The sequence below is a fragment of the Cavia porcellus genome, unplaced genomic scaffold (genome assembly GCF_034190915.1).
Source record: "Cavia porcellus strain 051 isolate PalLab524CR breed Dunkin Hartley unplaced genomic scaffold, mCavPor4.1 scaffold_10, whole genome shotgun sequence".
NCBI classification, from domain to species: Eukaryota; Metazoa; Chordata; class Mammalia; order Rodentia; family Caviidae; genus Cavia; species Cavia porcellus.
In genome coordinates this window covers 70,607,555-70,672,240 of record NW_026947493.1, presented here as the reverse complement: position 1 = coordinate 70,672,240, position 64,686 = coordinate 70,607,555, and the positions used below count along the sequence as shown (strand labels likewise).

The window sequence follows — 64,686 nt, the reverse complement described above, 5'->3', positions numbered from 1 at the left end:
CCCCCCAGGTTCTTTCCCATGATGTGGGTTGGTCTGGATTCTGACACCTACTTAATGAGTGGCCGGAGGGTCTCATTTTCTAGTAGGCAATTGAAATCCCATCACTTAAAGTGGAGAAGGGTCAGGGTTATGGCTCAGCAGCACAGAGCCAGCCCTGCTCTGCGTGGACACTGCAAACGCTGAGCCGAACCGAGCCTCAGCGGTGCTCTGGGAAGCACTCCAAGCCCAGCCCGGTTACCTCGCTGCAGGCGGCTCCCGGTGCTGGTGCACAGCACCCCTGACCACAGGCTTCTGTCCTGGATCCAGCCCCCCAGCAGATGGAGCCCTCTCTTGAAGGTGCCTGGTGGCCAGCCTGGCACACAGGCCTGCGTGTGCTGCTGTGTTTCCGCACTGTCTCAGTGTGGCCCGGGGACTCCTCCCGGGGCACGTGGACCCTTTGCCTGTCCACACTGTGTGTGGCCCCGGGGCCTGCTCTGGACTCGTGCCTCAGAGTCTCAGGAGATCCCCGAGACCGGCCAGCTTGGCTGCTCCTGGCACAGAGGGCGTCTGAGGTCAGTGACCAGCACCCTGCCCATGTGCTGAGGCACAGAGAGAAGCGTGGGCTCTAACCTCAGCTGTCAGCATGTCCTCCCCACGTGTGAACCGTCCCCAGTGTGACCACTACGTGTAGAGTCTCCCACTGTTTAATCGATTATCATAATCCTGCCCCTCTGGTCTGCACAGATTGGAGGGGGGACAGCGGACGGATTGGAAACTGGGGCACAGTGATTCAGGCTGTAGCACAAATAGTTCGTATTTGTTTAACTCTATTTTCCTCTCTCTCTCTCAGTCTCCCTCCCTCACTCTCTCTCTCTCTCTCTCTGTCTCTCTCTCTGTATGTGTCTCTCTCTCTCTGTCTCTCTCTCTGTATCTGTCTCTCTCTCTGAGACAGGGTCTTGCTATGTTGCTCATGCTGGTCTTGAACTCCTGCCTCAGCCTCCGGAGCAGCTGAGATTATAGGCATGCACCAGTACAATTAGCTTATTTAACATTTAAAGCAATTTTACATTTTGAAACGTGATTCATTGTGGATTCTTTGACACGGCCATTGATTTTTAAATATTTGCTTTGAAGTATTTATTTTGGAGCTGGCCATAGTGGCACCTACTTATAATCCCAGAATTATGGGAGGCTGAGGCAGGAAAACCACAAATTTGAGCCCAGTTAAGGCAACTTAGTAGCTTAGTGAGATGCTGTATTAAAAAAAAAAATGGGCAGAGGGTGTACTGCTGGGCGAAGGCTCTGGGTTCAAGTCCCACTACCATGAAAACATTTTTAATGATGAGTTTTTCTGAACTCCTTACAATGTGCTCCCGTAGAGCCTCTCTTGCTTCAGCTAACCCCTGGCAGGCACTTGCGCCAGCTTCCCCTCTCTGTGACCTTACACAAGCCATGGCAGAAGGTGCCTGCGCTTCCTCTGCATTGTGAGCTGAACTGAGACTTAATTTGGGGCCCTCCTACATCTGGAATCAAATGGAAGCTCTTTTGTGTGGCTTAGGAAACTGAATGAGCTACTCCTGTCATATTCGCATTCTCTTTTGGAATAACATTGGGTTTTTTCCTTCCCTAAATGCCATGTGTGTTTTTATAGAGATATCAAAAAGTCTTCTCTGAATTCTCTGTGAGTGAAATGCCATCCGTGATGACAGTAACAAGGGACTGCCTATCAGTGTTGTCCCATGTTGTAGCCTTAGCCACACGTGGCTGTTAAAAGGTGGCCAGCGTGGCTAAGTACCTGAATAATACAAGTTTAACTAATTTAGGATTAAATAGCCGTGTGTGAGGTCAGGGCACCTTTTCATGCTGGTAAATAAACATTTCCTGCTGCTCTCTGCGGTTTTTTCCAATTATGTGATTTGTTGCTTTCTTTTCCTGCTTCTCCCACCAGATGGCGATCTCATGGAGGGAAAGGAATGGATCTGTTCACACCAGCCGGGGGAATGAACATGCTGAGTCTTCCCGGTACAGTGTCCGCCTCGGGTCCCACTGGGAAGGAACTCAGGTGCTAGATGGGTCTTTGCGCACAGACTGAGTATGGTTCTCTGCTGGGACACTTCATTGCTAGAGAAGTTGCTAGAGAGGGACAGGAAAGAAGCAAGGAAGAGTTGAGTAAAGTATAAATATCTGGAGGCCTCAGAAAGTTACTAAGACAGCCAGGAGTTGAGGACATTTGTGCATATCTGGGAATAATGACACATTTTTCACTCCTTATACCTCTGCCTACGTTGGTGTCCATGTGGTCATAGTTTAAGGTAGTCACCGATCAGTTTCTGGACTGACATTGATCTCCATGTGCTGCTCTCCAAGCATACTGTAACTGGGCTAGGAGTCTTCTCTAGGTTCTTGACGCACTAAACACAGAATTGAGCAAGACACCCAAGAGTAGCCTCAGGATCAGTGATTTATTTGAAAGAGAAAGGACAAGATACACTCTACAGGGTGGGGGTGGGCCAGTGGGAAGAGCTCACAGCCCTAGGGCTTGGTATTGAGGGTTTTTAAGCCTTAGGGATTGGGTTGGGATTGGAGGATTTGAGATATAGCTTTTTTTTTTTTTTTTTTTTTTTTTGAGACAGGGTCTCATAGCTCAGGAGGGCCTCAGACTCTGTGTGACCGTGCTGCTTCAGACTCCTGAGTGCTGGTGTTACAGGTGAGGGCCACCATGTCTCCTCCTGCCCTCCACTTTTTGATGAAGTATGATTTGCCAATAAATGGTTTGATTCCATCAGGTAGTGGACTTTTTGGCCTTTTAGGACCCTTAGAGGAATTGTCATGGTGTCCCAAGCCTGCCTCTCCCCCTCCCTCTCCCCCTCCTCCTCCTCCCCCTCCCTCTCCCTCCCCCTCCCCCTCCTTCTTCTCCCTTCCCCCCCCCCCCCCCCCCCCGGGTGTCCTGGTTCTGGACTAGTGTTTAACTCATAAAGCAATCGAGTCCCACAAAGCAAGCACAGCCTTAGGCCCTCTCCTCTTTCCCAGCTTTGGTTTCCGTGGTTACCTGCTGTCTCCATCCAGAAAGCAGGCTCTGAGGTGGGTGGACGGCTCTCCCCCTCCCTCCCCTCTTTCTCCAGCCTTCTCCTTGGCTCTCTTCCGCCTCAGTACCTCCTTGACTGTACACACATACAGCTCCATTTTAACTTCTGTCGTAAATGACTTGAATATTTGGCCTGGGTCTTGCCCTCTGTCAGTGTTTTCCAACATAGCACCTCTGAGGAATTAGTCTTGCCTCACTGGTTCATAAGACACACATTTTCTTTTTTATGATCATTGTCATAATTCTCAATATAGAATGCCCATTGCAGAGATTCCCGCAAACCCTTTAAAACTTGACTCCATAATTAGTGTAAGCTACACTTCTGGCCTGGAAATTTTACCTGTTAGATTCAAAATAAGACATGAAACTAGCTGAGTGGAAATTAGCATTTATGTTCACTCTTTGCTCTTTCAAAAAATAAAAATATACAAATATCTAATAAATATTTAAACTGATTTTTTTTTTTTTTTGTAGCGGGGATTGAACTCGTGATCTTGCACTTGTCAGGCAGGCACTTACACTGCTGAGCTAAATCCCCAGCCCCCTTCAAACTGAATATTTAATAACATCTTATATAACAATATATTTTCTCTACCATTTTACTCATGTGGCAAATTATGTCAATTGATTTTCAAATATAAATCTATCTTTTATTTGAACAAGCCCAATCAGGAAGTGATATATCGCTTATAGCTAGATTTGCTTGGCTAAACACCCAGCTACTTGAGGAGGCAGAGATAGGAGGATTCCTTTTGTCCACATTTTGAGTCCAGCCTGCCCAACACAGTGATGTTCTATCTTGGAAGGAAGAAGGCTAGATTTGATTTGTGTCTTTGTCCTTTTTTTTCCACTGTGACAAAATACCCAAGAGCCACACGTTGAAGGAAAAGAGGTTTATTTTGGCTCAGTTTCAGTCCACGGAAGGCTGGCTCCAAGGCAGAAACGATAGCAGAGTATCTTTGACAAGACAGGCCCTGAAAACAAGATGCGGAGGGTGGAAAGAAGACAAGAGAGAGACAAAGTTACGGGATTGGGGGCCACAGTCTCTAGGGCTCAATCCTCGATCGTAGTTTTCTCTTATTATTTATTAGAATCATCTCTTTATAAAAAGTAGAAGTGGGAAATGGGAGGGGTAAGGTACAGATAAGTGAGAACTTAATTATTTTACTACCCTATCTCTGGCTATACCTGGATATATTCTTTTGGAATTATCTTGGCAAAGCATCCTGTCTTGTCCCAGCAGCTTTTCACTGAGACTAAGGTCCCGCATTCATTCCCTTAGACACAGTGCATTTGTAAGACCTCCCCCAGAACAAACAGTCAAATGGCCTGGTAGAGCCCAAAGTCCCTGGGTTACTAAGGTTAAACTAGATTAAGTTAATCTATGACCCTCAGCAGACAAGCATGGCGGAGAAAGAGGTGCTCATCCCAAGGCAGCCAGGAAGCAGAGAGACAAGGGAGGAGCAAGGGAGGGAGAGACAGAATCACCTTCTGGTCCCACCCCAGTGGCTGTCTCTTTCCACCAAGCCCCAGTTTCTAACAGTGACATTGGCTGTGGATTCTCCATTGCATGAATCCATTGACAAACCCATTGATGAGCCCAGCACCCCCATGACCCAGTCATCTTCACAAGAGAGTTTGTGTAGACAATGTGGATCTCAACCATACAAATCGGCTAATATTTTGTTTTGAAATTTTGCAACTAGGTTTGTACAAGAGAATGGCCTACAATTTTTCTTGTAGCATAAGTATCTTGGTTTGGTACTAAGGTCATGAAGGTCTGGGGATAGGAAGTCGGAATATAAATAGCTCAGTAGTCTTAATCCTTGGGTTGGGTGACTGAGGTCAAGAACGTCTTAAGTCCCTAGTGACTGAAGCTTCACTAACTCCTGGGGGCCCACGACTGTATCACTCAACTCATCTCTGGCTGTCTTCCTTGTTCTGTTCTCCTGCTTCCCTGCCAATCTTTCCCAGAACTATCTTACATTCAAATCTCTCTCTTGGGATCGGCTTTTGGGGAAGAGCTCAATGATAAGAGCTTGGGCTTTCAATTCTGGCTGTTTTAGTAGCTTTCTGAGGCCTTTAATGAGGTGATTTTCAAATGAAATCTAATTTTTCCAGTTCTTGGTGGAAGACTTTGTTGGGCCTTGTCAATGATGGCTGAAAGCAGAAATTGGAGCAGCACGCATCCACCATGAAGATGAAATACAGATATTCCCCGTTTAACGGCCTACTGTTTTATGGCTTTATTCTACAGTCTGGACACCAAACTTGGAGAGATTTTTTTCTCTGCTTCTTACCACTCTGCCATTTTCCTGGAAGTTTGCCCTATAGTTTTATGCCGGTTTGAGTTTACAATCTTGCTTTTTGGACTTTCTATATTATTATTTTTTGTACAATTTGGTATACTTTGTTTATAAAGCCTGAATGTACAGTATACCTTGTACAGTGTACCTTATTTATACAGTACTGTAATTTTTGCTGATTGTACTGTACAGTACTATGCTGTAGTTTTGTGTTCTGATATATATTACAGCATTGTCATTAAAAGTTATGCAGTTAAAAGCAAAGTTATCAAGCTGGAGCTTCCTTTGACCAGTTCTTGGCTCCGAATATTGTAATGTACATACTATATGCAATTCTTATTTAGCAACCCATTCAGTTAAGGACCTGGCCATGAAACAGAACTCAGTTGTTAAATGAGGAATGTCGGTACACAAGAGCTGTGACTTTAGGTCAGCATAAAAGCCTGGGCCTCTGTCCTTGGTAAGAAAAAGTTAATGTATGAATGGATGGACTGAGATCTCCCAGGTCTAGGCCATGGTCTTGGTGGTTGCTGGGAGACCGTTGACACCTGCCTGCAGTGAGCTGTGATTGGCTGACTACAGGCTGGGCGGGGTTCCAGGTTCTGTGCTTGGGGTTGGGGGAAGACAGCAGCCTACAACAATGAAGACCGTTGGCAAGATGGTCTGTGGGGAGACAGCAACAGCCCATCAAGGGCAGCGGTACGGACCAAGAGCATTGGACGGACAAGGGCTTCAGGAGCACTTGAGGAAAGCAGGACAATGGGCGGAGCCACTGCTTGAAGATGCCTGGACCCAGGAGGCATCTGGCTCCTGGGCCAGGTGGACCCAGGGAAGGAACGCCCTAGGCCTGGCCCAGGCACTGGCAGAGATGCTGGTGTTGGCCCACAGTGCCTGGCCACTTGTACTTGCTCCATCTTGCACAGGGAAGAGGGATACATCCTTGCAAAAATTACCAGCACCGAAGCACTCCTAAGCACTGGGCAGCAACCCCAAGAATAAGGTGGGCGTTAGGCTCAGCAGTGTTTTTAAGCTGAACGTGCTGTGAGAAGGCCGCGCCCTGGAAAGTTATGTTTCTCTGCAGGGCTCCAGAGTGGCGCCATGCTTAGGAGAGCATCTGGGGGAGTTTAAGCAGAACAGAAGGCAGAGAGGCAGCCTAAGATGGGGTGTGTTAGGGTTTGCATCTAGATGTCTCCCCAAGCCTCATGAGTTCATAGGAAAGACTTTGGGAGGTGATGGGATCATGAGGGGGTGATATTGATCAATGGATGAGACCACTGGGGAATTTATAGCTAAAAGTGATTTGGGAGATGATTCCTGGTCAGAGGAGGTGGATCACTGGGGTGTGGCTTGGAAGGGTCTCCCTCCCTCCTCCTCTTTGATCCCTCTGTTTCCCACTGTCATGCCATGAGCTCTTTCTCTGCCTTGCTGCCCTGCCTTGGACTCTGCTGCTGATGGACTGAATCCTCCACAAACTTAGAGCCAACATAAACCTTTCTTCCATGCAGTTGTGGATATTCGGTATTGTATCTTACTCTTGAGAAAATAATTAAGAGAGGGTGTTTGGGTGGGGAGGACATGTTCACCACCAGGGAGTGCAGGGACCTACCATGAGTGTGAGGTCCTGGGTAAGGTGTGGTCACAATTCTACAGGAACCCAGCACATGCTTCAGAGCTCACGTGGAGGGAAAGGGTGGCAGCTGGTGCTGCATTTCATGTAGGACCAGGAGGACATGCAGATGGGAGGGTGAGCTGCAGGGCAGTGTCAGGGCCTGAGCAGGTGAGGACCTGCTGGGGTAGGCCGGGGTGGAGGTGGGATGGGCTGTTGCAATAGGAAAGGATGCTGGGGGTGGTGGGAGCCACGTTTCTCACTGTTAGAGAGAAGGAAGTTATGCAAATGGATGGGGAAGAAACAGAAGCACTTTCTATTGTTAGTTTGGGATAGAGCTATTCCTGTGACTGTAGTTTTTTTTTTGGTACCGGGGATTGAACTCACGACCTCATACTTGCTAGGCAGGCGCTTAAGCCACTGAGCTAAATCCCTGGCCCTGTGACTATAGTTTTCATTATGCACCGAGCTCTTGACTTCTAAAGACCAATCTTCACTGAAAGAACCCAGGCTCTAGGACCCTTTGGAGAAGCGGCTGATACCAGAGCTGAGGTAAGGAAAGTGCGCGGTAAGCCGGATGTAGCTTCTTACACCAACGGAGGAGGTGTCAGTTTGCTAGCAATGGATGAAAATCCACCGGATAAAATAGAACCTTGAATCAATATGTTATAAATCAATAAATGAACAAATTGAAATGCTGATTAGGGACAAGATATCAACGTAATCTCAATATGCTTCCTTATAAAACATACATTATGTATCATATATTTTAAATATATATATATTATGGCTGGAGAAGTGTAGCTTTACAGTGAAGTTGGCAGACATCACCTTAGTTAAGTGATGAAAATTAGTATCATTAATAATAGATCCTCATATAATGAGAAGCAATCAGGGTTACTGCTGTGATATTCCCACAAAGATGATCATAACCTGGGAAGCATCATACATCAAACTCTCTCCGTCTGTCCCTCTGTCCCTTGCTCTTGCACACTTTAAGAGGTGTTTTTCTCACAATTTTGTTTTGACAGGATGCAACTTTTCAACTTTAGAATCTAATCTATAGGTGTAAAAAGATAAAGCTTCAAACATCTGATATACCTGTCTCTGTAGGTCACTTACAGAATGCAATTTTAAAAAAACCTAGACAGCTAAACCAGTGCAACATCGGATCCCAAGTCTTTCTCTGCATAGCAGCCAGAAAAATCTGAAGCACAGGGTAAAAATCATCAGTTGCCTACTCAAACCATTTTCATGGCCTCCCAGAAAAACTCTGGTTCTATTATAACCTGCAAGGGCCAGCATAATCCAGCCCTAGACAAACCAGTGGACCTCATCTATCACACTCCCCTCCTGTTCACTTGGTTGGTATTAGTTTATCACTGCTGTAACAAATTACCATAAGCTTTCCTGTCCTGGCCAGTACAAATCTTTAACTTGCACAGTTCTGGAGAAGTCCTAAAATCAGTTTGGAAGGGCTGCAAACTTCCTGGAAACTCTAGGTGAGGGTCTATGCCTTTTCTAGCTTTCAAAGGCCACTTGGAGTCCTCGGCCAGTGTGATTCCCTCTCTGGCTTCTCCCTCTGACTCCTTTACTTTCCTCTTTCAAGGATCCTGTGATTATATTAGGGTCCAGATAGAAAATTCAGGTTAAGGGGCCTGCCTTGCAAGTGCAAGGTCGTGAGTTCAATCCCTGGTACCAAAAAAAAAAAAAAAAAAAAAAAAAAAAAAAAAAAAAAAGAAAGAAAGAAAATTCAGGTTAATCTCTCCTTTTGAGATCCTCAACTTGGCCGCATCTGAAAGGTAACATATTCACAGGTCTCGGGAACCAGGATGGGGACACTTTGTGGGAGGGCATTACTCAGCCTCTTCCACCGTGCTGGCCCTCTGACTTCCGCCTGCTCCTTGACATCCACTTTATTCCCATCTCAGAGCCTTTCCCTTCTCACTCTTGCAGCTTAGAATGTCCTTCCCAGTCGCTGCGTGATTGACGCACAAACACCACTTCTCAGGAAAACCCTTTTCTGAACATTTCAAAAAAAGGCTCTCCTGCCATCGCACGTTCTTATCCCATCATCTTTTTGCTTTTCCTGAAAATAAACAATTCACTATTAGAGGGGAACGTTTCCTGCTCACTCCTCTGATTTCCAGTGGGACAGCGTTTTCCTCAAGGCTCTTGCTTCACAGCTTTTTCCCCTTTACAAATGGAAAGCGAATCGACTGGGAATGAGCTTGAGGAGGGAGGAGGCCCCTCTGCAGCCTTCCCTTTCAGGATCTGTTTGCCTGGAGACAGCGCAGGTTCTCAATCATTTTTGTCATTCTAGACGCTAGGCTGTGAGAGACACAGATGTTAAGGGGTTTAGGGACTCAGGGAGAGACTGTTTTGAACTGGGGGGAGGTGTTACTGGGATTGAAACCAGGGCCTTCTCACCGGCTACATCCCCAGTAATTTGTTTTTTAATTCTGAGATAGGATCTTGCTAAGTCACGGTTATGGTTGATATACTGTGTCAACTTGAGAAGTTTAGAAGTTTAACTAAGAGACTTGGCAGGGAATCCTCCTCCTGTGCAAGAGGAGGGCAAGGAGATTTTGTGAGTGCTACCTCTGCTCTGGGGTGGCTGAGGGTGGTCTGCATACAATATAAGGGAGGAGGAGAGGATTGTTCTCCCTCTTGTTGTTCTGGCTGCTTTTGCTGGCTGCTGCCTTGAAGTGTTGCCCCTGTGCCTTGCCACCCTGCCTTGGAGCCAGCTGATGATGGGCTGAAACCTCCACAAACTGTGAGCTAAATAAACCTTTCCTTCTTCATTTTGGGTGTTGAGTGTTTTGTCTCAGCAATGAGAAAAAAGTAACCAAGATAATCACTAAGTTTCCTAGGTTGGGCTTGAACTTTTGATTTTCCTGCCTCAGCCTCCAAAAGTGCTGTGACTACAGGCATGGTAATGATTTGCTTTATCTTAAATCCTGAATTTAGGAAAAATCTGAATATGTCAAAATAATGTTGGAAAAGAACCATTAGCAAGAACTGCTCATCATTACTGAGGGATGGAACCTGGCCTCAATACCCAGAGAGGACAGGGTGGTCTGTCCTAGGGCACAGTCAAAGCAGTAAGCAGCTGACACAGGGAAGGAATGGTATTGCTTGTGTGTGCTCTGGTGACCACTGCAGATGCCAGGGGGTTCAAACATGGTCACACCTTGATTCTAGTCATTTTTTAGACAACACTGGTATTTTCAAATCATGATGTAATCTGAGAAAAACTTCAGCAATATGACCTCATTCCAAATGGGGTCAGTTTTAATTTTTGCTGTTTTATGGAATTGAGGTTTAAGCTTCCAAGGGAATGAGATAAAGGGATAGAGGTCAATAAATAGGATGAGAAAAATAGCTCAAAATGAGCTATGGGGCATTCCATTTTAAAAGAAATGTGTTTGTGGCCAGCCAGAAAATGATCACAATGGTTATAAATGGAAAAGAGTCATAAGAGAAAGATTTAAGTAACTTTCCATTACTTAGAAATGCTGTTGATTTAGCTTCACTGGACACCAATGGGGGAGGGCGAAAGTCAGCTCATAAGTCTAAGTCCAAATTAAAATTCTAAGTCCAAATTAAATTCTAAGTCCAAATTGAAGCATCTGGAAGTTTTGATCTTGGAGGGTAATTGGCTTTTGTTTTAGCTCACACAAGTTAGTGGGCATAGTGAAAAACTATCACTGCCTGCCTCAAAGCATTACTCCTCCAAGCAGTGGGTCTTGGTTTCCACCAATGCAGTTTAGGGAAAAAACCTCATCTAGCATCTGCATCTAAAGTGAGTGTGCTATGCAATTTAAAGGACACTATCTCCACCCCAAAGGATACGGTGGTTGTCCCAGGTCACCAGCAGCTCACATATAGTGAAGGACACAGCATGATAGGACAGCATCCCAGGAAAGCTAAGTTTAGAACAATAGTGTTTGTCATTTACCTTAACTGTCACCTAATTGATCTTGAGGTTTTTGGACTCTGCCATTTTTTTTTTTTTTACATTATAGGCTTTTCAAACCAGACCATTGTGCTGGCAACCGAATGGTTTCCTGTTCTTCATCTACCACAGCTTTGGAAAGTTGTTGGAGGAAATGTAATGAGATCACTGGGGCAACCCCTTTTCAAGGCTAATTATCCTAGCACGCTTTGTATTGCATGGTTATTTTTAACTTACTAATATTAGCTTTTTTCTTCCTATGGCAACTTGGGTCCACTAGATTTCCCTCCTGTCAGAAATGCAAATTGCAATTTAATTTTTTTCTTATTTATTGGGAAATTTTCATGTCCAGCTCTATTTTGTCTTTTCTAGTTTTTGATATTTTTGGAGAGTAGGGCTTAAATCTGTGATCACTGCCAGATGATATTGCAAGAGCAGGCTGGACACAGTTTTGAGGGACTCCTCTCCAGTCTATCCTCAGTCCAGCAGGCAGTGTGATCTTGCTAAAGCATTAGTGGGCCATGCCAGGGGTTATGGTTTGAATGTGTTCTCTAAAAGTCTCTGTGTTAGAAACTTAATTCCCAAATCCACTTGTTAATGGTTTTTGAAAATGGGAGTTTAGTTTGTGGGACCAACCAAGAAATCAGCCAGCCGCCTTCCTGGTAAGCAGCGCGAGCCATTTGCATTCAGGGGAAAGAAAAGTCAGCTCCTCTCGTGAGCCTGCCAGCACACAGGCTGAGTATCAAACTCTGTCCACTCCCTATGTTAGCATCTGGATGATTCCGAGGGCAGCCTGAGCTGATAGCAACCAAGGTACATAAAGCGACCAAATGCTTGTGTTGTTGAGTTGATTATGCAGGCCTGGGGCCAGCCGTCTGAGCATCATTCTGGAGGATAACAGCATGCAATATAGCAAATATGGAGGATTTCCTTTTATCTTGTCTTTGAAGACCAATATTGTTTTTACTGTTTTGCTTTGTTCTGATTGTTTTGCTTTATTCAATACTGTTTTGATTTGTTTTATAGTGTTTTGGTTTTGGTTTGATTTTTCCATACCTGATGGAATGGACAGCTATTGCAAAGATAACAAGATATACTATGGTAGCTATTATTGTTTTCCTGGTATCCTGCTCTGAATTCCTGTACCAATTTTTCTGCATTGTCTTAATCTGCTTTGTTCTGTCTTGTTTTGTTGGGTTTTACTATCTTAAAAAAATAAGAAAGAAAATGGGAGTTTAGGAAGGTAATTATGATTAGATGAAGTCGTGAGGGTGGGGCCCCTACAATGGCATCTTAAGTGGCTCTGTCAGATGAGGAAGAGAGCCCAGAGTTATTCATCTCACCATATGACATGTCTGCTATGTCATCATGCAGCAAGAAGGCTCTCACCAGATGTCCAACAGATGCTGCTTCCATGTACTTGGACTTCCCAGCCTCCGGGGCTAGAAGAAAGAAATAGTTTAAATAAATTACCCAGTCTCGGGTATTTTGTTATTACTGCAGAAAGTGGGCTACGATCTCTACTCAACACCATCCACAGCATTCATCACAGTACAGTACAGTAGCTTACAAGGGCCTCCCTGATTCCCCTTCCTTGTCTCCTGTTAATTTCACCCTCTCATTCCACGGTCCTCATGGAATTCCTTGCTCCTGCTCTTTGAATGCCAGGCATGGTCATTCTCCACTCACTACCCTTGCTGGCCTCTTCCTAGGATACTCTTTGCCCGAAGGCCATGTATTTGTGCTGTCAGATCCTTAAAGCGTTTACTCAGCCAGGCCTGTCTTGCTTACCCTGTCTAAATTGTAAGCAACTCTCCCAGCCCTGACCTATAACTCCCTCTCTCACTTTTTCCAAATTGTGTTACCACCTATATAAGAATTACTTTTATTTTTTATTAATATATATCTGTAGTACATAAAAATCACATTCCTTGTAGGAAATTGCCACTTGTATATAACACATCTTAATTCTTTTTCTATTCCCTTCCCTGCCTGCTCCATCTCTTGGTCCCTTTCCTATTTGCAAAAGATCTAGCTTCCTACTTCTTGTTGCTAGTTTTTATTTTGGTCTTTCTTTATCTTTCAACTTCTGACAGAAGAGCAGCCGTGTGATATTTCAGCTTATGTGGTTGATTTATTTCATAACATTATGGTCTCAAGGTGTATCAGTTTTCCTACAAATGACTGAAATTTATCCTTCTTTATGGCAAGATGATGTTCCACTGTGTGTAAATACATTTTCTTTATCTATTTATGTGTTGATGGATACATAGGCCATATCCAAAATTCAGCAATTATGAGTTATGCTGCTGGTATGCGTGTATCACTGTAATACGGTGTTTTTAGCTCTTGGGAGGATGCCTAGAAGGGGAATAGCTAGGTCGAATGGAATTTCTAACTGGTTTTTTGAGGAATCCCCACACTGATCTCCATAGTGATTTTTTAGTCTACATTCCCATCAACAGTGTATAAATGTTCTTTTTTTCCTTTGTAGCCTTGTCAGCATTTCTTACTATATTATTTCTTGAAGATAGTCATTTTTTCCTGGTTTTAGTGTTGTTTTAATTTGTATGTTTTTAACAGATATTGAGCATTTTTTCCCTGTATCTATTGGGCATTCCTTTTGAGCTCTTAAATGTCCGTTTCTCTAATAGAAACTGTTGGGGTTTTTTTGGAGGGGGTACCAGGGATCGAACTCATGACCCTGCGCTTGCCAGGCAGGTGCTTAAGCCACTGAGCTAAATCCCCAGCCCTCTCTTCAGTAGAATCTAAACTGTAAGGAGGCAGGATGTATTATGCATCTTGTCTATTTCCGTATCCCTTCTGCTGAGGAGAGTGCCTTTAACACGCCAGCAAATATGTTTTCTGACTCGTGGCTCAGTGCAGGAAAGCCGTGAGTATCTAAAGCATCGTTTCCCAGTCCCCGCCGCAGTCTCCCTCTTCCCGTGGTGTGCTGGTAAGTGTAGAGTAGCAGGCTCCCCAGAAAAGAAGAAGCCTTCATTTCGTAGCACTGGCCAGTGTATGTGGCAGGAAGCCAGCTGTACTGTGCGATTTTGGGCTTTCAGTGTGAGCGGGGAGTTGGAAAAAGACGCCCCGGTAGCACACAGTTTGGTGTTTCCACATAGAGGTGAAACGTATCAATCACCAAAGAAGATTTAACAACGTAGTTTTAACACAACACTGTTTTATATCCGAGTAACATCATTGTGTGCTTTCTGACTATTCTAGTCCTTTTGTCTTTGAACAGGAGCATATATTTCTGGAGAGCACTCTCCAAACAGGAAGTTCTTTAAAAAATTTTTTTTATTTTAAAGAGATTAAGACAAAAGAGGGCATAACACAGCAGATCAGATCAGAACAATGTAAGCAACACAGCATTTTACCATGAGACAACCCATAATTAATAGTAACTACCATAATGTCTCTTTCTTTGAAATAGTTGAGCATAACTTCATATATGATAGTATTAAACATAACAAAATAGTATAAAACCATTCAAGAGAATGAAAGTATTACAGGGCATTCAGAACTAAATAACAGAGAATGAACAATGGCTACTATATTATCTCATTTTCCATAGAAAATGTGTTTATACTATCACACAAATAAAATCCAATAATATATAACATGATAGAATCAATGGAAACAGAAGAACAAAAGCGTGATAGAACTTCAGAGTAAGATGATATTAAATCAGCACTGGCTATTATAATGTCTTGTTTTCTTCAAAATAGCTGTTCATACCATCACAAATAATAAAATCAAACAAACCAGGATAAAATCATTCCAACTAATGAATGCAAACATAAGACTTCAAAGCAATGTAATGGGGAATCATGATTACCATAAACTCCTATGTACTCTTACCATTTCTTACACTAGGGAGACTATACAGTATTTTTACATGTGAGTTTGACTTATCTCACTTATGAGTATGGTCTCAAGTTGTGCTGATTTATTAATAAATATCTCAATATGATCATTCTTTATAGCTGAGTAGTACTCCATTATATAAAAATACCACAACTTTTTTTATCCATTCCTCAGTTGATGGGCATTTAGGTTATTTCCAAGATCTGACTATTACAAATTGTGCTACTATAAACATGGGTGCACATGTATCACTGTGGTATGATGTTTTCAGTTCTTCTGGGAATATGCCTAGAAGTGAAATAGCTGGGTCAAATGGGACTTCCAATCCCAGCTTTTTGAGGAGTCTCCAGACTGATCTCCACAGTGGTTGCTACAGTCTATGCTCCCACCAACAGTGCAGGAGAGTTCCTTTTCCCCCACAGCCTCTCCAGCATTTGTTGTTGGTAGTTTTCTTGATCCTGGCCATTCTTTCTGTAGTGAAATGGAATGTCAGTGTTGTTTTAATTTGCATTTTTCTAATGACCAATGATGATGAACATTTTTTCATATATTTTTATTTGTCATTTGTATTTCTTCATCTGAGAAGTGTGTATTCATCTCAGATGACCATTTTTGGATTGGGTCTTTGAATTTCGGGGGTCTGATTTTTAAATTTTTTTTATTATTTAAAGAGAAAGAAACAGAAAAAAGATACATAGAGATAAAAAGGGTAGAAATAATATAGAATCACAGAAAAATAAATGGTAAGAAGTGACCAGTTGATAAGTTACATATTGTCATCTTAGAAATTGTTGTTCAGGTTACAAAATTAAAGTATGTAAAGTGACATTCCAATAGCGACACTGCCAACAGTTCTGCTCAATGATCTAAAAAAAACTTAGTAATATGATTATCAGTCCTACAACACTTGTTTTTTATCTTAAAGAGGGTAAGATTAAACATATCAAAACAGAACAAAAAAGTACAAAAGGAAACAATTTAAAGAAATACAGATTCAAAGCAAGTCCACTGGAGATTTTCACTATTTATCTAATTGCTTCTAGTTTCTTCCAAATAGTTGTCCCCATCTTCACACACATTAAATACACACTGCATATTATAGAACTAATCAACTCATTACAGGATGATGAAGGCTTTTTAGGTCTTCAAGATCTGAAATTGGGGAAGACAAAATAACTACCATACTGTCTCTCATTCTCTTCATAGTAGCTGTGCTTATCTTTATATATGCTGAAATTAAACTTAAGAGACTAGACTAATATCACTCTGATCAGTGAATAATAATATTGCTAGATTTTATATCATAATGCTTTAGAATTAGCATTGGGTTTCTTAGTGTCTCTTCTTCAGAGTATCTGTTCATTACATATTGCATTATATAATCTGTTCCAGTAAATAGTTTAAAAAAATCTTCTCATGTGCAAATTTCTACATGTATATCTATCCTCTGTGTATTATAGGGAAAAACAAATCATAACAAGACAGCAAAACAAATTCCTAGAAAAACATGCAATGAAAAAGACATATAAGACCACAATATTAGGTGATCTACCCTAGTTACTATGCTTTCTCTTTTTATTTTCAATAGACTTGCCCACATCACCAGGCTTGATATAGTTAAGAATAGTACTACATAGCTATTTTTATAAAAACACAACTTTGAAAACATTGTAGGACTTGAGAGCTGTTAATAATCTAAACCGGTATGGATATCTTTTACATCTTGTCATCTTCAGAGCAGTTGCCTCTACTTTTAGGGTTGATACTATCAAGCATACCAAATTCAAATAAAATCAGCCAAGGCAAAACCATGGTCTAACGAATTGGATTCAAATAAGATCAGTCATAGTAAGGTCATGTAAGTAATACAGGGTTTCAGTTTAAATTAATAGGAAATTAAGGATAGTTACCATGGTATAACCTGCTATTTTTGGGTCAGATGTCTGTGCCCCCAAGTCTGATATGAGTGGACATACCAGAACAAATTAAATTCAAACTAAACAGGGTGATAAGACTACAGTGTCTTCTAAATCCTGATACACTTTTAGCAATGACCTCTGCCTTTTTAAAATAGTGTATCAAAGCTATCTATACTAAAGAATATAGCTTATCGTCTCTGCCTCATGTCTGCTACTCCACTTTGCTGCTATAATTTGTCCACCTTACTCCCTCATTCCACTGTCTGCCCCGTTCATTGAGGCCTCTCTGCCACTGTTGCTGGAATCCTGGTATCCCTATCCCTTCCTCTCTCTCTCTGGAATGTCCTTCAGCACTCTCTGTAGGGTTGGGTTGGTGGCCACGAACTCCCACAGTTCCTCCTTGTCTTGGAGGCATCTTATTTCTCCATTAACACTGAAAGAGGGTTTTTCTGGGTATATGAGTCTTGGTTGCAATTTAATTTCTTTCAGGACTTGGAATATTTCCCCCCCATTCTCTTCTCGATTTGAGAGTTTGTGTTGTCTATTGTTATTTTTTTTTAATTTTATTTAAGGAGAAAAGAAAAAAAAAGCAGGGAAAGGGTACAAGTTATACAGATTTACAGAAAAAAAATGAACAGTAGGAAATCACTAGTTAATGGATTACATATTGTCATCTTAGAAATAATTGTTCAAGTCACAAAATTAAAGCTTGTAAAGTGGACATTCCATCAATGATACTGCAAACAGTTCTGTTCATTGATCCAATAAAACTCTGTGATATCATTTTCTATCTTATACACTTAAATATACATGCAGTTATATAGTTTAGAGCACTTTCTTTTCCTCTCTTTTGTACAATGACTATTACACATTTTGGGTTTCATTGCTCCCACGGTTCTTATTACTTTTTTGGAAGAGAGTAAAACCAAATGTGACATAACAGAACAGAATCGGTCAAGTCAAAAGGGTGGACATAATAGATAATGTAAAAACATAATACAGGTGATCAACAATGGTTACCATAATGTCTCCCGCTATCTCTAATAGAATTGCCTATATCATTAGTTATAATACAATTGAACAAAACAATAAAGAATAAAACCGACAAAACCAAAACATTGGAGACATTGTAGGTCTTCAAAAGTAGCTAAAAGTCAACAAGAATGGGCGTCATAATGAATCTCATTATCTTCACAGCTGATGCCTAAACTTTCGAACCTGATACTATCCAGCAAAACAGAATAGGGGAACATCAGTTAAAAACCAGATGGTGAGAGTAATACAGGGCTTTAAATCAAGGTAATGAAAAGTCAAAATGGGTTACTATAATATATCCTGCTATTTTTTTCCTTTAATTAAAAGGATAAAGATAAAAAAGTAAATAATGGAGTGGAGATTGAGATAAAAGAGGGCATAACAACGAAACAGTGCAGATCAAAACATAACCATTTAAGCAGAATAGTGTTTCACCACCAGATAATCCTAACCTAAAAGTAGTTACCATATTGTTTCTTTCTTTGAAATCCTTGAGTACAACTTCGTATACTGTAGCATTAAGTATATCAAAACAATGTAAAACCATTCAAGAGAATGACAGCATTACAGAGTATTTAGAATCGACTAACAGAAAATGAACAATGGTTTCTGTATAATCTCCTTGTCTTTAAAAGGTTTTTGCTTATACTATCGTACATAATAAAATCCAATAAGATACAGCCTATTTAGACCATTGGAGACAGAAGGACAAAAGCTAGATGAGACTTCAAAACAAGATGATACTAAATCAGTATTACCTATTAAGATGTCATTTTCTCCAAAATAGCTGTTCCTATCATCCAATCTTCTCTGCCTCATTTCTGTTAAGCTCTTTTTCTGTCAGTAGCTGTCAGTTTGTCTTCTTCATTTTGTTCTCTGCTCCATTTGTTGTGGCCTCCCCGCCACTATTTCTGGGTTCTTTGTATTTTTCTTTTTTTAGAATATCCTGCAATACTCTCTGTAGAGTTGAATTGGTGGTTGCAAATTCCCCCAGTTCCTCTTTATCCTGGAAGCACCTTGTTTTTCCATCAATTTCCAGGGACAGTTGTGCAGGATATCTCAATCTTGGCTGGAGATTATTATCTTTCAATGCTTGAATTATTTCCCCCCACGCTCTTCGTGATTTGATGGTTTGTGCAGAGAAATCTGCTGTAATTCTGATGGGTGTTCCCTTGTAAGTGGTCTGTTTCTTGTCTCTTACAGCTTTTAATATTCTGTTCTTGTATTGAATTTCTGGAATTTTTATTATTATATGCCTGGGTGTTGCTCTGTTTGGGTTGTAGGTAGCTGGGGTCCTGTATGCCTCATACATCTGAGTATCTTTACCTTTTGCTAAATTAGGAAAATTCTCCTGGATTATTTCTGTGAGTAGCTTTTGTAGTTCACTTGTTTGCATCCCTACTTCTTCTTTTATGTTCTTAATCCTTAAGTTATGGATCCTCTTATCATCTTCTTGTCTTTGTATTATTGCTGTTTGTTTCTTTGTTATTTTTAAGAAGTTTTTCATTTCATTCTCCCATATTACAAGTCTGCCCTCCAGTTCAGATAGTCTGTCCTTAGTTTCTTTCAAGCTGTTATGCCAGTCTTCGATAGACTTCTTAGTATCTTGGTAGTCCCTTTGAACCTGCTTCACGTATTCTATGCTTTCTCTGTTTTCTCCATCAAATAATTCTCCCCTTTTTTTCTGTTCTTCCATTCCACCACCTGTTTTTTCTTGGGTGGTGCTTAGCATTTCTCTAACTATTCTGCATACTTCTAGCTTCAGGTCGTTGATAACTTCATTCCTGAATTGGTCTATGAGGCTCTCTATATGGTGCCTTATGTGTATTGGTGCGGTGTCTGCTATTGCCTGTTTCTCAGAATTGGGGGCCGAGGAGCCTTTCTTGTTGCTGCCTCTTCCCATGCTGCCTCTTCTTCTCTGTTCCTTATATATGCAAGCTTATATAAGAGGCCCAGCTTCTCTCCCAGTCAGCCACAGCCTGATCGAATTGCGCCAGTTAGGTGTTCCCGCTCACCGCTGCGCACCAGGGAGTTACGGACCAGGCAGCCTACGCGTCTCCCCTCCCGGCCACCGTCAGGCTCTGGGATCTGGGTTGGGACAGTCTACCAGGTCCGCCGGCAGCGTCACGCAGGCCAGGCACTTTTCACCAATCCCGCCCGAGAGGGGGATGTGTGGCTGGAGTCGCCACCGCGCCCTGCTCCCGCAGGACTGCTCGGGCCCAGAAAGTCCTCTGCTGGAGTCAAACTGTGGTAGAGTGTCAGTTTCTCTCACTCACCTCACCATAAGTCAGTGCACGCCTCCCTGCCGTTCGCAGATTGCCGTTCTCAGAGCTTCTGCACGTCTCTCCCCTTGCCGAGCCGCTGAAGAGGCAGCCAGCCGCTGCGCGGCGGGAAACCCAAATCGCGGCTTACAATGGCGCGGTTCCAGCCTCCACACCGAGTCTTTTCTGTTCCTGTTTTAGCACCAGGACTGCATTCCAAGTTGGCTTCTCTCAGCCCAGTTTGTTCCTGAGTCAGCAGAGCATATCTCCACCTGCTTATGTCTCCTTAGTCCGCACCATTCCTGGCTTCTGAGCCGAGTCTTTCAGAGAGCCGCCGGTAGTTGCTGTTATCTGTCCGCCATGTTCTCCCGGAAGAGTCAAATGGCAACTTAATTGTGTGTACTGAGCAATTGGCTAGATCTTACATCTTTGACATCCTCCATAATATATTAAAAGATCTGCAATACAGTGTTTCTTAGTGCTGGTCTTCCTCTTTTCTACGTTAGAGATAGACAAGCCCAATGTGGGCGCGTCTGCAGACCTAAGACCCTGAGGCACCCGCGGTAACATTAACAGGTGACCTGACCCCGCCGAGGGAAAAGCCATGAGGACCTCGGGGTCTGGAGCTGGGTGGGAGGCTGCAGCTCCCAGAGCTCGTTCTGCCGCCTCCTCTCAGACCTCAGCCCGACCCCATCCCTTCCCCGGCTCCCGACCCACAGCATCACCACTGTGTGTCCTTCCGGTCTGCAAGAGTCCTTCCATGAGGCCTGTAGGCCGTAGAAGTCTCAGTAAGCAGTCTAGCCGGGACAGAAATTCTCAGCACTACGTTGTGGTCAGGGCAGCCATGACACCAGAAGTCTGTCTATTGTTATTTTGATAATTTTTCCCGTTGTAGTTTATCTGCTTCTTTTCCCTGGCTGCTTTTAGTATTCTGTTCTTTTGGGAATTTCTGGAATCTTGATTATTATATGTTTGGGTGTAGATCTGTTTTGGTTGTAGGTAGCTGGTGTTCTGTAGGCCTCATTTATCTGGATATCATTTCTTTTCCCCATACTTGGGAAATTTTACTTTAATATATCTGTGAATATTCTTTATATTTCATTTTTGGTTGCTCCTGCTTCCTTGCTCACATGCCTTCTTCTTAAGTTATGTATCCTGTCATTTTCTAGCCTTTGAATTGTTTTTTTCTGGTTCCTCATTATTTTTAAGAGATCTTTTCTTTCACGATTATAATACATAAATCTCTCTTCAAGTTTCGAAAGGCTAACTTTAGTTTCTGTCAAGGCATTTTGCCAGTGTTCAATGGAGTTTTTAGTTCCTGGTAATCTCTTTGGATCTGTTTCATGTATTCTAGGTTATGTTTAATTCTTCTTCAGAAGTTTCACTTTCTTTTCTTCCATCTGTGTTCTCTTGGGCAGGGCTTATCATTTCTTTAATGAATCTCTTTATATCTTGACTCACTTGGATCAGAAATATAGTTTTAAATTTGTCTGTGAGGTCAAGAAGGTATTTCTGTGTTTCAGCTGATGCTGTGTCTAGTATTGGATGGTGATTGTGCTGGTTCTCTTCCGTGTTTACTTTTCCTGGGCTTATTTTCTCAAGTTCGGCAGATGGAGATTTTTTTTATTTCTATCTCTTGTCATTTTTCTGGTTTCTTTCAGAATTTTTTTTTATTTCTATCTCTTGTCATGTTTCTAGTCTTTCAGACTGGAGTGTCCTGGGGGTCTCTGGCCCTCTCTGTATTGCTTAGGATCTTTCCGAAGTGTGCTGACTGGGGTTTTGCTGCCCTCCCCAAATTGTTGTTACCTGAGATATCTTAAACTCCCTCCCAGGGGCTTGGGATGGTGCAGGGACACTCACCCCAGGCCGCACAGTCCAGAGTTCAGGGTGCAGGCAGGCAGGCCCAATTCCCCGAAGCTGGTCAATCCCAGCAGGAAACCGGAAAGTTCTGGTTCTGTATTTTTAATTGTGGCCTGAAGAGGTGTATTCAGAAGCAGCTTCTTTGGGCTCCATTCATGGCGGTGGCTCCATAGGGCTCTGGTCACACGGGCCTGGCAGTGGCAAAGACACACTCGCCTGCTCAGGGACCTTGGGGGTGCTCCGTCAGCGGGGATCCACTCAGCGCTGATGCTGGGGGCTCAGGTCCTCACGCAAGCGGTCAGTGCGAAGGTGACAATGCATCCCAGCAATGGGGTTCCAAGCCTGTGGGGCAGCAACCTGCCCTCTTCCTGGCGCCCTCCTGGACGCCTAGATCCAAGGAGGCGGCAGTGGTGGTGGGGGCGGGGCAGCCTGTGAGCCCGAGTTGTTTCCCTCCCCCTGCCTCTGCCGGCCCCTGGGGACAGAGTGGAGGCAGCGGCTGCAGGCGGTGTCAGGGAGATGGCCTGTCTCAAGGGGGCCAGAGGTGCCGAGTGGGGCACGGTGGCACAGACAGCCAGGAGTGAATGTTTGATTATTTTTCTCACCTTAGTTTCTTCTTGGGAGAGAGAATTCCTCTCCCTCTGTTCGGGGCTCCCCTTGTTGTATTATGTTGAGTTCTGAGTTAACTATCTCATGGAGCCACTGTAGCTGGCTGTTATCTATCTGCCATCTTAGCTCCGCCCCTTTTAAAATTCTTTATATGTTTTAGACAGAAGTCCTTTGTCTGAGGGACAGTTCACTAAGATTTTTTTCCCAGTTTGTGGGTTTTCTTTTCACTCTGCGGGAGATTTCTTTTGACATGCAGAAACTTTCCCATGCGGTTTGATTCCTGTTCATGAATTCTCTATCTGCCCCTGTGTCTTCAAGGTATCTATCCAATTTGTCTTCCAACAGATTTAGTGTTTCTGTTTTAATATTCAGGACTTTGATCCATTTAGATTTTAGTCTAGTATATGGTGATAGGCAGGGTCTAGTTTTAGTTTTTGGCATATGGAGAGTCAGTTTTTCCAGCACCATTTATTAAAGAGACTGTTGTTCTTCCAGTGAACATGTTTGGCCTCTTTATCAAAGATAAGATGGTTGAGTGTGTTTGTAGTTGTGGTTGTATCTTCTAATCTATTCCATTGATCTTCAGATCTGTTTTTATTCCAGTACCATGTTGTTTTTATTATAGTAGCTTTGTAGTATAACTTCAAGTCAGAGATTGTGATGCCTCCTGTCTTGCCTTTGCTGCTTAGAATTGCCTTTGCTATTCTAGGCCTCTTCTGGTTCCAGATGAATTTTAGGAGTGATTTCTCTAGATCTATAAGGTATGTTGATGGTATTTTCATTGGGATTGCTTTGAATCTGTATAACAGTTTTGGGAGAATGGCCATTTTTTTTTGTCTTTTTCCTTTTTATCGGTATTGGGGATTGAACTCACGCCTGCCTGCTTGCAAGGCAGGCGCTTATGCCGCTGAGCTAAATCCCCAGCCCTCGAGAATGGCCATTTTTACAATATTTATTCTTCTTATCCATGAACAAGGGATGTCTTTCCATTTTCTGAGATCCTATTCAATTTCTTTTTTCAGGGTATTATAGTTTTCCCTGTATAGATCTTTTACTTCTTTTGTGAGGTTATTCCTAAGTATTTCATTTATTTGGATGCTAGTGTGAGGGGTGTGGCTTCTCATTTCTCTCTCAGCGATTTTGTTATTAGTGTATAGAAATGCTATTGATTTCTGAGCATTGATTTTGTATCCAGCTACACTGCTGAATTTATTTATTATATCTAGGAATTTTTCAATGGAGTTTTGGGGTCTTTTATGTAGAGTATCATGTCATCTGCAAATAATGATAATTTAACTTCCTCTTTTCCTATATTTACCCCTTTTATTTTTCTTTCTTGTCTAATTGCTCTGGCTAGTATTTCCAGTACTATGTTGAATAGGAGTGATGATAAGGGGACATGATTGTCTTGTGCCTGATTTTAAGGTAAAGGCCTTCAATTTTTGGTCATTTAATATGATGCTGGCTGTTGGTTTATCATAGATAGCTTTTATCATATTGAGGTAAAGACTACTTCAATTTTCTGTAAGGTTCTTATCATGAATGAGTGTTGGACCTTATCAAAAGCTTTTTCTGCATCTATAGAAATGATCATGTGATTCTTACTTTTGGCTTTATTGATATGGTAGATAACATTTATTGATTTACGTATGTTGAACCATCTCTACATGCCTGGGATGAATCTCATTTGGTCATAGGGTATAATCTTCTTGATGATTTATTGCATCCTGTTTGCCAATATTTTATTGAGGATTTTTGCATCTGTGTTCATTAGGGAGCTTGGCCTGTAGTTCTCTTTTTTAGTTTGGTCTTTCTCAGGTTTTGGTATTAGAGTAATATTTGCTCCCACGAATGACTTAGGAAGAATTGTTCCCTTTTGATTTCATTGACTAGTTTGAGGAGTGTTGGCATTAAGTGTTCTTTGTATTTTTTGTAGAATTCCACAGTGAATCTGTCTGGGCCTGGGCTCTTCTTTGTAGGTAAGGACTTAATTACATTTTCAATTTCATTAATAGAAGTTGGGTATTCAGCAGTTTTACATCTTCTTGACCCAGCTTTGGTACTTCATATGTTTCTAGGAATCTGTTCATTTCTTCTGTGTTATTGAACCCATGAGGGTAGAGGTTTTTGAAATAGGTGTTGATGATCTTCTATATTTCTATAGAGTCTTTATTGATTTTGCCTTTTTCATTCCTTATTGCATGAATTTGAGCTTTTTATTTCCTTTTTAAAATAAGGTTGGCTAGGGGCTTATCAATTTTATTTATTCTTTCAAAGAACAAAATCTTTGATTCGTTGATGCTTTGGATTGTTTTCTTAGTCTCTATTGCATTGATTTCTGCTCTGATTTTTGTAATTTCCTCCCTTCTTTTGGCTTTGAGCTTGCCTTGCTCTTCTTTTTCTAAATGTTTGAGGTGTAGCATCAGGTTGTTTATTTGTATTTGTTCTGTTTTCCTGATGTGAGAACTCAGTGCAATAAATTTTGCTCTGAGGACTGCTTTCATTGCATCCTACAGATTCTGGAAAGTTGTATTTATATTTTTGTTTGCTTGTAGGTATTGTTTTTCTTTTTTTGTCTTTTTTTTCATTTTTTTATCAGTACCAGGGATCAAACTCATGACTGCCTGCTTGCAAGGCAGGTGCTTATGTCGCTGAGCTAAATCCCCAGCCCCAAGTATTATTTAATTACTTCTTTAATTTCCCCTGTGACCCACTGATTGCTCAAGAATGTATTATTCAATTTTCATGTGTTTTGGGGTTTTTTTCAGTTTCTTTTATCATTAATTTCTAGTTTCATAGCACTATGATCTGATAACATGCATGGGATGATTTCAATTCTTTTGCATTTATTTAAATGTGTTCTGTGAGCTAGTATATGGTCTATTTTAGAGAATGTCCCATGTGATGTTGAGAAGAATGTATATTCTGATGTTTTTGGATAAAATACTCTGTCTATTGGGTGCATTTGTTTATAGGTGTGATTCAGTTTTGTTACTTCTTTGCTGATTTTCTGTCTGGTTGATCTGTCCCTGGGTGTCAATGGTGTGTTAAGGTCTCCTGTTATAATTGTGTTATTGATAATTTGATTTTTGATTTCTATTAATACTTGCTTTGTATAACTCGGTGCTCTGGAATTTAGTGCATATATATTTAAGACAGTTATCTCTTCCTCTTGAAGTTTTCCCCTAATCAATATGTAGTCACCTTCTTTGTCTCTTAGGATCATTCTTGGTTTGAAGTTCACATTGTCTGCAAACAGAATAGCTACCCCTACTTTTTTTTTTTTGGTTCCTGTTGCATGAAGTATTGTTTTCCATCCTTTGACTTTCAACCTGTGAATTTCCTTTTGGGTTAGATGGGTTTCTTGCAGACAGCATATCGTTGGATGTTGTTTCTTGATCCATTCTGCCAGTCAGTTTCTTTTAATTGGTAAATTTAGACTATTTACATTAATGGTTATAACTGTTATATATTGGTTTATTATTGACATGTTATCTTTTTGCTGTTGCATCTTTATCTTTCCATTCTGTTTAATTTTCTACCTTGCTTAGTGATTTTTTTCCTATGTGTATCTAGACTGTCTTTCAGTATTCTTTGCAATGTTGGCTTGGTGATCATGAAGTTCTTCAGCTGTTCTTTGTCATGGAAGTGTCTTATTTCTCCATCCATTTTGAAGGATGATTTTTCAGGGTACATCAGTCTAGGTTGGAAATCATTTTCCTTTAGGATCTGAAATACTTCACTCTGCTCTTTTTGACTTTATCGTTTGTACTGAGAAGTCTGCTGTGATTCTGATAGATTTTCCTTTATAGGTGATCTGTCTTTTTTCTCTAACAGGTTTTAATATTCTATTCTTATGTTGGATTTCTGGGTTGGTGATTATTATATGTATGGGTGCAGTTTTATTTTGGTTATGGCTATTTGGAGTTCTATATGCTTCACTAATCCTAATGTCAGTTTCCATTCTCATGTTTGGGAAATTTTCAGCTATTACTTCTGTAAATAGTCTCTTGATATCATTTGTGTTGTCCCCTTCTTTTTCATTTATCGCTATCAATCTTATGTTGCTTTTCTTTGCATCATCTTGCAGCTGTTAAATTGTTATTTCCTGATTCCTTGTTATTTTAAAAAGATGTTTCCTTTCCTGTTCACTAGCTGCAATCTTGTCTTTGAGGTCTGAAATTGTATCTTCACTTTCACTGAGTCAGTTTTGACAACTTTCAATGGAATTTTTCCTGTATATTTCTTTGAATCTGCTTCATGTATTCTGTTTGTTTCTTATATTGTTCATCCAGGGATTCTGTCTTTTTGTTTTGTTCCTCTAATTTTTTAACTGTCTTCTTAAATGTGTTCAGGATCTCTTTCATTACTTTTATCATTTCTTCTTTTACCTGGGAGATTATTTCTAGTTTGAATTCCTTTAGAGCTTCCTGGAGTTGTTTTTTTATTTTAGTAGCTATTATGTCAGGTATTTCAGGTGTATGACATATATTTTCTTCTATGTACATGGCTCCTAGGCTTTCTTGGGATGGGCTGGGGGTTTGAGATTGCATTTTGTTTTGTCATTTTCCTATATTTCTGTGTTTCAAGTATTGTTCCAAAGCTTCCCCCAGGGATGTTGGAAATTGTCTCCTATGCCCTGGGCTCCTGGGAATGAATGGAGGTTGCTCAGGCCTTCCTGTGCCCTCCCGTGCCACCTCCAGTGTTCCAGGAAGCTGATCAGGTACCTAACCACTATGGATGATGGTCCAAAGCTCTTCCTGGGCAAGCACCAATGCACTGGAACTCACTTCACATATTCTCAACTTCTTGATTAAAAAGGTCTTCAGGCCACAAAACCTCCCAAACCTAGTGTAGTGTGGCTGGAAGCTGGGTGGGTCCTTGACCACTGGGAACAATGATCTTAAACTCTCCCGGGGCTTGGGATGGTGTGCAGGACTCACCACAGCTGGCAGCTCAAACAGGAAATTCTTAAATTATTTTTTTGGGGGGGTCATATAGTTCTTTGAAAACTATGTAGTTTTCTTCCTTCCAAAATGAAAATGTGTGCATACAAGCAGGATGTTGTCACAGTCTTTGTAGACAAGTTTCCCTCTTCCACTTCCCCGCAAACCTAGACAGAGGTGAGGCTGGGAGACCCTCAGTTAAGGATGTCTGCTCGAATCAGAACAACAGCTCCAGAGAGCTTCTGTCCCCACCAGTCACTGTGTGTTACTCCTTCCTCCCCAGAAGGGATATGCTCCTGCTAATGTCTTATGTCAGGTCCTCTCGGTTCACCCATATCCTCCCTCATCCAAACTTGCCTGAGAGCCAGCCTTTCTTTAGCTCTTAAAGGCTGCCTGATCAGCTCTGCCTACCTCTCCCAACACTTTTTCTGTGATCTGTGTCATCTGTGTGGCCCAGGTCACTTACTCTCTGGTATCTTGTAACATTTTCTTGTTGAAATTCTATTCCTACTGAATTTTGGGCCTGCCTTTCTGTTTGGTCCCTGGCTTCTCACAGAGGTTCCTGCCAGACAGTGATGTGGTTGCTGGTTTATTTTTGTTTCTAGATGCACAGCAGTGCAGCATTAAGCATGCAGCTTCTAGTGAGATTGGCCCACATTCAAGGCCCACCTCTCTGGCTCCATAGCTTTGGATAAATTTTTATTTTCTTTTAAAAATGAGATGTAACATAGATGCCATCAGATTCACTGTTGAACAGCATACATCTCAGTAGAAATTAGTATATTCACAACGGTGTACAACCATCACTGCTATCCAATGTCAGAACATTTTCAAGACCCCAAGATGGGATTCTGTTCCTTCTCATCTCCCCCCTTCCTAGTCCTTGGCAAACACTTGTTTCCTTTCTTTCTTCATGGATTTACCATCCATGTTTTTAAAAATTTAGAACACTAGTTTATCTACTGACCAACATGCTAATCTGAAATGCCATTTTTCTTTGGGACTAACTATTCTTGGGACTGAGGAGAACTAGGAAAGAAGCTAAGCCTCTCACCTATGAGCCAGCTAGAGGAAGGAAAGAGGAGAACCAGGAAGGAAGCTAAGGTTGGCCTGTGAGCTGGCTGGAGCACAGACTGGGGAGAGAAGAACAGCACCCCTCCAGGAGCAGCCAGCTGACTCAGAGGAATTGTATTGTTTGATTGACTTTGCAAGTCTAAAGCTGGTTGTCTCAGCAACTATTTAGAGGACAACAATATGCAATATAGTAACTATTACAGATTTCCTACTGTCTTTTCTGTTTTGATTCATTTTATTGTTATGCTTTATTCCCTTTAAAATTAAATAAAAAGACTGTTCTTGATATTTCATATAAATGGAATCATAAAAATATGTGACTTCTTTCATTTAGCATGTTTTCAAGGTTCAGTGACATTGTCCTGTATATCAATACTTTCTTCTTATGGCTGAATATTATTCTGCTGTGTGGCTGTGTCAAATTTTGTTTGTTCCATTCACTAGCAGACAGAATGAGTGGTTTTTTTTTTTTTTTTTTTTTTTTGGATCAAACTCATGACCTTGTGCCTGGTAGGCAGGCGTCTGTGCCACTGAGCTAAATCCCCTGCCCTAAATGGGTGAAATTTTAAACCTTAGGAGTCTCTGTTCTTCATATATAGATTGAGACACACAATGATTGTATCTCCCTGGTTTTAAAGAAGATGTGAGACACTCATCCAGTAAAGTGCTTAGGAGAGTCTGACACAAAGCCAGCGCGTGGTCTGTGAATGCCATCACTGTAATTATGTCTCCCCGTCTCCTCCACTGCATCTTCAGGGTGAGAGACCAAGTCTTTATGCACTTTTGTAGTTGCAGTGCCTGGCCCATGGGTGGCAGCAAGTAAATGCTTGTTGATTAAACACTGCTTGAGAAAACTTTAAGTTATTTGAGGGAGTAAGTAGGATTTCCAAGGCTCATTACAACATAGTTCTGATTACATAATAGGTACTTAAAATATATTTTAAAAATAATTAAGATATATTATGTATGTGTACCAACAAGGAATGTGATCATTATGCACTACAAACGTGTGCTAGTAAAGCATAAAAGCTTAAAAAACAAACTGTAGGTACTTTGCAAAAAAAAAAAGTAAATCTATTTAGAAGATGTAAAAAAGCAATAGTTGTATGGAGAGATATCAGATAAACTCATCATTATTTTCTGTTTAAATTTTGGTCCAGGTGCTGGAAGACAGTGAGTCTGTGCTGTGTTCTCCTCCATTACATCTCAGATAGTGGGGCTGGCTGGAAGACAGTGAGTTTGGGGTCCCGGCCTCCTCCATTGCATCCCAGAGGGTGGGCCAGCTGAAAGAGTGTAAGACTGGTGGGAACCCAACGACCCAGGACAACAGCTCAGCACACAGAGGCACATGCACCCCTGGAAGGCGAAGTAATCAGCAAGACCAGTAATGTGGAAGCATCTGAAGCAGCAGTAAGGAGACAGCAGGTGCACCCTGGAGAACTCCCCTGACAGAAGACCAGTCCCAGCCCATACATCCAGAGGCCAAGGTCGGCGTCACACCCAGTGCATCTCTGGGATGCCACATGGACATGATGACAGCACTGTAGCCACCAGAAGGTAGTTCTTGGAATAGCTGTAAAGAACCAAATACATCTGGAGGACATCCCTGAAGAAAGGACATCTCCTTTCCTTCTTGAGAAAGACCTCAATGCTAGTGGTAGAGATAAATGTCATGGGAGGTTGGTGGGCCTCAGCACAGAAGATAAAATAAAAGAAAAAAGAGAAGGTGGAGAATGGCAAGATGCAGGGGTGGGACACAGCCCTCAGACCCCCAGCCCATCCAGCACAGGCCTGGACCTCAGTGAGACGGATGAAGTTAGAAGTCACACATCAAAAGATGGAAGTTTCTGAAATGATAACAACAGAAGGGAGAAAACAAACAGAAAAGGCTATAGAAGGAAAATGATCTCTCGGGTACAAAAAGAAATGATGCTTAAAATCAGAGATATTAGAGAAGATATAAATAAAAGAACAGATGAGCTTAGAAAAGGTCGCCATAGGAGAGAAGTGGAATCCATGAAACAAATATGAAAAGAGATCCAGGAGATTAAAACCTTCATTGAAAGTATACACAACAGATTGAATGAAGGAAAAGATAGAATTTCAGATCTTGACAGAACTGTAGTTAGTGATGATAAGAAAGATATCTTAAAAATAGCAAGAGGCCATGAGAAATCAATCCAACAGCTACAAAACAAAGCAAAGAAGAATAACATAAGGTTGATTAGGGTCAGTGAGAAAACTAGAGAACATACATGCCTAGACAATCATAAATATATATGTACCTAATATTAGAGCACCCGACTATTTGATAGTTATTGGAAGACTTGGAAAATCAAATGAGTAATAACACAGTTGTAACAGGAAACCTCAATACCCTATGGTCCCAGACACACACATTAACTAGAGAGAAAATCAACAAAGAAGTATCAGAACCAAACCAAATTGTGAACAAATGGCCTTATTAGGAAGAAGGCAGGCCCCGAGGCCCCTCGCCAGTGGCCAGGAAAGAGTTAGTGAGCCCAGGGGGCTCAGAGAAGAAACCACACCCCGAGGCCAAGTGCCAGTGGCTTAGAGAGATCCAGAGAGCCCAGAGCTGGCCTGGAGAAGAAGCCTCATTCAGCTCCCTGCACTGAGGGACTGGCAGCAAATGCGGTAAGCACCTGGGATGTAGCCATGGACTGGCTCAGAAAAACACAGGAAAACGTCAAGACGAAGGAGCAAAATATAATCTCAGATCTCCAGTCCACCCAGAACAAGTTCAGGAGACACATAGTCGAAATTAGAGGTGAAAACCTGAAATTTCTTGTACTAATTGGTTAATTTAATTTAATTTTATTTTTTATTGGTACCGGGGATCGAACTCACGACTGCCTGCTTGCAAGGCAGGTGCTTATGCCACTGAGCTAAATCCCCAGCCCTAATTGGTTAATTTTATATGCCTATGTCTGATGGTCTGGACAGCTATTTTGAAGATAGCAAGAGGCATTGTGGTAGTCATTGTTAATTTCTCATTATCTTGTTTTGAAGTCCTATATTGTTTTCACTGTTTAGTTTAATTCTGTTTTATTTTGTTTGGTTTAGTTCTCTTTATAATAAAATAAAAAAATTTTAGTTCAAGAAAAAAATTTTTGGTCTAAGTGTAGAGGGTCTGCACCAGTGATTTTCAACTTGGCTGTGATCTGGATCATATGGGGCTCCTCTGCTCTTGAATGAACTCAGGTGTCTGCGTGATTTCTTGGTTCTCCAGGTGGCCCAGATGTGCAGCAGTGTGTGAACCACTGGTCCATAAATTAGGTTTTCTTAGCATAGTTTCACTTGTGAGAATTTGTTTTTGCATGCGCCAGAGAGCGCCAAATGGCTGAGAGGAGGGAAGGAATTTCCTGAGACTCTTAGTTGAGTTTCCTTCCCATTTCTTTGACATAAATATGGGAAGTCTACTACGTGACTGTGCTTTCTCACTTTTTTTTCCTTCTCCTCACCCAACCCTCATCTCCTGGGTGTTCCTACTGATCTTCTATCCCTCCACAAATAGAAACCCAAATATGTATTAGCACCATGGAAGAGAAACAAAGAGGATGCAATAGATCTATGTATGTCTCCATTTTTTTTTTATTGGTACCCGGGATCGAACTCACAACCGCCTGTTTGCAAGGCAGGTGCTTATGCCGCTGAGCTAAATCCCCAGCCCCCATGTCTCCATTTTTGAACACTTGAAAAATAGCCAATTCACAGTCTTTCCTATATAATTGATAACTCCATTAGTACAATTAGTAAGTTATTATCAGTGATATGTAACTAAGTATGTGCGCTTATTTTTTTCCCCCAAATGAAGAGAATCACTTAAATAGCTCTGAGAGATATCTTTTACTGAGTCGGGCCAATTTTGGTTTATTTTTGTGGAAGTGATTTCCTTGCATTGGGAGGAGCTTTTCTATTTCAAGCAACAAATGAAGGAATCCTATTGGCAGCATGAGCTAGGGTACTTGGCTCTACTGTGGCCTTGGAAAAACTATTCTTTTCTCTTCTAAGAACCCCTAGGACATTGTACTCTTTGAAACACTCATAGTTCATTCTGCTTGGGACTGTCTTCCTCTCTGAGTAGATCCAGTCTTAAGCTCAAACATCTGGCTCACTCCCACCTAACTCCCAGAGAGGCTAGCGGGCAGGATTTCCTCAGAGGGGCGTCTGCTGTTCTTTGTCTTTGTGGGATGTTAACATATAAACAGTGCTTTTTTGTACCACTTCACTCATTCCTCTTTCAGGGACTGTTGGGTTTAACTGTGGTTTGCACTTCAAACACATTATCAATACACGATCGGACAAATGCAGAGGGTGAGCTGAGGCCCTGATGCCACTCACAGGTGGAGCACTGAGCTGTGGACATTTGAGTTACTCACCAGCCCCCTTTCTTCTTCCTTTCTTTCTTCCCGTCTATTGAGATTCCACTGTACAGACCTGGTGCTCTGCTGGTGTATTTTCAACTCTACAGCTGAATGTAATATAGGTTCTTCCCTCAGAGCATTCACAGACAAGCAGAGGAACAAATGTGGCCACATCACGGTGCTACATGCACAGAGTCTGAGATGACTTTGCTCCCTGAAGCTTGTTCCGGCAGCTGGTGGACTGGGAAGGACCACAGAAGTGTGTCAGCGAAGCTTGGGACTACAGTAGGAGAGCTACAGGGAGCCGTGGATGTCATTGGTAGGATGTGGCCTATTTTGGAGAAAGTTTCATGTGTTGCTGGGAAGAATGTATACTGTATTACGTTACTGTTGGGTGGAACACTGTACATATCTATTAAGTACATTTGTTCAAGGATTTTGTTCAATTTCTTCTATTTGTTTGTTAATTTGTTTTGAGGAGCCAGGGTTATAGCTCAGCTTTGGCAACTCTGAGTTTGATTCCTGGTACAAAAAAAATAGACAATGTATTAACTTTTTTGGGTCTAATTTATCTATTTGTGACATTGCGATATTGAGGTACCCTACTGTGATTGTGTTTATGTTCATCTGATCTTTTATGTCCAATAGAACTTGTTTTATGATGTTAGAGACATCAGTATTTGGTGCACATGTTAATAGTTGCTATATATACCTTTTGAATTGTTCACTTAACCAATATATAGTGCATGATCTGATCAATTCTGACTGAAAGTTCATGTTGAAAATAGCATACCTTGTGTTTGAGTTCCTATTGCATGGAATATTGCTTCTCATCCCTTCATTTTTAATCTAGTTGTTTCTTTTTTTGGTTAAATGTGCTTTTTATTGCAGCACACTGGTAGATTTTGTTTCTTGAACCATTAGGTCAATCTGTGACTGAAGTTCATTCACCGTTATCACTGAGAGTTGAAAGAGATAGACTTATTTCTATCATAGCATTATTTTCCTGTTGCTGACTCCCTCTTCCCTTTCTAGTTAACTGCTTATCAGTTATGTTTCCCCCAAAGCCTCATGTGCTCAGAGGTGGTGGTTTTAGGAGGTGATCAGATTGTGGTGTGAGGGGGTATGATAGTCATCCGCTGATGAGTTTATAGCTAAATCTGGTGTTGGGAGGGAAAGCCTGGAGGGGGCTATGGGTGACTCAGGGCATGGTCTAGAAGGATATACCTCCATCTTCCAGCCTGTGATCTCTTCCTGCTGCCATTCCATGACCTCTTCCTCTCTATGTGCCTCTGCCAAGCTGCCCTGCCTTGGAGTTGGCCAACTATGGACTGTGGCCTCTCCAATCTGTGAACCAAACAAACCTTTTTACTTTGGACTTGTTGGTGTGGGGTATTGTGTCTCAGCAACGAGAAAGTAACTAAGGCACTCCCACAACCTCAATGTTTAATTCTATTAAACATTTTGTCATTGTTAGTTTTATTGTCAGTTTCTAGGACATCCTTGAGAACTTTTTGGAGAGCTGGTTTGCTGGTCATGAATTCTTTAGATTTTCCTTGTCATGGAAGTATATTATTTCTTCATCAATTTTGGTAGATAGTTTTGTAGGATATATCAGTCTCTGTTGATAATTGTTTTCTTTTTTTATTTAAAGAGAAAGAAAAAAACAGAAAAAAGGGGTAGAAACAGTACAGAATTTCAGAAAAATAAACAAGAAATCACCAGTCGATCAGTTACATACCGTCATCTTAAAAATAGTTGCTTGAGTTACAACATTAAAGCATACAAAGTGATATTCAAACAATGACACTGCAAACAGTTCTGCTCAACAATCCAACAAGAACTTAGTAATATGGTTATCAGTCCCACATACTTGTTTCTTATCTTAAAGAGGGTAAGATTAAACATAGCAAAACAGAACAAAACAGTTTATAAGGAAACAATTTAAAGAAACACAGATTTCAAAGCAAGTCCACCGGAGATCTTCACTATCTATCTTATTGTCTCTAGTTTTCTTCCAAATAGTTGTCCACATCTTCATACACATTGAATACATACTGAACATTATAGAACTAATCAGATCATTACAGGATGATGAAGGCTTTTTAGGTCTTCAAGACCTGATTTTGGGGAAGTCAATAGTGACTGCCATAATGTCCCTCATTCTCTTCCTTAGCTGTCCTTATCTTTATGTACACTGAAATTGAACATAAGAGACAAGATCTGATTCTGTATTTTTGATTACTGTCTTGAAAGGTGTTTTCAGAAGCACATTCTCTGGGTTCCATTTGCAGCAGTAGCTCCGTGGGGCTCCAGCTGCGTGGGCCTGGCAGTGGTAGCGACAACAACAGTGGCAGCGGCGGGGGCAGCTGGTGCGTGCTGAGTCACTTCTCTCCACCAACCTCCAGCGGGCCTGCGCAACAGAGTCGAAGGCAGCTGCCGGAGTGCAGTGGCCCAGAGGCACTCAGGGCTGCATGGTGGCGTGGCTGGCCGAGATTGTATGTTTGATTATTTTTCTCACCTTAGTTTCTTCTTGGGATGAGAGAATTCATCTCCCTCTGTTTAATTCTAAGTTGATTATCTCAGGGAGCCTCTGTAGCCAGCTATCTATCCGCCATTTTTGCTCTGCCCTCTTCGATAATTGTTTTCTTTTAGGGCTTAAGATGCTTTACTCTAAGCTCTCCTGGCCTTTATGGTTTGTACTGAGAAATTTAAGTTTTATCTTTATAAATGATTTGTTGCTTTTCTCTAACAGCTTTTAAGTTTTGGTTTTGTGTCGGTCTCCTGGGATTTGGCTGTGATATGTCATGAGAGGTTCTTTTCTGATCTTGGCTCTGGGGCTTCTATATGTCTCATTTATCTATGTGTTAAAGTCTTTCCCCATATTTGGAAATTTTTATTCTATTATTTCAGTAACCAGATTTCTACTCCTTCTGAGCTATTTCTAATTTTTCATTAATTCTATTTAATCTTAGATTAGTCTTCTTTCAGTATCTAGCAGATGTTTGATCCATTTTTCATGTTCAGCTGTTGTCTTAAAAGTTTCTCTTATTAAATTGTCATTGTCAACAGCCCTGTCTTCTAGTTCTGACATTCTTTCCTTACACTAGTCACTTCTGCAGCCCATACTTGCAATGGAATTTCTAGTCTCCTGAATTTGTGTTTGGTACCTTTTAATGGACTCTAATTCTTTTCTGTGTTGGGCATTCATGCTTTGTATCACTTGTTTAGCTCAGCTAGCTTTTTATTAGTGTTCTCTAGATCACTGATTATTTAATAGACCTGTTATCTGTTTACCTATATGTTCTTTGAGCTTGCCAAGTATCTTATTGGTTTTATTTTTTAAAAAATATCTGTATTTTCTTTTCACAAAATTCAGTTGTATGGCTTTTGACCCCTCCCCTTCCTGGCCCTGCCAGGCTTTGGGCAGTTTTGAGTTTTTGAAAGGATTTTGTTGTCTTATCTCCTCTCATGTTTCTATTTTTGTGTGTGTGTATTTAGACTTGCAGATGGATTATAGTTGAAGGTATTTTTGCTAGTGTGGATATTTCTCTCATTAATGTCTGCTTTTCAGCAGTGCTTTCAGGGCATGACTAACTATAAGCTTTTGCCTCTGTGCTAGAATCTAGCTACTTCCATTTATGCAGGAGGGGAAGTTGTAGTGTATTTATATGACAAAGTACTCAGCTGTCTGGGAATGGGCTGCAGTGTTGTTAATGACACATAGGCAACCCTGACGCACAGAGAAAACCAATGAATAGGGACAAATATGTCACTTTGCTGATAGTAATAAAATCAGCAAGGATAATACATAGGAGACAAATTGGATATTGACATACCCTAAGAGCCAATAATATACCACCTGTAACCATAGAAAAGAGATCTATAATCACAGTATAAACACTAAGACTAACTAAACATTTACCTGTACTAAATACCTGTTAAATGGAGCAACATGAATGTCACTATTAATAGAATAATAATGAACAGTAATAGCTTAGAATTAAGCAGCTATCTTAGACCCCCAAAGTTTAATAGTTATACTAGTAAAGATACAGGGGTGGGCAGCTGGAGAATTAAGAAAAGTAAAATTGCAAAAATTAATGAATGGATGATTAGAAGGAGGAGAGGAAAGTGAGACTGGACCCTGTTGAGGAGAAAAAGGGAATTGATAGCATTGGGAAAACAGTTGCAGAAAAGAATAAACAAGAAAAAAAAGAAAAACAGAGAAAAGTAAAGAAAAAGATAAGAAAGAAGGGAAAAAAGTTGAAATGGGAAAACAAAATAGGAAAAAGGAAGGAAGAAAATTTCAACCTTCCCCAAAAGCAAATGAAGGAAAGAGAGAGATTTAAAAAATTGCTCTGTGTTATTGAATGGATAATTTCTTTCCAAGATCTGCAGTTTTGGAGCCCAGCAAGTGGCGAACTTCTCCAGCTAGCTGGATCTGTGAGGTGCCTACCATGTTTCAGAGGCCGCTCTGCCCACTTACTCCAGACTGTGGTCACTGTTGGAGCCAGGGCATGTCTTGCCCATGTCGGTAAATGTGAAAAGGAATCTGATCTCTGCTGGGCAGAGGCTGTGGGGTAGAGTTTCAAGCAGACTGTTGGGTTTGCTGGACCTGGTTTCTTACAGTGGAGGACAGGGCGTGTGTCCTTCCCAGCCTGAGCTTGGACTCCTCAGGGGGTGTATGTCCAGCCTGCTCCTGCTCTGAGGTGGTGCCCTGTGGCTGTCTGTCATTCAGTCACTTTGCGATGGTAACACTGGGATCCTTGAAGCTGATGGCCAGGCCTGTACTTTCTCTCTGTGTCTCTGGCCCCCTAGTTTTACCTGCTCGGCCCTGGGCATTGGCTTTGTCCACGTTCAGATGGGTTGGTTAGTCTGTGCTTCAGCTGCCTTCTGCCAAGGAGAAGCTAAACACGGAGCTGGCTTGGAGTTTGTGGATGATTGCAGCTGGGCAGCATCCCAGGAGTCAGGCATTATTACTATTTCTGTGTTACAGAGGAGGAAACTGAGGTGTGGAGAAGCTTAAGTACCTTGCCCAAGGACACAGTAAATGATAGGGCTGGGATCTGAAATCAGGCAGTCAGGTTTCAGAGCAGGTACTTTTAACTGTGACAGTGTCTCTTCTTGTCTCTTACCCTTCCACATCGATTCCTTATGACAAAACACTTGTTGGAAGGTGGGGAAGCTGAACAACCTAAAGCAGGCCAAGAAACAGAGGCAGCATGATGGAGAAGCTGGAGCACACCCACACACCAATCATCATTTTTGTCATCTGTCACATTTGTAAGTGACAATTCTCAAGTTTTGAGAGAACACACTGAAGTGTTTGTTCCTTGACAGTGAATCATAGAACTTTCAAACTAGAAGAGAAAAATATAGATTTTTCAATTTTGTGAATTTTAAAATTCTCTTGGCAGACCTTTCTCGGGTCTCTCTGGGAAGGTTGTGGGGTCCTCTGGTCTCCCATCCACACCTCTCACTGGAAGTAATTGTGCTGGCCCTGAGTTTTTATCTTTTCTGTGTTTTGAATTTCTGGATAAGACTTCACATAAAACAGAAGGATGTTATTTTATGATTGAAACTGCTTTTTGTTCCTGCTATTTCCTTATACTCTGGGTCCTTTACCCATTCAGTGAGAAAGAGATTTTGTGCCTGCTGCCTTAGAGAAAAATTATACGAAGAAAATGGAATAAAAGATAGAGGAGGACCTGCTTGAATTTTAAGTTGCAAAGACTTGGACTTCAGAAAGGGCAGGTCCTGAGAGTAGAGGAGAGCTGGGAAATGGGGGAGGGCCAAAGATTCTCAGAGAGGAGGAGAGGGAAAGATGGAGGGAAAGTGAATGGGATGGACGAGGGACCTGACTTGGAAGACATAGCTGGCATCCAGGGACCACCAGGCTCTGGCAGCTCATTGGTTGTTGATGAATAGCTCAACTATGAGGGATGTCAATTGACCAAGACTCCACTGGAGTGAATGCTTCCCCTCCAGGAGGAGCACCATTAGCGAGATGCTTGTTGGTGTCTCGTGAGGATTGCTCTAAGCCATTGATATGTCCTCCAGTGACAAGCAGGAGGGCCCTGTGTGGACGAGGCTGCGCCTTGCTGTAAGTCACCCCATGTTGTACAAAATAGTAGCTTTTGACCGGCGCAGCCCCAATGAAACAGGAGACAGGAGACGCTCTTGTGGACGACAGTTAACTGCTCGTTTATTTACGCGGGCTCTGGTTTATATATTTGGCCGTGACCAATCACAGGCTGTCACGAGGAAGCAGGGCGGGAATGGGATGTAGGCTTTGGCTACTATATCCAGTTGTGGCCAATCAGGAGTTGCCACAGAGTACGGAGTGAGCACGAAGTGCGCACAGGTTGGCTAATTTAAAGAGGGACGTAGCGCATTGCGGAAGCTGGTGTGGTCCTTAGTCCCGGGTGGGGTATGGTATGTTGAGCGCCTGAGCCCAACAGCTTTCAGGCTGAACCTTCCTCTGAGTGAGACACTGTTTTATAAAAACAGCATCTGGCTACATTTTGGATGCAAATACTGAGGGAGAATGACTTGGTAACTTGTCTGTGCAAATACATAAGCAGCATATGGGTTGAATCATACCAAACTTACCCAAAATAAGAATTACCAGCTACAGAGCACAAACCTGAGGCACAGACTAATAAATGGACCATGCTGCTTTAGTCATTTTCTGGTCAATGAGACAAAATACCCAACACTTACAATGTGAGAAGAGATTTATATTGGCTCCTGGATTTTAGAAGATTTAGTCTATGGTCAGCTGGATCCAAGGCAGGAGGGATATGGTAGAAAAGTCTGGTGGAGAAAAACCACTCATGTCATACCAGGGAGCAAAGGGATGAGGGAGGAGCCAGGGAGGAAAATACACTCTTCCTGGTCACACCCACAGTGACCCACTTCTCCTGACCAGACCCCACCTCCTCTCAGCAGTCAGCTCTGAACCCTTCAGTGGATGAACCCACTGATGAGTATAGTGTCCCCCTGACCCACTTACCTTCTAAAAGCTAAACCCTGAGCACACGATCTTTTAGGGGGATTCTAGATCTAAACCATAACACACACTAATAAAAAATTACCACCATATTAAGTGAGGAGCAAATAGATACATCATGTATTAAAGTTTTATCAGAGAAAACTTTTCACAGACAGGAGGTCAAAGAATAATTCAAACCCCTCACCCAGATCACAGAAGAAAGGGGACAACTGAACTGGGGCACAGCGGCAGCATATGCACTGACCCGTCATCTATCAGACCACCTGGTGAGTGTGGCGTGATGACAGGTGACGACTGCAGCTCTCGGTCCCTTGGCTGTAGCTCAGCTCTATCTCTGTGCTTGACATGGTCCACTTGAACAGCCTGCATCCAGACATGGCTTTGGACCAGCTCTCAGGTCTTAACGAGCCCCAGACCTGGAGCAGCTCACACATCAGTAAAACAAAAAGAAGCTCAAGTAAACAACCAAATGGTGAACCTCAAACTCCTAGAGAAAGAAGAACAAGTCAAAGCCAAAGCATGTATATGAGAGAAAATTATAGAAATTAATGCAGTAGAGACTGAGAAAACAACACAAGGAATAATGAATCAAAAAGTTGGCTTTTGAAAGAATAAGTAACATCAATAAACTATTAGCCAACATCATCAAAAGGAGGAAAGAAAAAACACAAATTCAAGCAATTAGGGATGAAAAGGGGGAAATCACAATGGATCCCATGGAAATTCAGGAGATCATCAGGACCTACTCTGAGAACCTATATTCTTTTTTTTGATACTGGGAATCAAACTCATGACCTTGCATTTGCCAGGCAGGTGCTTATGCCACTGACCTAAATCCCTGGCCTGAGAACCTGTATTTTAATAAGATGGAAAACATAGAAGAAATGGACAGATTCCTAAGCACAGATTGCCAAAACTAAATCGAGAAGATATAAAAATTCTAAGTGACCCAATATCAGTCAATGAAATTGAAAACATTATTAAAAATTTATGAACAAAACCACCACCAACAACAAAAAACAGGCCATGATGGTTTTACTATAAACTAGTTTTCACTATTAAATTCTGCAAGAAATATTAGAGGAGAACTAATGCCACGAATACTGAAACTCTTTAAAGAAATTGAAAGGAAAACAATACTTACAAAATCATTTCTGGAAGCAAGTAGTACTCTGATTCCATAACCAGAGAAGAATGAAACCAAAAAAGAAAACTACAGGCCAATCTCCCTAATGGACACAGATGTGAAAATCCTTAATAAGATATTGGCAGGCAGAACGCAGCAAATCATCAGGAAGATTATACACCATGACCAAGTACAGTTCACCCCAGGGACACAGGAATGGTTCAACACATTCAAATCAATAAATGTAATACTCCATAGTAACAGAATAAAAGACAGAAATTTCATAATCATCTCAATAGATGCAGAAAAAGCTGCAAAGTCCAACACCGATTCATGATAAAAAGCCAACAGAAAATTGTAATGCATGGTCTTTATCTCAATCTTATAAAAGCCATCTATGACAAACCACCAGCTAACATCCTATTAAATGATTAAAAACTGAAAAATTTCACTTTAAAAATAGGAGCAAGATAAGGCTGTCCATGCTCACCACTATTATTTCATACAGTTCTATAAACATTAACCAGACTAATTACACAAGAGAATAAAGAGTAATACAGACAGGGAAGGAAGAAGTTAAACTATCAATATTTGCTGATGACATGATACTCTACGTAGAAGACCCCAAAAACTTCATCAAAAGACTTATAGATTTAATATCCAAATTCAGTAGTGTAGCAAGATACAAAATCAACATTGAAAACCAATAGCATTCCTGCACACAAACAACAAATTCATAGACAGAGAGAGAGAGAAGTTAGGCAAAGCATACCTTTTAAGAATAGCATCTTAACAAATGAAGTACTTAGGAGACAATCTAACAAAGGATGTAAAAGATCTGTACAGTGAAAATTACAGCGCCCTAAAAAAGGAAATCAAAGAGGATATCAGAAAATGGAAAGATATACTTTGCTTTTGGATAGGAAGAACTAACATAGTGAAAATGGCCATACTCCCAGAACTACTATACAGATTTAATGCAATACTAATCAAAATACCATTAACATTCCTCACAGCTCTAGAGAAAACATTCCTAAAATTCATTTGGAACCAGAAGAGACCTAGAATAGCAACTGCCATTCTGGGCAACAAAGGCAAGGCAGGAAGCATCACAATCTTTGACCTGAAATTATACTATAAAGCTACTGTGATAAAATCGGCATGGTATTGGCAAAAAAACAAAACAAAACAAAACAAAACACAGCACCCAGGTCTGAGGATCATTGAAACAGAATAGAAGATTCACAACTACAAAAACACTCAGCTACCTTATCTTTGACAAAGGAGCCAAACAAGTCCACTGGAAGAAAGACAGCCTCTTCAGTAAACAGTGCTAGAAAAATGGCTTTCCATATGCCAAAGACTAAAATAAGACCCATATCTGTCACCATGCTCTAAACTAAAGTCAAAATGGATCAAAGATCTAAATATTAAAATAGAAACACTAAATTTACTGGAAGAGAAAGTAGGTAGAAATCTTGAAGACATAGGGATAGGCAGGGACTTTATGAATATAACAGAGACTGCAAGGGAAACAGTACAAAGAATCAACAAATGGGATCTCATCTTATTAAAAACCTTTTGCACAACAAAGGAAATCAGTGGGTTGAAAAGACAACCCACAGAGTGGGGAAAACTATAGCCAATTGTCCCTCAGATAAAGGACTTTTATCTAGAATATGTAAAGAATTGAAAAAAAATCAGACCCCTCAAATTGAACTCAATCAAAAAATGAGCATCTGAGATGCATATGCGCTTCTCAGATGAAGAAATACAAATGGCAAATGAATACATGAAAAAATGTTCACCATCACTGGTCATTTGAGAGATACACATTAAGACAACACTGAGATTCCATCTCACCCCAGAAAGAATGGCTATCATCGAGAAATAATCCATTGAGAAAAATAAATCTCTGCAGCTGGTGGGAGTGTAGACTGGTATAATCATTGTGAAAATCAGTGTGAAGATTCCTTAAAAAGTAGGATTAGAGGTCCCATTTGACCCATCTATTCCCTTTCCAGGTATCTTTCCAGAAAAATGAAAAGCATTGTACCACAGAGATATATGTGCATGTGTTTGTAGCAGTACAGTTTGTAATAGCTAAATCTTGGAAACAACCCAAATGCCCGTCAATCAAGGAATGGATACAAAAGATGTGACTTTTAAAAAATATAATGGAATGCTACTCAGCCACAAAGAAGGATAAACTAGTCTTCTATAGGTAAACGGATGTAACTTTAGACCATACTCCTAAGTGAAATAAATCAGAATCATATGTTTAAACAACGTATTGTCTCACTAGTGAGAGAAACTGAGTGAGTAAATAAGATCCAAAGTGTACAATATAGATATTGTGAATTGGGAACAAACTGTTCAAAAGAAAAGACAAACTGTGATGGGGGAAAGGGAAAGGTAGAAAGAGAAAAAGAAAAAGAAAAAATATATCTTTATACACAAGATAATTAAGATAGTTATACAGCTAGTTTCTCTTAGTTCATTGAAAAGAAATGTTTGTACTAATACTGTTTGGACAAGATCTGATGATTATATCTTGTACTTAAAAAAACTGCTACAAAGACAACAATGTGCAATGTATTAATATTGTAACTCTCCTACTAACCTGTTTTAGAATTGCTATTTTTATTTCTCTTAATAAAAAAGATGACAAGTACAGTTGCTTAGGTAAGTGTCATGCCTGATGGGTGAGACCGGTCCTGGCAGGCGCAGCAGGAAACCCCACAAGGGAGAAAGAAACTGTGTCCCTCTGTGTGGACCGTCAGAGAAACATGGTCCGCTCTGCCCACTGGAAAAAGCACACCCACAGTCTCCCCAGACTCCCCAAGGCAGCAAACTCCTCCCCTCCCCTTTAAAGTCTTTGTTCTGCCCTGGCTTCCTGCTGGTTCCTTTTCTCCCAACTGTCTGCTCCCACAGGAGGGAATAAACAGCCCCACTTCCTTACGCAAAGCTTTCTGGGTGGTCTCTTTCCTCTCCACACCTCTAGCAGTGACACTGATCCAGTGGGATATCACAGGTGGGATGCGGTGGGACGAAACTAGGGTCGACTGCTTATGAGTGGGGTCGCTTAGGGGATACTGGTTAAATGGGGAAGCAAGTACAAAGCAGGGGGACAGGGATCCCAAGGGCTTATTCTGGGGGTGATGAGGGAAGAAGGGATGCAGTTGTTCTGTCTTTTGTCCTGGCCTTTAAGGAATGTGTCTATACGCATTGACTCCCTTGAGGGCCTGGCCCTGTCTGACTGCCCATGATATTTCTGCCTAGTTTAGCTGTCTAGCACAGAAGCTTTCTTCCTTAAGAAACCACGTTAGAACTGGCTTACTGCTCCTCAGTTTTCTGGTTGTATGACCAAAACGAACCTCTCCCTTTATGCACTGTTTGGCTTCTGACATGCAAGTGGGAGCAATTGTGACAGCCCCATGACTCACACTGGTGCGTCTGTGCCTCATCCGTGAGCCCCACTCCTGCGCCGGATGGGGTGTGGTTCTGGAGATCTGGAACAGGTGTGGAAAGGCAACCAAACTCTCCAATTGGGAATGAAAGGGAAGGAAATCCATTTGCCATTTCCCTAGAGCCGGGACTTTGGGAGACTATTCCCTTTCCACAGCCCAGTTCCACATGAAAAGGGAAATCCTCTGTCCTCGCCCAACTCTAATGGCAGGCTAGTAGGATTGGCAGGCATATCACCCCTACCCCTGTCACCCTTCACAACCCAGGGCAAGAGGAGGAAAGATCACTCGCAGATTACTTGGAATCAACCTCTGCACTCCAAGAGGGCCAGAGGGGCTGCCGTTCACCGGGACTCCTCAGTGTGAGAAAACCTCAACTGACACCCCCAAACTGAAGCCTCTGTGGCCTTCTATTGATAGAACTAGGAAGCAAGGATCAGAGAAAGAAGAAGGGCAGAGACTCTTGGAGGCGAGAGGGGAAGAACTGGGGGCAGGCAGGATGGTCTGTTAAATGTCTGACTCCGGACTAAATCTTATAATGAAGGCATTTTATGATGAGGACAAAGGGCAGACCATTCACTCCCAGAGGCAATGCATTTGATCCTATTGTTACTGTGGCCCAGGAATCTATCTTTAAATCTCCAACCACGCACTGCCTGAGGTTTAGGGGGTTCTAGAAGCCTTTTCTCTCTGCGCATCCTTCTCCTGCACACCTCTGACCCCCCCGCCACACCCCTGCATGCTTCCCTCACCACCAGAGAGGTTTAAGTGTGGTGTTCCTGTACATTTTTTTTGTTTTCTGCTAAGTATCTGGCATGTTAATTAGCAAAGTTCGAGGGCTTGGGAATGAAAATAAACAAAGCTTAAGTAAATCAAATAATTTACAAGAAACCCAGATGGTAATTAAAAGGCTGGGCCCTAGTGTTTCTAAACGACAAACCATTCTTTTAATGTTAATTATTAATCGCTAAATTAAATGTAACAGCCTCATATGTTCTCACATTCTGATTTATTCATCATCTGTGTACTTAAGGAAAGTGGAAAGCAAATGAACGACACCTACATTTCTATAGTCACAAGCAGATGTAAGGACAGGACAGGGGCATCAGTGCAGGGTACCAGGGTGCAAGCCACCGGGAATTTCAGGCTCAGGCAGCTGTTGGTTCCCTGGGTACCTCTGCCTCCAAGAAATATTGTCCTGATAGGGGAGCAGAAGGTGTAAGGCTTTCTCATGACCTCATGGAGGGGGAACTGGTTTGGGGCCAGCCAGGGACAGGTCTTCCAAGGCCAACAGAGTTTAGCGGGCACGCCCTGAGGGGCGCCCTTGGACTTTGGCACAGCACCCTCTGCTGGCCAATGTTCTCCTGCACATTGTTCTACCAGAGAACTGAACCAAAATCCCTTGAGAAGAGCAATCAGTGTTTGCCATGTCTGTGGTGACTCTGTATCTTTTTTTGGGATCTGCTCCTTATATTTTACATCCAGTAAGATTTTTCTGAGTCCCATCCTGGATTCCTCGTGGTCCCGTTCACATTCTTTTGATTTTCTTTCAGTTGTTGAAGGAAGGGTAGTGACGTTTCTCTGGCCAACCGAATGCACATTTTCAAATCCTGAAGTTAAAGACTGATGTGGAGTGGACTTCTTTGGAGAAAAGGGCGCAACTTTTCCTAACTCCATTTAGTGTAAGGGGGAAGCTTCTTCCATTTTGCTCTCAAAGTGTTCTTTTTCTTTTTTGGGATTGATCTAATTTGGCGTTTACATTATTTTTCAATATACACAAAAGCCTTTGGAAAACTGCAAAGTCTTACACACATCTATGTATTATTTGCATTTCTGCCTTCTGTCTCAGAACAGAAGTAGTTATCAAGGCTGGGAACCCTCAACCAGAAGGTTGGAAGAAGCCATTTCATTCCTTTATCAAGTATTTATTAAGCACTTGTGTTAACAGATACTAAGAAGTTCTTAAAGAACACTCAGTATAATTGTGGAAAGAGAAACACAGACACATATAACCATGGATGAGTGCCTTTGTAAGGTTTAGATTTCCTTTATATCAACAATAACACAAAACCATTCTAACCCATGTCTTTTGGGAGGACTACGGTCCAAGAATCCATACAACTTGCTAATAATTACATACTATATCATATGGGGAAAATAAATACACATCTATCAATCATGGCATCATTCAGTGAATTACATGACATCTTAAAGGTATATTTATCCCCCTGGACCCTGTCTTCTGGTGATAATGGGGATTGAACCCAGGGCCTTTGCAGTGACTCACACACACCCTCCTTTTTAGTTTTTATTTTTGAGACGAGATGTTTCTAAGTTGTGAGTTTGCCCAAGCTGGGTTAGAATTTATGGGTCTTCTGCCTCAGCCTCTTAGAATGAGACTATGGGTGTGTGCCGTCTCTGTGGGCTGAATAAAAGAGTGTTTTAGATGGCACAGTGAAAGTTTCTTTTATCCTGTTTCCTCAAATAATGACAAAAAAGAATTCTGATATGTGCCCTCCCAAACGTCTGCCATCTTAACAATAACAACAACACGAAGCAAAAAGACAAGGTTACAGTGGCAAGCACAACATCTGGAGCACAATAGAGGCTGCAACATAATTGCTAATGAGCAAATATGCTAATAGCAAGACTGGGGAGACAATTCTTTCTTTCTTTCTTTCTTTCTTTTTTTTGCCTTTTTGAGACAGGGTCTTGCTATGCAGTTCAGGTTGTCTTGGGCTTACTCTGTAGCCTGAGCTGGTCTCAAACTTGCAAACGATTCTCGTGCTTCAGCCTCCAAGTGCTGGGATTACAGGCACGTACAACCATGCCCAGGTATTTCTTATGAGGACATCGTTCAGAATGTCCATTTTGGAGCACACAAAGAGACTCTCACTCCAGCTATGCGCGCGGTAACATCTAAGTGTACGTCTGGGATTTGTTGGGGAAAGTTTGAGGCATGCATGAGCAGGAAGCTGTGGACAATTGCATCTCATCTTCCTTCCTCCTGGGGCAGGGGGCGCCAGAGAGTTTGAAATGAACATTGTACGATGGGAACTCCAGGCCATTTTCTTAAAAGAAATGGACTCAGCTGGAAAGAAGATTCTTTTGCTGTTTCTTTTCTATTGGTCTGGAATACAGATCTAATCACTGGAGCTCAGCAGCTTGGTTTTTTTTTTTTTTTTTGTACCAGGAATGGAGCTCAGGACCTTGTGCTTGCCAGGCAGGCACTTGTGTCCCTGAGCTGTCTCCCCGGCCCACTCACAATCTATTTTGCACCACGAAGGAGGACTGGAGGACCAAAATCTCTTGCTAAAGGTGATGGGAAGCAAAAGCTAAACGAAATCTGGATCCTGGTGACTTTGGAGCCAGCAAAGCTGTTGGGAGCCGCGGCCGAGCCCGGTCGCCTTACTTGGCAGACGTGAGGCCTGTAAGAAAGAGCAAAGCCTGAGCTAGACTACCCCTCCCATCGAGTGAGCCAAGTTGGCGCCTGCTTCCTGCCCCCTGATTGCCCTGGCGACTTAAACAACCCGCTCTGTAAGATAGTCTGCCTAGCAACAACTGATGTTAGCCAGTCAGCCCGCATCGCGCGCTTTGAACTGATTGGCCACTGTTACCCTATAAAAGTGAGTGCCTCTCCCGCTACGAGAGAGAAGCACAGAGAGAGATAGAGAAAGTCCACCGGTAAGAAAGGACTGGTGGCAGAGCAGAGGCCTCGCGGGGCCCACGTGGAGACAAATAAAGACAAGGTTGCACACCGTCAGAATCTGTCGTGTGTTTTTCCTGCCGGCCGGGAGCGACACCGACACAAAGCAACCTTGAACTCTCAGCCTCCTGACTGTTTTATGCAGGAGACATGACACCTTTGTATTGCTTAAGTCCATAACTGGGTCTTGTACTTTATGCAACTGGGCCAAATGCTAATTTATACATTTTCATTTTATTTTTCTTCTCTGGGTCTTCATTGGTAGCAATTATTTTCCTTCCACTTCTTTTTTGAAAAATAGCTTTCTATGTCACAGCCCATCCATCTATCATTAAATCTAGTGATTACTGAACTTTCTTTATGGTCATAGAGTAAATATTTCAGGCTCTGCAAACCATATGATCTCTGTAACATACTCAGAGCAAACTTAACATTATATAAGCAAATGTGTGGGGTGGCGTTCCAATAAAACTTTACTTATGAGAGCACGCAGCTGGCCTGCAGACTTTTGCCTCCTGACTTCTCCTTTAGTAAGCAAACTCAGGAGAAAAAAACCCCCCAAACCCAAAAACTACTCTCTTGATCATACTGGGGTTTTAGACAGCCTGTTGTCCAAGGAAGTCTCCCATTTTGGACCATGGCATTTCAAGGCAGGGACCACATCTTATTTACCCACACATTGGGTATCCCAATGCTCAGCACAGTGTTTGACACGTGACACAGGTTGAGTATGTATTTTCCTATAAATCGATAGAGGTAAAGCATGCAGCTGAAGAGGCAGCAAGTCCTTTGAAAGCTGAGAATTGGTGGCTAATACAACATCAAGGTCTTAGGTTTTAACTAATTTTCTCCTCAGTGACAGCTGCTGGAGAGGGTGTGGAACTGCACTCACCCTAAGTATCTCCGCTTCATTTTTGAGCAGATCATTCCTTGTCTCCTATAATCTTCTCCACATTTGATGTGCAGAAGACCTCTCATACACACTTAAGGGCCAGGCCTCAAGGACAGCGAGATTGCCTTGATCCAGGCTCCTCGGGCTGAATGGGCTGAGGGAAGCTGGAACAGAGCAGGCTTTTGAGAGCTGAAATAGGTCCCTGCTGTTCCGAGCTGGAGGGAAGTTCGCAGTAGTGCCACCGCTTTGAGCTGCTGGTATTACAGACAGCTAAACTAGGTAGGAATATTACAGGCAGTTAGACAGGGACAGGTCCTCGAGAAAGTCAGCGCAAAGGTGAGAACACCACAGCTGTGACTGGAGGTGCCTCAGTGGGAGGCCGGGCCTCAGCAACAAAAGGACCAGGGCTGTATACTTGCCAAAGAATGAGATCAATGGCAACACATGGTCTTACACAACCTAGATAGGCATCAGTCACCTCATTGGGTGACTGAGATTCCCAGATCCATCACCGACCTGAGAAGTTCTTTCTGTGCTCACGAGCTACATGACTTGCTTCTCCATTGGATCAATATTACCTAAGTGGCTATACTTATAATCTTATTGGTTGATCATAGCTGTAACCCACTGATTTAATTACTTTTCCCCTTGCTGAGACAAACACCCAACACTCAACACTCAAAACTGGGTGGGGGGATGTTTATTTTGCTCGCAGTTTGTAGAGGTTTCAGTCCACAATTGGCTGGCTCCAAAACAAGATGTCACATGGCAGAGGGGGAATAGTTCATGGTGGTGGAAGATAGCAAAACCAGCAAGGAACCTTTTCTGTTTTTTATTTTAAAGAGAATAAAACAAAACAGAACAAAGCAGATCAGAACAAAACAATGCAAGCAACACAGAATTTCAAAACAAGACAACAGAAATCAACATGACTACTACAATGTCTCCTTTTCTCCCCAAAATAGTTTTCCATATCTTCACACACAATGAATTCAAATAAAACAAAATAGTATAAAATGGGTCAAAACAAAAGAATGAAAGCATTACAAGCCTTAAGGGGTGTGTGTGTGTGTGTGTGTGTGTGTGTGTGTGTATGTGTTTTGGTATCAGGGATTGAACTCATGATCTCTCATGCTCGCCGGGCAGGCACTTGTGCTGCTGAGCTAAACCCCCAGCTACAACAAGGAACCTTCACAGCATCTGTCTGCCCATTTTATATTATATGTAGACTGCTGGGGTTAGAGCAGCGCTGAATCAACCAGTGAACTGATGTAGGGATCATACACCCTTAATCCCAGCATCACGCACTCTAGATTCAGCCACCTCTGAAAAAGCCTTGTACCGCATGAAGCTTTAGGGGGACATCTAGACAAAAACCATAACACCCATGTTGTACCCATATGGTTGTATTCTATAAGATTTCCCCTGAGAGGTGGGGTCAAGGTGGAGTCAGGGGCAACTCACTTTCCAGGTATTCCCTTCTATCCCTCAATAATATTTCCTACTCTTAACCTCCTTCGTTCCTAGAATTTATTCTTTAATTTTAGAGAACACAAACTTGGTGTATCACACACCTAACAGGTTGGGAGTTATACTATTTCCCACATATTATATTTAGGGGTTCTGATATCATCCCCGTATTGTTGGGACCACTACAGGACAGCAGGCACATGTGACCTTTCCTCCTGCAGCAGGAGGGGTAGCAACTGGTCCCTTTGGTTGGGAGGGGTCGGGTCTACTTACACTTTTCAAAGACAAAGTCCCTGTGCCATGCTTGTGATTGCTCCCATCTTTCCCTGTTTATCTCAGAAGCTTGCATGAATGAGATGTAAATGAGAAATAAGGAACAGGTCTATATAAAAGTTTCAGCCCTTGTTATGATCATTTCTCTGCTGTTTGTTTAAGCCCTGGGAATTGAACCCACAACTTTTGCGGTGAGCCTCATACTCAGCCTTCTTTACAATTTTGAGACAGGGTCTTGCTAAGTTGCTAAATTGCCCAGGCTGGACTTGAACTTGTGATCCTCCTGTCTCGTCCTATCAGAGTGCTACAATTACAGTGTGGGCCACCGTGCTTGGCTTCCTTGCTAATTTATATATCCTCAGCCACAATACCTTAATCCAAATCCTTTGGGGCTATGTGTGTACTGGTATTAGGATAATTTTGGTCTTCAGAAAGTCAAACCGTGCCCATGTTCCGTGTTGTGTGACATCCTTAGCACAGTCTGATGAGATCCACTTAGTCCAAATATATTAATGTTTGTATGGAAAAGTCTAATATTAACAATTACTAGGATAAATGAAGATGACAGATAGCTTTATTTGTGTTAGGATAGGGTTGGCTACCAAATAGATTTTGATGTTGAAGGAAAACGAGAAAACGGCTTCAATGTTTTCTTTGGACTTTTGAAATATTAGATGAGAGACGGTGGACCAATATTCTGTCTTTTCTCTCTGTCCCCTCCAATGATTGGTCTTTATTTTACTTCTGGAGCACGGGGATCTAGCACTTCCTGCTCCAGGAAGGGCTCTCACTTTCCAGCGTGGCTCATTCTCGGGGAGACCCTCAGTACACTGCCTACTGCATGATGGTGCCCCCACATGCTTGTTAGCTAGATGAACCACAGTCCTGGAAGGTGCAAGTTATGACATCAGCTTTGTACAGATGATGAAACCAAACCGCAGGTGGGGCGTAGCCCAGGGTGACAGGGAAGATTTTTGTCTCTGCCACCGCTGTGTATTTGCAAACAAGAAAAATGATGGTTTGTAGATACCTCCAGGGTTCACAAGGAAATGAAAACTCTGCAAACTCATATGATCTCTGTATCATACAGAGCAAAATGGACTGCTGTCATAGTACTCTCTAAAGCCCCAAGCGCTATGCAGGTACCGCACCCTACAAGCCTGGTGTCGGGACTGGATGCCAATTTGAGGTCACCTACACTGGCCCACAAGGAAGAGAAACAAAGGGCTTTTTTTTCTGATGTAGAAGTATCTTAAATACATTAAAAATCTGTCAGAGTAATAAAACTGATACCCGTGAGATCAGAATGGTTATTTTACTGTGTGTGTGTGTGTGTAAGATGGGAAAGGCAAATTCTTGTGCTTTGTAACTTTGGCTTCACCAGCAGAGGGCAGACGTGACTTACTTAAAAGGAAGACCTTTATGTGGAGACTAAAATCCGGGTACAAATCTGCAGGACTTTTCAGATCTATAAACTCGTCCTGGTCATTTTCTTCCCCCATTGCATAATTGCTATGATTTTATTTGTATCAATTATACTTCTGTATCTGAAAAGTTTAGATTTCCCCCTTTTTAGTGATAACTTTGTTGAAAATTTAAAATACAATTTTTCTTAATTTAAAAACAATGCAGTTCTTCAAAACAACTTGAAAAATATGTAAAAGCAATTTTTTCCACCCAGAGATGATTGTTATTAGCCTTATGGTACTTTTTTCTTTCCAATCTCTTTTCTATTAGTATTTGTAAAATACGTTTGTAACAAAGTCCCCTGAGGGGCCTCTGACACTCTGAGAACTGTATGAATACATTGTGCTTTCTGTTGCTCTTCACTCAACTGGAATTCTTTTTCTGATCTCTGAAAATTCAAATTCTGTGTGTTCTTTAAGGTTGAGCTCAAGTCTTGCTTGATTCTCTCTAACATGAACTGATCTATTTCCTTCGCATTTTTGTATCATTGTGTCTATGACTGTTGTATGCAATCATCACCTTCTGCTTTATGTTGTGATTTCTATGTACAGTGGAATCATCCCGGATTTTGAAGGTGGGAATTTCATTTCATTTTTCTGTCCCTCATAGTACCAAGATGTGAGGGTGTTACATGGTAAACATCATGTCATCTTTTTAGATTTCACAGTAAGGGAGGATAAACAATACTTGTCTGCGTCTGGGATGTTTTGCTGAACACGACGAACTGGTTCTATTTATTTTCCTGCAAATGGTGCAATTTTGTTCTTTGGGTCTGAATGATACTCCGTTATGTGTATATATCACATTTCTCTATCCATTCATCTGTTGATGGGCTTCTAGGCTGGATCCATATTTCGGCGGTTGTAAATTGTGCCACAGTTAACACGGCACGCAGGTATCCTTAAAAGTACGTTGACTTTAAATCCTTCGAGTGTAGACTAAGCAGTGGTATAGCTGGGGCAAGTAACAAGTCTGCTTTTAGTTTTTCTGAGGCAACTCCGCATTGATTTTCACAGTGACTGTACTAATTTACACTCTCACAGCCACGTGGAAGGATTCCTCCCCCAAACCCAGCATCCTCCCCAGCATTTATTTATTTTTAAAAATTTTTGTATTTTTTTTCCCCACAACTGGGAATTGAACCCAGGACCTTCACACTGAACTATATGTTCAGCATTTTTTTAAAATGTTGAGTTAGGATCTTGCTAAGTTGTTAAGTCCCCCAGGAGGGGCTCTGACTTGGGATCTTCCTTCCTCAGTCTCCCAGGGTGCTGGGATTACAGGCGTGTGCCACCATGGAAGGCTGTTTTGTGACTTGATGATAGCCGTTCTGACTGGGCTGAAATACAATCTCACTGTAGCCTTGATTTGCATTTCCCTAATGGCTAAAGACGTTGAACAGTTTTTCATATACTTATTGGCCATTTGTCCTATTTAGAAGTGTCTGTTCATTGCCCATTTATTGATTGGGCTGTTTGATATTTTGGTGTTGAATTTTTGAGTTCTTTATATAGTCTAGATATTAATTCTCTGTGGGAAGAGCAGCTGGCAAAGATTTTCTCCCCTTCTATAGGGCAATTCATCTTCCTGTTTCTCTTATTGTGCAGAAAAATTAAATTTGATGTAGTCCCATTGTTGATATTTGCTATTTTCTGTGCTATTGGAATTCTACTTAGGAAGACTTTACTGGTGCCTATATTTTCCTTATGTTTCCTTCTAGCAATTTTAGGTTTTATACTTAGTTCTCCGATCAGTTTCGAATTTTTATACAGGATGAGCAGTAGAGATCTAGTTTCAGTCTTCTAGAGCAGACAGCCAGTTTTCCAAAGCACAGTTTAAGCTGTCTTTTCTCCAAGATGTGTTTGGCTCCTTTATCAAGAACCAGATGATTGCAGTTGTATGGTATAAGCTGCTGTTAAAGCTGGAAATTTACAGTATGCAGTTTTCTTTTGTCCTCTGTTTGATTCCAGTTGTCTATGTGGCTACTTTTGTGGCAGTATCATGCTGTTTTTATTAATATGGCTTTGTGATATAATTTTAATTTAGGTATTGTGATGCCTCCAACTTTGCTCTTTTGACTCACGATTGGTTATTCAAGTTTTTTTGTGTGTTTTCATATAACTTTTAGAATTTTTTTTCTGGTTCTGCAAAGCATGTCATTGGAATTTATTTATTCTTTGTCTTTTTTGAGACAAGGTGTCCCCATGGAGTCCAGGCTGGCCTTGAACTCACTATGTAGCCCAGGTTGTTCCCAGACTTGAGGAAATCCTTTTGCCTCAGCCTCCTGAGTGCTGGGATTATAAGTGTGCCCCACCACTGCTGGCCTTAAATTTTGATTTATATTGCATTGAATTTATATATCATTTTTGTTCATATGTGCATTTTAACAGGATTAATTCTGCTAATCCATGAACATGGGATGTCTTTCTATCTTTCAGTGTCTTCTTCAATTTTTTTCTTCAGTATTTTAAATTTTTCATTGTAAAGGTTTTTTTTAATCTCCTTTGTTAGGTTAATTTTGTTTTATTTTAAAGCTATTGTTAATTGAGTTGCTTTCCTGATTTCTTTTTCAGCTAGTTTGTTATTGTGTATAGAAAAGCTATTGGTTTTTTCAGTGTTGATTTTGTATCCTACTTTGCCAAATGTTAACATAGGCAAATCCTCCTTTGTTTCTAATTTATTTTTCAAGGTGTTAGGCCTCACTGAGGGTCTTTAAAAATATGCAAAACTTTAACCTTCTGATTTCTTGTGTTCCATTGAACTATTTCTAAATACACACAACAGGAGTCAGTATCTTGTTAGCCCCTGGACTGTTTCTGTTGTATCAGGATATGTTGCAAAGGATCATGGGAAGAACTGGAAAATAGGCACCAAGATCAAGTTTCATTTTCATTCTGAAAATGAGACTTCAGTGTATCATAGTCATTTACTTATCTATTATCATCCCCAGAGTTGTACAAGATTCTGAATATTAAATTATAACTGGGGAAATATTGCTAAAGTAGAGAACAAAGTTTCCTCTCTGAAGTGGGACCAGATGCTTCCCCTCACTATTGTAACTTAGATATTATAGTCCAAAGACAGAGAGATCAGTTCTCAGAGTAAAGCAACTTGGTGATGGTTGTAGGGGAGACTGATAAACATCATCATTATCACCTTCCACGGCAGGAAGAATAAGTCAGTGATACCTATGAATCAATTACCAGTCATTTGCAGGGAAAGGGATGCACCTTGAAACCATATTTAGTGAAATAAATCAGATACACAAGACTTACATAGTGCATGGTTTCTCTCAAATGAGAAACCTAAGGCACTGATAATTTAAAGAGCAAAAAAATTAATAGATAATAGGAAACAAAGAGACAGATCTTTTGCACAAGGGAAGAGGACCAAGAGATGGCAGGAGCAGGGAGAGAAAGGAGGAGTAGAAATAATGAAGATGTGTTCTGTACTGGGACCAACTCCCCAGGAGGAATATAATTACTGTGCATTGCAAACATGGGCTAATACAAACTAAACAAACACACACACAAACAAAGAAAACCCAGCAAGATGACCTCACTTTACTACTCTCTGATCCATGTGATTTTGGGTTTGTGAGCTCTCATCTTATAACCCTAGACCCTTGCACTAGCTACCAAGCCACAGGTCACCCTCAGAAGCTTACCGGCATCCTAACCTTCTGAAGGCCTGGCTGTTTGGGAAGAGGAGATGTGTTTGGTTTGAACATTCACTGCCCATCACAAATTGACAGAGCTCCATAGACCCACGGCGAAAAGAGTATTTCATTACTGTATGTAACTATTCTTGTATAATGGGTGAGTGGTGGTTGATTTGTATTCAACGTGTGATGTCGTGGGACTCTTACGTGGGAAGCTACCTCCCCTACAAGAGAAGATGGCTTGCTCCCAATAACAAAACCATACATTTAGGGGAGCCCCACCATTGCATCCCCAACTGAGACCCCTTACTAAATGGCCATTTATCTTCACTGTGAAATCCAGGGGTCTTGTTCCAGCTTCCTGCTGATTACTTGCTCTATGTCCTTAGCTACTGAAACCCTAACAGAGCTGTCTTCCTCATTCCCTGTCCTGACTGAACAACTCTTATTCTCTGCTTGCTTCCCTGATGCCTCCTGCTCTGTGTCATTCTCCGACTTTAGCTGTTTCCCCAGCCCTTAAACCCCAGGCTCTCTCCAGAGGTTCTGTTCCTTGTATTTTGTTTCATTTTTCTTTCTGCACACACTTCCTGGGTCACATAATTTTCCGCTGTCGCTCCCTCGGCCCTTAGATAATATTACCTCCTACATTGTCAGCTCTGGCCTCTCTTAGGAGCTTCTTATTTTTAAATGATGATTAGTCATCCCTGTTTGTATGATCTTTTGGATTCTCCAAGTGACAGGTCCAAAATCGACCTATCTCCTCCCTCTTTACTTCTGTCTTACTCGTTGTGGAAGTCAGGCTTCAGGGTGATTGCTGATTCTCTTTACCTCCTTGGACTCACATCTTTTTAATGGTCACTTTCTATGCTGTCTCATGACTGTTCTATGTGGTTAAAGCGTGTGTTGAAAGGGGTGGCGTGTGGCTTCTAACGCTAGGTTATGAAGGAAATGGTCACTTTGCTCTGTCCTCTTCTGATCACTCTGAGGGAAGCCAGCTCCCTGTCTTGAGGACATTCAGGCAGCACTAGAGGGCAATGTCCCCCCGGCAAGGATCTCAGCCTCTTGCTGACAACTGGTGATGACATAGCAGCCGCACATAAGACTGTGCTGAAAGGGGGTCTGTTAGCCCCAGTCGGACCTTCAGATGGGTCCTGGGCAGCCTCATGAGGGACTCTGAGTCAGAACCATCTACTAAGCTGTTCTTGGACTTCCTAACTCTCAAAAATATGATATAATACATATTTTTTCATTGTTTAAATTGATCAGTTTTGGCAATTTGTGTACAGAAATAGGTGGTAGACACATCTATGAACCACATATTTTTATTTACTAAATTGTTGTTGATAATGCGATTGAAGTATTTCTTAAGTGCAGCTAATTTTCTTCACCTCCACTATTTTTGCTCTAAATTTAAGCCTTTATCATCTCTTTCCTGGACTCCTGAAATCCCTCTCTATTGGCTTCCTTGCCTGGAATTTACTTCCTCTTCACCTGTGGTCCATCCTCTGTGTCACCAGCCATCCTATTTTAAAAATATGGCTCTGATCATGGTACTATCCCATGGCATCAGCCAGTGTGGCCCGAAGTTTTGTCACAGTAATCAAGATCTGTAAATCAAAGTGGTTAAAACAACAAAGGTTTGTTTCTTGTCATTGCTACGAGTTAGATCACTGTCATTCAGCAGGAGGGCTCTGGTCATAGTAATCACTCAGGAACCAAGTGACAGAAAAGCCACTATCTTAAAATTGCTGGTCACTAGCTAGAAAATAGACCATGGCAGAGCACTCGCTGGGTGTTAAGTGTCTCTCTGCAATGACCTATGTCACTTCTGTTCACCGTTCGTTGGCCAAATCAAGCCACATTTTAACATCTTTGAGGCAGGGAAAATCCTTCCCTGTCACGTACCCGCTTCAGGCTTCTGACTGATCTCGCTGCACCTTTAGGCTGGAGCTCTAATCCCCTCGTGGTGCATTCAAGGTCCCTTGCGGATGGGTTCAGTCTGCTTTTCTCCCCACCATCTCCTGCCACTGTCTCCTTGCTATCCAAGGCTCTGCTCCAAGCACTCTGAATTGCTCTCCCTTCTGGAATGTTCTGTGTATTTTCTTGCTTCTGGACCTTTGCACAATTAAATTTAACTGGCAGAGACCTCCTCATCCGTCAAGGTCTTCCTTTATGAGTCACTGAAGAATCCCTCCCTAGTCCCTTCTTCCCCTGCCACCGCATTTGTCTTCGTCAGTGCTCCCATGGAAAGACAGCTTTCATCACGTCGCAGGCAGGAAGCTGCTTATTTTCACATCCTTCTCTTTTTGAGCCCAGAACTCCTTTAGGATAGGATCAACGTCTTACATCTTGCGGTCTGTGCAAGCACTGAGCCTGGTGTGTCATTGCAGCTGAGAAATACTTGTCGAAGGAACATGTCCATGTCCTCTCCCATAATCCCTGCAAGTTTAGACTTTCCTCACACATCCATGGCCTGTAAAGGATTTATGTCATCTTATTTCTTACAACTATGTCATTTTGTTTCTCCTATGTTCTAATAAAAGACTGACTTTTTGACTTAAAAGCCTAAGAGCAATGTTTGTCATGCCCCATGAATTTCTTTTTCCTGCGTGGTAACCCTAACTAGCTGTGGCTGAGTTCTCACCCAGGGTTCTCACTAATTTCAGAGGGATTTGATGCCAGTGTTTACTGTACTCCCGCCAGACCAGACACAGTGCTCGACACTGGGGCCCTGGAGACAGATAATGGTGTCTTCAAGTGTGTCAGAGACCTGGAGAGGTGCCTTCATTAAGGGGGGCTGGCTGAGGTTCCTATTCATATTTTTTGCCAATATAGAATATGTATGAACCTTTGGTAGGAAGACAGAGTCTTTCTTTCTAACACCTATTAAAAATCAGGATGTTACATGGGAATGTTAGCTCTTAAGCGGATTAACATCTGATAGCACTAAGTTAATGAAATTTTACGGCAGGAGTTTGGGAGACAGGACAATGCATTTTCTAAGCTCAAGTAAATGAGGAGTGCTTTTGATCTGGGGTGATATCATGGGGGGAGCTGGACCTTGAGAAGTACAGGGGGCTCTTGCAGGGAAAGACCCCTGAGAAGCTGTGCAGAATCTAGAGCTGCCCTGTTCAGTCTGGGAGCCTATGGCCACATGTGCCTACTGAACCCCTAAAGTGAATCCACTCTGAACTGAGATGCTTAGTGAATATAAAATGCACAACAGTTATGTAAGACTTAATACAAAAATTTTAAATCTCATGATATCATTTTCATATTGATTAACATGGTGATGTGGTGCTAGATATTTACCTAGGTAAATAGGTATACTATTAAAATCAATCTTACTAATTTAGTTTTACTTCTTTTAATGTGATTATTAGAAAACAAACCGTGATATATGTGGTTCACACTTATGGTTTGCTTTATATTTGTACTAGATATGCCTGGTCTAGGACTGAAACTTTCCTCGCTCAGTTGTTTGGTGCCCCATTCTCCCTGTTTCCTGTCCTCCCTCTTTCCTTATTGATCATCTTTTATCTTTAGGCTCATTACTAGGTTCCAGGCTCAGAGAGAAGTTCCCTTTAGTGACATCAATCTACTGGTAAAGAAAGCCATGGAAACAATCCATTATACTGTGATAGAATAAGTACTTTCTCAGGTCATATGTTGGGTGTTTTTGAAGGGAGCACATAACTCTGAGATGCTGGAGGGTCTTGGGTTGAATTTTGATTGTGCCTACAGTCATCTGTGGGAAGTGATTGAGTCCAGTAGGTGGCCTCTGTTCAGACAGGTCTCTGATCTTTATGGTTCAACTACTTTCAAAGGGGCTCTGGATAACTGGATAATCCTTCATCATATTGAAAATGTAACTTGAGGAACTGTCTTATTATAGTGAAATACATAACTAAGGATATACAGGGGTATTTTTTTTTTTTTTTTTTTTTTTTGGTACCGGGATCAAACTCAGGATCTTGTTCTTTCCAGGCAGATACTTATGCCACTGAGCTATATCCCTGGTACTACAGGGGGATTAATAAGGTGGGCTTACAGAATTCAAGGTAGAAGAGTCCACAATGGCCATCTGTGCACTGTAGACTTAGAGGGTCCAGTAGCTGCTCAGCCTAAGAAGCTGGAAGGCATAGATGAGATGGATCATGGATGCAGCCCCAGTCTGAGATCCTGGAAGCTCAGTGGAGAGTTGCCAGTATGAGTCTGTGTTGGAAGACTAAAGAAACTGGAGTCTGATGTCTACAGGCAACAGCAGCAAGTTGCGCATGTGCTGAAGCAGAACGGACCTCTCCAAATGTGTGTCAGCTTCTTTCTTCTTTCCCTTTCAGTCTCCATCCAGACTATAAGCCTAGTGTCAGTGCCTCCCATAAGCAGGGAACCCTGGCGGGGCTCTCCACTTCGTTTGCTGTCTACCTGTCAGTTAGCTCTGGAAATACCAAGACACACCCAGAACTGTGCTCTACTAATCTTCTAGGTGTTTCCTAATTCAGGCAAGTTTACACACTATGGTTAATGGTTACAATAAGCAAGGAATGGTTGCAGTAATTTTTGTCCAACTTCCTTATTTCTATAACTCTTTTGGTCAACCAGTAATGATAGCCACGCCAACTAGTTTTGGACCTCTTTTAGTTCAATCTTCTTTACTATCTGTCTTGTGCTGTTTTTGTGTTCAGAGTTTCTCAGGTATAGCATATGTTTTGAGTGGTAATTCTCCTGTGAGTGGGAGAGAATGGCTCTCAAAGACCTTTCCCAGTTGTACTTTCCTGTCTTTGTGTTGTGACTTCTCACATTTTTCACTTTGGATATCAATAAGATATCCAAAGTGAATAAGATATTATTCAAGAGTGTTAGAGTAACCATGATTCCAGCTGCTTCAAATTAGTGACAATGATTTTGGATTAGTACTGGATTCTCTGAGTGCAATTAGTTCCAGGAGCTAAGTCAAAGACCTTTAATCACCCCCTCCCAACATCCCCCCAAAAGAAACTGTCCAGGATCAATACCTTTTGGGATAAAAACACTGACCTCATGATCTGGTACCTGCTGTGCTCAGGGTTGGCCACATCTTCGGGGTGGTAGCAAGGTGATCATAGTACTGTTGAGCATAGTACTTTCAAGAATTTCTATCTTGAAAGGACAATTATAGGGTCTTACTGTGACCCTGTTCAGAATGAGAGAAGCCTGCAGCTGACATCTCTTATCTCCGTGGCTGTCACTGGATTATGTACTCAGGCTGTGGGGTCTTACTCTTAGCTAGGGGAGTGATCTGTCCTGGAGGCACCTGGTCAGGTGGCATCTGAACAAATCTGTGGTTACTCAGAAAGGAAGAAGGGGAGAAGATGTGTCACAGGCAGCCAACAGTGGCCTCTGCACAAAGCCGGTGCAGCTCAGTGTGGTACAGATGTTAGGTATATTTCCATGGACCCTGGTAACAATAAAGGACATCCATGCAGGTTAACTTGGTTGCCAGGGTGGGTAAGGAAGCCACCGTGAGTAGGAGAACACTGCACACACGCTGAAGTGTCACAGTCAAGAGCGTGTTTATACATAGGGCCGCCTTGCTATTGTTCTGCTGATGAATTCATGCATCCACAAGGGAAAACAGCTGTTCTGGGCAGAGAGCTGGAAAAGAAGTGAGAAGAAATGAATCCAAGTTCTGCAGCATAATCTTCAGGTGTTTCATCAACTTAGCTACTTGAATCCCTGGAGAGAAGACGAGACGCTCTGAATCAGATGTTTATATATAAGCAGCAGATCAAAAATAAATTAGCCTTTTGCTATATCAAGCAGCCTGTGGTGGTGTTTAGTCACATCGGGTTTCTTGTTTATTCATGTGAACAGTAGGGGAAAAGCCGAGTAAAAGAGATAGGAACCGGTCCAGATCAGATCACACTGTCTCTCGGGAATAGTGGGACGGTCCGGAGTCTTGATTACTCACAGCAAAGGAGGGAGGCACCAGCACAGGGTCTCCACCTGGGCAGCCACAAGGGTTTTGTCTCAGCACCCACGACTTGTACCTGAATGTGCCTGTGCCTGCTATTTTATTACTTACAAATCTGTTTTCAGAATTAGAAATCTCTCCCTTCCTCCCCTCTGCTCTCCATTCTTTGGATCCTATTTTACTCAGACGGATAATCCTCTGCCTTTGCCTATGCTGTTCCTTCTTCAAATGCAACGTCCTTTCCTGCATTTCCCATCTGGCAAATTATGTGAATGGCTTTCCTCGCCAGTGATTTCTTGTCACTGAAACGAGTGAAATGTTCCAGTATCTTCAGAATTCCTCCAGCTTAGAAAGCAGCTGCACACCAGCAGGGTGGCAAACCACCCCAGTTTGCCGGGAGCAGAGTAGGGAAGGATGCAGGTGTTTTGGTGCTAAAACCACAGAAGCGCTGGGAAAACTTGGATGAGTTGTTAATGCTAGTGTACCAGTCACCAAAGAATCAGGAGGAAAAAGAAAACCAAAGGGTAGGGGAATTAAGAAGCCATAGATGAGGGCAGAGGTATAGTGGCGACAAAATTCTTGAAATCCATCTTCCCCAAACTCAAAACCTCTTCCCATTCATTCATCCATCCAACAGATGATCACCGAGCACGACCATGCCAGGCTAAGCATGCAGGCGACATTGGCCTTGAGGAGCCTTGCCAAGCAAGGGCCTTGTCATCCCAGGAGCTGTTAGCTCTAAATGCCCAAAGAGATCCAGGAATGAACGTAGCCAGTTACAATTCGTCCACATCTTACGTGCAACTGAGAGCTGTGAAAAGAGTGTCATTAATTTCCCAGCTTCACTTCTCATGATTTCCTCCAACTGGAACCCAGGAACTGTTCGTGGCTTTCTGGGTGTGCCTGCTCCCCCTGACTTCCAAGCTTGATCACAGGCTGTTTTCTCCGATTGTACCTTCCCAGCACAACACCTGTCCTCACCTGCATCCATGCAGCTTCTGGAGATATGGCTCTAAAGTTTCATCTTTGGGACTGGGGATTTAGCTCAGCGGCATAAGCGCCTGCCTTGCAAGCAGGCAATCGTGAGTTCGATCCCTGGTACCGAAAAAGACAAAACAAAAAAACAAAACAAAACAAAAAAATAAAGTTTCATCTTTGCAGTAAGCTGACCTAGGTCCTGTCCTCCAAGCCCTCCTAATGCCCTGCACGTGCCTCTGGTAGAACGGATTGCACAGGATTGAAATGATTTCTTCAGTGATCTTTATCACTGGATTGTACACTTCCTGGAGGCAGAGCAGTGTGTTGCTCAACATGGAGCAGAAGTCCAAAATATATCTGTTGAATAATGTTGAAAGTGAAAATAAAATATTTTCCATGAATGCTGTGATGAAAACATATTCCATGTTTTTCTGAGGTCATCTGACACTTAGTTTAAGAGCGATGCTCAAAATACTTATGAATCCTGAGGTAGATCATTGACTGGAATGGACCCTGTCATGGTGCTGCATTATGGAGCCAGAGCCCGCTGCTGTGCCCAAAGTTAACGTTTTGGTTACTGGGTGCTGAGGAGGTTGCGAGGGGTCCCTAGGGCTGAGCCTGGTGTCAGGGATGAGGCATGCTGCACACATTATTTACCAGCACTCGGTTCTTTCAATATTTTAATAACCACCATAGTTATCCAAATGTGTTGGGCCAAATCGCATCCCAGATCAGGCTCATTTTCTGATTAAATGGATGCTGTGGAGTCTGCTGCAGGAAGAGAAAGGCTGCTTTTCAAATAGCCTTGATTTCCCTGGGTGGATGGCCTGTGTAATCTTACCGGAGACGTGCACGGGCGGGGAAGACTGTGAGGGAGGCAGAGCAGAGCCAAGCAGCACTGACTTTTGTCTAGAACTCTCTTTGCTGAGTGCCATCAGGTGGGCTTCACGGGGTCCACACTAAACCACTGTTGCTGCTGTGGCCTCAGGTAAGCCCTCCTGCTACAAAGGAAGGCAGAACGGAGGGGAAGCCATGTGGGAATGGTGGCCACTGAGCCGTGCTTGGGGCTGGGTGCCCCCGTGGGCATTTCTGAAGGATGCTGACCTTTAAATTTTTATTTCAGCCTATAAGTGCCAAAGTAAATAATGAAATCATGAAGACATGAAGACACTTGGATATGTTTGAGACCTCTTTGTGTTTCCAAAGACTTAAAATTTGGCTTCTTTTAATGTAGCCACAGGGAGATGGCAGAAACAGACCTGTGGGCTTATTTTGCTCAAGCACCGAATATATAAAGGTGTTTAACTACAACTCAGATGCTAATGAGTGCAAATTTCAGCAACTCTGCCACATTCCCCAGTGAAACTCTGATCTAAAAGAGGTACGCAAAGCCATGCTTTCTCTCTAAGCATAAAGGATTTCCCATGGAAAAAGATTGAGTTTGTGTTATGAGGGCTGTTTTCCGCCTGCTTTAATATGTGCTTTGAAAACACACGGGTATTAGAAGTAGAGGAGAGCGTAAGAGCCAAGTTACACATGGAGAATCCTGGGGAACGGCCCATAAAATACGGTGGGGTGGAAGGTGCTAAGAACTTGCAGCAGCAATAAGAGCCCTAACCTGACTAGGAGCTCAGATCTATGGCCAGGACACTTGCCGTGACCGGATGAAAGGAGAATCCCCAGGAGAGTCTTTGACAGTGTAACAGGACAGAGGCCGGGGCATATCCAGGAATTGTTAAAGGCACCAAGAATAAAGGTCCCGAAGAAGAGGAGAACATGGCA

General features: G+C 42.0%; 1 long non-coding RNA gene across 1 annotated transcript; it reads left to right on the top strand.

The window, feature by feature from the left end:
- Window positions 1–8,782: 8,782 nt before the first annotated feature.
- On the top strand, window positions 8,783–31,636 carry LOC134477930 (uncharacterized). The gene is made up of 2 exons (XR_010050243.1): window positions 8,783–9,273; window positions 29,669–31,636. It is a non-coding gene; the product is annotated as an uncharacterized LOC134477930 (long non-coding RNA).
- The last annotated feature ends 33,050 nt before the right edge of the window (window positions 31,637–64,686 follow it).